This window comes from Ornithodoros turicata, chromosome 9 (assembly GCF_037126465.1).
Source record: "Ornithodoros turicata isolate Travis chromosome 9, ASM3712646v1, whole genome shotgun sequence".
Taxonomy (NCBI): Eukaryota; Metazoa; Arthropoda; class Arachnida; order Ixodida; family Argasidae; genus Ornithodoros; species Ornithodoros turicata.
The window spans coordinates 10,828,973-10,901,061 of NC_088209.1; the positions used below are offsets into that span (position 1 = coordinate 10,828,973).

At 46.4% G+C, this 72,089-nt stretch overlaps 1 protein-coding gene across 1 annotated transcript; it reads left to right on the forward strand.

Moving 5' to 3' along the window:
• Positions 1–13,302: 13,302 nt before the first annotated feature.
• On the forward strand, positions 13,303–41,739 carry LOC135369390 (uncharacterized). Its single transcript, XM_064602982.1, has 5 exons — positions 13,303–13,429; positions 21,592–21,653; positions 29,020–29,124; positions 37,812–37,838; positions 41,625–41,739. Exons 1-5 carry the CDS (start codon positions 13,303–13,305, stop codon positions 41,673–41,675), a joined length of 372 nt encoding a protein of 123 aa, XP_064459052.1. The 3' UTR covers positions 41,676–41,739.
• Positions 41,740–72,089: the final 30,350 nt, after the last annotated feature.

Sequence of the window (72,089 nt, forward strand, 5' to 3'; positions counted from 1 at the left end):
CAGCTGTGGCTCGCCTCAGCGAGCTGGCACCGGTATGTTAATTTTTCCGTCCTTTCAGGGCTCCGTCCGATGGTTTGACATCGATGCCGATGGGAGGGTGGTACGTCGTAGCGGACGATTGGACTTCTTCTGTCGATTAGACACTTTTCTTTTTGGCAGCCCAAACTTGATACTTGCTGTTGATTTAATTGCACGATCGAGCATCAACACTGTAGGCAGGCCTGCAGAGAATTGGAGTGCCTTGTAAGCGCCATTGGCTTAACTGACGCCTGGTCTCACGTTCATGGCGACAGATACGGATTCACTTGGGTTAACTCCCGTGGCCACCACAGTCGGCTGGATCGCTTCTATGTGTCGCCGGGGAATGCTGAATTCTGTCTCTGGGTGCAACACGAAACCGGCTGGGGACCTCACTGATCATCATGGAGTCGTTTTATCTTTGTCAGAGCTGAAGAATTTTCGCTCCGGTCGCTGCCTTTGGCGATTGAACGCGTCTTTGCAAGAAGACCAGAAATTAAAGAAGATATGCAACATTGGCTGTCGGAACAATGTTCCGTACCCGATTTTGGGCCCGATCACTGGGAGGCTTTGAAGCTGGGAGCAGCTGATCGCTTTCGATGTTGGGGTAGAGACGGCGCGCGCGTGAACACCGGGAGTGTAGAGACAACTCTTATCTGCCAGTGTTAAGGGCGACCTCCATGGAGCGAATTTTCGCAACGAAGTTCGCGCTGCAAACTGCCACATGCGTTCCGCAAGCCAGTTGTTCGCCGGCACCAGCTCCATGGAGCAAAAACCAGCGGACGGCGTCGGGAAGTTATGCTGTGATGTCAGTGTTGCCAGGGTATAAGGTGAAAGCTTAGTGAAATCAGTTGCTCGAAAAAGTGCATCTAATGTCACAAATTTTGCAACTAAATCCAACAACTGTCTGAAAAGATGCGCCCAGTAACGTACCGAAAAGCATATTCACTACTGCGAAAGGAAAACATGTTTCTTGGCAGAGAATGCCTCACGTTCTAACGATGTAGTTGCGAAACAGCTAGCAGACGATAGCACCCAGTTGCAAGAAGAGGACGATGACGATGATTTACGAGAGCAGACGACCACGTGTTGGCGATCTGGCGTAGATTCGTAGTGGAAGAGCACTTTGATTGGTTCATCTGCAGTTGACGCTTACGGAATCGCGGACGCTGGGCGAAAATATCTGGCATGGGCAGATCGGTGGCGGACGCTCACATTTTTGACGCGTCGCCCAGGGCGTCTGACGCTGAGCGAAGTTCGCAGCTTTTTCGCTGTACATTCGCTCCATGGAGGTTGCCCTTTATTACAGCGTTGGAAGCGTTCCACACAGTTAGGGCGTTTTTTAGCCATGGTTCCCCGCATCGATCAGGTGTGGCAGCGATTCTCTTCCCCTCTTTTCCTGGTGGAGCAAGGTGGTACGACCGTGACAATGGCGGTCGGGTTCTCGCACTAGAATTAGACGTGGAAGGAACTTTGTTGCGACTTATTAATCTGTACGCGCGTGCGCGTCGCGGAGAGCGTGCAGACTTTTTTCGAAGCCTTGATTTTTTTTCTTTTTTAGGAAACTCTAATGTTGTGGTTGCGGGAGATTTCAACTGCGTTATTGACCGGCATGTGAGTAGCCGAAGACCAGTTAACGTGGAGCTTTCTCGCTTAGTTAACGAGCTTGGACTTGTAGTTCCCTTTCTGCACCTCAACAATGGGCAGTACCAGTCCACTTGGTCGAACTCTCGTGGTGCACATAGCCGTATAGATCGTTTTCATGTTTCTTTTGGCATCGTCTCAACTATGCGCGAGTGTGTTGTCTGCCCTTCTGGGGACTTATCAGACCATGAAGGGGTTCTTTTTGTTCTTGGTGGCTTTCGGCGTTACCGCGCTGGATCAGGCTATTGGAGGCTGGCTGCTTCCTGTTGAGTGACTCGGAGGTACGTAATGATGTCAAACTGTGGCTCGAGAGTCAGTGCGCTGTCTCTGTTGTTTCGCCAGAATGGTGGGAACAGACGAAGCTCGGAGCCGCGAGAACTTTTTCGCCAGTGGCGGGCAAGACGTGGCTCGTGAGAGCTGGAGGAGATACAGCATCTCCGGCAAGTACTCTCTATCTTGCGTCACCCGGGTTCGAGGAACTCTGGAAGCGACGACGCTATTCAGGACGTACTCAGGAGGATCACCTATTTGAAGTTACGTGCCTGGGACCAGTTCGCTGCTTCGCAGTCAGTCGAACGCAGGTCACGAGAAGCATGTTGCTCTCGTCTTCGTCTTGGCCGTTACTTTCGCCGCCCTCGAAACACTGTCGAGGAGCTACTGGCGAGTGATGGGTCAGTATTGACGGAGCCTGACTCCGTGCGGTCACTTTTACGTGACCACTTTTCCACCCTGTACGAGTTGGTGGTACCTCCTGATGCAGGACGGCCAGACTTTTTTGCCAGAGCCCAAAAAGTTCGTTCTGAGCACAGCCAGATTTACTCAGGATGAGTATACGGCAGCTGTTAAGGCTTTGCGAGCTGGTAGGTCTCCCGGCTCTGATGGTCTCCCTGCTGAATTCTATAAGGGTTTCTGGGGGTACTTCGACGCACCCTGACCGAATTATTTAACAGCCGCTTTGCTGCTGGCCTCCTCTGCCCTTCCATGAGGCAGAGTATAGTGTCTATGCTTTGCAAAGATCCCACACGGAGTCGTGACCCTAATGCCTACCGACCGGTATCTCTTCTAAATACAGATTACAAGATTATTTCTACCACAATTCTAAATCGAGTTTCTCCAGTCCTGGGTTCTGTCATCTCTGCTTCACAGGCTTCGCCGTCCCTGGGCGGTCCCTTGTGCTTCACACTCAGCTTTGCGAGACGCGATTTATTGGGCTCATAGTCGCCACCAGTCGGCAACGCTGGATTATTTTGATCAGAACAAAGCTTTTCACAGAGTGAACCATGAGTACATGCACTGGGTGTTGGGAGCTGTCGGTTTCAATCGTGCGGTGGTGTCTTGGATAAGAGCTCTCTACGCTGAGGCCTTTGCCTGCCTTGGAGTCAATGGGGGAATGTTTGATACCTTTTCCATCAAATCGGGGGTGCGACAGGGTTGTTCCTTATCGCCTGCTTTGTATGCCATGGTCTTTAGCCCGCTCTTGGAAGCTCTCGCAATCTCGCTTCGTACTACGTACGGGTTCCGTAGCCCTTCCGTTGTTTGCATATGCAGATGACTTATCCTTAATCCTTAGCAGTGAGACGCGATAGGTCAAGTGTTATCCATCCTGGATGCCTACGGTAGAGCATCGAACGCGCGGATAAAACAGGGATAAGAGTGCAGCGCTCATTATCAATTCATTTGGAGTGCACTATATGGGAGCCAGGCCTTGTGACTGGTCCTCCGCCTCGACGCCAATACACAATGCAGTCGTCGTGTAAAAAAGGCTACTTCCATAGGTAGTTGTCTTGCTTGATGACAATACATACATACACACGCTGTCGCCGCTGGCTGTCGTCTAGTCGATTTTACCGTAACGGTGAGTGGCAAGTCATGTTCTAGCCAGCTTGCTAGGACTGTACCATCCCCCAAGTGACTCTCCCGTGTTTCCATTGCTCGCATGGTATGGGCAGTACGAAAAGCAAACTCTCCTCGAGAGTGTTGTTATCTAGCCTGTGGGATTGTAACGTGCAGTTAGTGTCAATGCAAAGGGGACTACCTCCATAGGTAGTTCGCCTGCCTGATCACAATACACACACTTTTCAGGTCCCTGTAAGACCTCAGGTTAAAATCCTAGGTGTAGTTTTTGACAGTGCAGGGGTCTCAGCTGTCAACTGGCCTCGAATATTGAGCCGCTGTAGTGCTGTGCTGCGGGAGCATAAAGGGACTCTGACCAGAAACTGTGGGAGCTCTTTCGTACTTGTAGTCGATAAAGCACCCAACAAGGACTCTCCATGCGAAAATTCACGCATTAAAACCCCACGGTTTCTCTAAACTCGAATTTTAAACATTCGACTTCATCCGAGTGCAGCACGCCTAGCGTCAAACCGAGAAAACATACGCATACATACATATCCACCCCGGACCACCATCAAGATGACGTCAACACGGGGGCCACTCGCAACACCCACAATTGGCTCAAATGCGTCACGTGGTCACGCAATATCTGTCAATTTCCTTCATGAAATGGCATTTCTACGTTAATATGTTTTTGTTACAGAGCCTCAAAAAGAAAAATATACCCTGCATTTATCACCTGCAACAGTTTCTACGATTTTCTTTTCAATCTGTACACGGCGTTCGATATATGCTTCCGTATCCGGTCAGCTGTAATGGATGCCGTATGCCGAGCTTGCGAACTGCGAACTTGTGTGACTCCCGGTTCATCCTCTTTGTTCGGGTCATTGGGTTGGTGTTGGTCACCATATTCTGAACGTTTCACCTATCGTTGCGGTGTACTGTTCTTGATCTGCTGCGAAGCGACGAACCGCAACGGCAGTCACTCGCCTCAGCGAACTTCTGTCTGCTGCATCTCAAAGGAGCATGGGGACCTGATGATACCTTCAACTAAAAAAACCAAATGTGCTCTCGTGTGGTCCTGACGGAAAAGTAGTATCAACAAGGTTAGCACATTTATTTTTCAGTTCCAAGTCTACGTACTGAAAACCATGCAGGTGCAGTCGATCATTCTCGTAGCTGTTGTGTAACGCGTATGCTTTCTTACATATCCCACAGAATCCTCCACTTTTCGACCAAGTTATCGTTATGCGATCCTTCTGATGGCTTCTTACTAGGCTATGCCGCTCGGAAGCATTGAGATGACGAAGCGTCGTGGTAGCATTCCACACTGTGCTTACTGGCTTTGTATAGAGTCTGGCAAATCCGACAGACTTGGACTGCCTTTTTCAAGAAAGTTTGAAATGTAAGTATGTGTATATTGGTTTCATATATCCACCACATATTGAGCGTGTGTATGATTGTACTTTATATGCTACAGCGTATCAGCGTACATTATTATTCAACACGTAGTGTGGCAAGCTCGACATCAGTCACACAAAGCCAACAATTGCCTTTTCTTCAATTGCTTATTTTTATCATATCATGTTTTTGTCTATATCTCAATTTACCAACCAACAAAGTATATTATTTTAGTATAATCGTCTGATATTTAACAAGTCACAGTTTTACCATGGTTTTGGCGCACTATAGCCCGAGTTGCTTATGCGTCATTAATTGAATCATTGTCATCTTCAACTGCCATTATTCAATTGAAGTGCCAGGTGGATATAATGATATGCAAGATATATTTTTTTGCTGTCATCCTGGAATTGCTCATTTCAGAAGAATAGTCTCCGTGAAGTTTGTTTTCAGAAACATTAAGAGGACTAAAACCAAACACTTTTCTTTCAGAGCATCCCTTATGCACCTGCATTTCAATTCCAATCTGTATTACAGGAATGACAGACCACTCAACAGAGATGAACATCTGAAAGTGAAAGAGCTGGAATGAAGATACGTTAATCTGTGTCAAAGGTTCTTAGTATGTGTGCGAGTCGAGGACATAGGTCTCAAGCTTATTCCTGTCTTCAGAAGGGGTGACAACTATGCTCCTTCTATCTATTAACCAGCTCCACTTTTTAGGGTTCCCTGTAAACAAATGGAGCACATCATGTACTACCACGTTGTCAACCAAGTTGACTCTGTCAATTTCTTTTTTTAAATTCCAGCATGGCTTTAGAAAAGAGTATTCAGGCAAAACTAACGTAGTGGAATTCGTTCACAGCATTTCAAACTGTCTTGATTTCTGGGTCCACGTAGATGTAGTATTCTTTTTATTTTGTAAGGGCTTTTGACACTGTGCTCTACGCTTGCGTGTTGGCCAAAGTAGCCTAATTAAAATTTGATCCTGCTACCTGGATATGCAGTTTCTCAACTAACCGTAACTGTGGCGACAACTCGTGAGGAGAACCTATCATATCGCCACCATGCAGCATTTGTTATATTACAATCGCTTCACATTTTAATCTAGTCAAAAGCAAGGCCTTTTGGTGATCGGTCTTGTATAATTACGTGCCCCTCCGTTATGTAACACCACACTGGGTTTCTTCAACCTATGAGAGATAAATAAATATATTGCCAACTAAATTGTCTACAAGGCTCGTTATTCCATTTCGCCACACTACCACAAGCAATTGTTAGAGTAGTGGCCCAGGGTATGAAGCTCACCACTAATCATCATTGTAACAAAGTTCATAATGTAAAATGCTTTACTCAGAACACTGGCTTAACACAACAATTAAGAATAAAGAGAGTAAACGTTTCATTGCCTATCCAGGTGGCATCATCCCTCCAACAGAGAATAATCAAAAACAACATCAAAGGAGTCAAATCGGTGGTCCGCATTCCTTTCATCCAATGTATTTCATACGCTATTTGGAGGCCACTGTGCCATCAGGCATTTTGACTGTGCGTATCAAGTTGAGTGCATAGAATCTGATGCAACCTACATTAGAGATAGACAAAAGACGTGGGACAAGACTAAAAGAGCCAGTTGCCAGGGCTACTAATGCTTAGCTTCACTAAACAGGACCGAATCAGCCTACCACTGCTGTCCTAAGGGACATATATTTTGATGGTGCAGTAACCTTTGCTCATGACTAGCGATGGGGCCCTAGAAAGTTCTTAGAATCCTGCTTTATCAGGCGTGATGCTTCAGCCTGTAATACATACCGTGGCCCCCTATCGGATGTGTAAGATTCCCTCTTAGATAGGTTGATGTGCTCATCTTTGGCCTCTGTTGTACTGATGATGCTACCCGGATAGGCGACAAAACGTTTACGCTCTGTTTTTATTCGTTGTGTTGAGCGGTGTTTGCAGTAAAGGACGCTACATTATGAGGTTGTCACCCGGCTTTTGGAATATATTTTCAAATAAAGTTGTTGTTTTACAAAGCTCAATACATTGCAGAAATCATTCTTGTTGCCTATTGTTTTGGGGTGCCATTCTTGCAGTCACATGAAGCACTGAAGGGCCAATTTAAGAAGTAAAGGCAGTCTGAGTTATGTTCTTGCCGACATGGCACAGCGTATGTACGAGGTAGCTCCATTTCAGAAGCCTGAGAACACTCAAAGCAATTAGTGTGCTAGCATCAGATATGGTGTACAGCATTACATATTTCCTTTTGCTAGGGCAACTAAGAAGGGTGGATAGAAAGGCAGTTGCAACCTGTTTCCACAAAAGACACTCAGATTCATTAGGAATTTCCTCCAAGAGAGCCAAGGCTTTTTCTAGATTACTAGAACATGGGTACCTGGTTATAAATAACAGAATTCATCTACCAGAGCCGTGAGTAGCCCCGTGAAAGTACCAGGGTTTCTTTGAATTTTAGATGTGCCAGCATTTGTTTTGCTCCCCTCCTTCTTTTTATGTAGTAGCTGATTACTTTAGCCTTGTACTGCTTTGGAGATTGAAGATGTGGAGATGATGTAAGAGGTGGAACTAGGCTTTATGCAAAATGAGGCAAAGTGTGACTATGTACAAATCTTCTGAGAATGTCTATGTATCATTCACACAAAGAGAGGATACGTGTTACATCTTTTTCCGGTTTTGATATTTATTTATTTATGAATATATCTCAAAGGCCGTTGCAGGCATTACATGAGGGGGGACATCAACATGGGTCACTTAACAAATACGGAAGTTACAAGGAACATACATATTTGGAAGACAAGACTCTATTTTTTGTTCGTTCATCAGTCTTGCTCAAGAAATTGTTCACTGTAGCAATGGTACACAATGTCACGAAAGGAGTGCTCATCTATCGTTCCGCAAGACTCATTAAAAAGGACTAGTGTTGTGTTTCAACACAACGTGTTGAACTCATGAACCATGCATCATCCTGAGAGCTATAGATCATCCTAAATACAGATGCTGAATTATTTTAAATGTGATAGACGAGCTGTGCGAAGAGGTACCCCCAGTTAGGATCTTGGGTACTTGAAGCCTGTGGCATTTTCTGTGGGAAAGGCTTGCCAGACCCTCTTCACTGCACAGGCTGGGATGACCATGATCTTGTTTTTTCCAAGCTTGTGCCATACTCACCTTGCAAACTGGTGATACGCAGTGTATCTGCATCGTCTACACAGATGTACATAAAATATAGTTTAGGCAAATAGGTAACTGGTTACAGTACAGTGTGTGTGCATTGTCATTTCTGCATGTACCTGAGAGTAACTGCAGTTTACCTGCCCACACCTTGTACATTACTACACATGCTGTGTTCTTTTAGAACCCAAAATTGTTTTACTTTTCACTGATTCGACAATCAAGAACACTCAATATCGCTAAAAACCTACGCTAAAACCTTATGCACAGGGCAATACATAAAAACGTGACTCAGGACACAGCACACTGACAATTACAAAATTGCCTATATTGGTTTTCTCCAGTTCAGAGTCGTGTACTGTATAGCCTTTTTATGTGCTGCGCCCTGTACTGGAGTTTTTAACGACTCTATTGCAGGACCAAACCAGTTTTGGGCGCCCAAATTTTAACATCGTTCGACAAGGACACACGTGACTTACTTGTGAATACAGTCGCTCATAGGTTCGCGCTGCCCACGGAGTTCAATATGCGACCTTCAGGACAGTCATATTGAAGAATAGAAGTTGGAAATCTTTGTGGGTTGTAATGCACTCATACTGCAGTCATTCGGCAGTGTTTTCGAGCTCCTTGCAGCACAAGCATTCGATCTCCTTCGGCATTATGACACACCAGCCACACCAGCACCATGAACAGCAAGTGCGCATTAGATATCAGAACACGAAATTTCTGAGAACGTTTACATGTTCGATCACAGTGTGCGTTAAAAAGCTCATCGCTTACCTGAAGACAGGCGACTCATGCTGTTTGCTTCATCTGTAACTGATGTTCGTAGAGCTATAACTTCGTCTCGCATTCGCGGCATCGGCGACGTTTCGAAAGCCTACCGAGCTGTTCAGCACGCAGAATTTTCTTCTCGATGTCTCGATCGCAGAAAGGTCAGAAAGAAGTTCCGGGCTCGAAGTCTCCGCATTTCTGCCTTCGACGTCCATATTGAAGATCGCTTTCCGGACGGATGCCGGCGCTCTCACAAACTCACTAACAACAGAACTTCCGGTCCGGGCGCCCAATGAAACGTGGCCCTCGTGATTTCGTCACGCACACGGAAATTGGCGGATGTCCACTGCAAAGAGGCTAGATTTCGGCCCCGATTGCGCGAGTTGAGGAGGAAAGGCGAAGCCGGTTTTCAGCTCCCTGTTTGGCAAACTTTGCCTCCGCGCACAGCCAAAATATTTCGCGTGTGGCTTGGAGGCATATTATACCTTCGTAATAGATGCAAACGAAATATTTGTCGAACTTCTGGTCAGAGTCCCTTTAAATTTGTTGATCTGCCGATTACTCTTCGGGCCCGACTGCTAGCAGCGTGGTATTACAGTCGCTTGTGGTTTTCAGCGGCTGTTTCATCCTCATGTTTATGTGAAGTGGGCATTCATGTGATGTGGGCAAGTTTTCACTCGTCCTTGTGCAGTTGCACATACGACTGTGTTGCTGGTCTTCCGCTCCGATGCCAATACATCTGGAATTCTTCGGCGGTATTCACATCAAACACATTAATGTATGTCGAGGAGTAGAGAAACGTTGTTTTAGCTTCATTTGGAGTGGAAAGATTTAGTGGGTGGCGCAAGAGAAATTAAAGATGGTAGAAGATTGTGGCCTGCAACTTTCGGACATTTCGACATTTGGCACAGGCATACGCGGTACATGGAACTTACAGGATTCTCGCTCAGAAAACTTTCGGGAAACTGTTAACGATATTTTGGCTGAGCACTAACATAAAACTCTTTAGACAAGAGACCATTGATCATAGCGTGCCAATGTCTGTAAAACCGGTCAAGACTATACAATAAAGCAGCGAAACAGGCTCTTGTACAGCTTAAAGAGGTGAACAACAATAAGGACTATGCCGATTGCAAGGTCGTGGAAATTCACAAATACTTGAGGAAGGACTTGAGGAAAGAATTACTTGAGAACTCCTCTTCCCAGATAATACGAGAGAAGACTGAATAGCTTCTGGTTGGATAGAAAAAGGAAATGGTTATTGTATAGAGTATTGTAGGGTTGTATATATTATGGTTAGTGTATGTGTAATAGGGCATGGTGTACTACCTGTGAAAGACAGATTTTATTTATGGGGTAAAACTCGTAGACGGAACTGCGCGCTTTCTAGTCGCACAGAAACGATAAAACGTACAATTTTTGAGTGTAAAGTGCCTGCATACCCTGTGTTTATGCCTCAAAAAATATTTCGGAATAAGTAGTCCAAATTTTGAGCAAGCTGTGGGTATCCATATCGGGCAGGTAGTTAATGAAGCAGCAAAGACTATACAGGGTGTCCCAGAAAACGTGTCATTGAATTTTAATAGAAAAAAACTACGCCACATGGAGTCATGCTGTCAACGGCATTTGTTCTTACAAGGTTTTTGCCACCTGTTGATGTGCATGTCACGTAAGCGAAGTTTAATTATGTAAATTTTTGCGAACTGAACTCGGAAATTTGCCAAGTAATGCCACTTTTTTACCCCATCTATGTGAAGAGCGTGCCGAATTCACTCAAATTAATGATAATTCACAGGAATATTGAGGAGCTATCACGTCGGAAAAAATAGCCGAAAATCATGCTCTACGGAGCTCGCAGAGAATAGCGCGCACGGGCTTTTTCAGCGAAATCATTGTCAGTCTGACGAAAGAAGGTTGGAATTCCAGCCCACGCCGGCATGGTAGAAAGACATAACACAAACATGGCTTATCGCGTGCGGCTTCGGCTAGGACCATACCTTCCCTCTCCCAATTTCAGGAACTGTCACTTGTTCTACTATCACTCTGTGGGCTGGGCTTCCAACCAGCTTTCGTCGGACCGAGAGCGATTGCGCTCGAAAAGTCCTCGCGCGTTTTACTCAAGTGCCCCGGGAAGCATAATGTTCGGCTATTTTTCCCGATAGGAAAGATCCTGAATATCACTCTCAATTATCATGAATTTGAGTAAATTCGGCACCCTCTTCATGTTGGTGGGGTAAAACAGTGACCTTTACCTGGCAAATTTTCGAGTTCGTTTCGCAAAAATTTACATAATTAAACTCAGATTACATGACGTGCACATGAAGAGGTGGCAAAAACCGAGTAATCACAAATGCCGTTGACCGCATGATTCTAGGTAGCGTAGCTTTTTAATAAAATTCCATGACACGTTTTCTGGGACACCCTGTATTTATTGGTGGCCGCGGAAATTGTCTATCAAGTTCGACTTAAGAGGTGTAGGGTTGTTCATCGAGGTGATCGTTGGAGCAAGGCGAAATTTAGAAATACCGTGAGCTATATTATGTGCGCATGTGGCTTGGGATGGAAAGCTTATGGTTGAGGCAGCAAAATTTCGTGAAAGAGTGACGATGCGATGAATGGCTTTAGGGTTGACGGGATCACCGAGTTCCAATTCAGTGAGTAAGTATGAATGAAACTGTTTCTCCAGCATTTTAAGGCTTTCCAGAGGAGGAAATTGGTAAGATATGCGGGGTGTTTTAATGAACCATTTCCGACAACGCGTATGCGCATGCCCAGCGCCCTTGAGTCCGCCATTTTTGAGCGGAAAACATCGCCATAGACCCACCTGCGGGCGACTGTCATGTTCATTGTGGAGAGATAATCGGTTTGAAGATTACGCGGACGTTTGAGGTCTGGTAATGAGTACAATGCGCTTTCACTCTTTCCGCATTATTCTTCCAATCTTCTCTTGGTACTTTCCCACGCAATGTACGTGCCAGTTCGTAAAGCGTCACCATTATTGGGGGAAAGGCACGACGTTCGACATTCCGCCGCCGGGGGCGACGCGAATATGGGAACGGTCCATCGCGAAGCACAGCGCTGTTGGCGCTCCTCGAGAGTCTACGACGGGATGCTACACTTCAGTGCGACAGCAATGTGGCAATGTTTTATAACTTGTCTCAGCTGAACATGATGGGAATTGGTGTTCTGAGGCTGGAACACATAGAAAGGACAAGTACGTACAAAGTCTCAAGTGTTTAAGAAATTAATGATGAAAGAAGGAAGTCACTGAAACGGTTAGCCAGCTGTAGGACTCGAACCCACATCTTCTGGATTACTGGTCCAGGGGGCTTAATCGCTTCATCGTCGTTACGGTCGCTACAAGCTAACGAGAGGCGGGAAATTCAAAAAGGTGGGCACGTGACACATTGCACGTGACGTGTACCACGGCCTTCACGTATCGCGCGAAGAGTGCCGTGTACGTGTTTTATCACGTGAACACCTTTTTAAATTTCCCGCCCTCCTTTTTGAATTTCCCGCCACTCGTTAGCTTGTAACGACCGTAACGACGATGAAGCGATTAAGCCCCCTCAGGTCCCTTACCAATTGAGCTAAGCTTACACGCCTCGCCAGAGTGTACGTGTTTGTCCCTTGAAATTATGCACCCTTGGAAGTCACTGGAGAGGCGACGAGGTGCTCGTGCATGGGGGTCGCGCTTACCCCGAGCTCCGGAGTTCCAATGGCCACGAGCCAGGTATCTAAACTTTCGTCTTCTAGCTGTATCTTCTTCAAGTTCATCTGCCCCAGTGGGGGGGGGGGGATATGTTTAATGCAAAGTAAAAAAAAAGAGAAAGGAAAGGTTAGCCACGATGTGGGCTTGCCCCAATGGACATCCCTACTGACTACAAGATTATTCTGACTCGCTTTTCGTCTGCTCTCGACTTGAGCCTCTGTGCTGTTTTGCATGGGGATGTCTCAGGTAGGCCTTACAACGTTAGCTGACTACAAGCTTGCTCTTCGACACCTTCTGAAGTTTAGCGACGTCGAAGACCTAGATCAATATCAATACAATCATGTGTAGCTGCTGCAGTTCAGATCCTCAGAAGCTAAATCGGCCTTCATGTCGCACAGCAGGCTCACTGTAAAAGGAAAGCAATGTGTTGTGCTGGAAGCTACAAACCAGAAACCAGCAAGATCACATTGTCTGACCCTGAGTTGGGCAATGTCGAAACACTGCCTCGTTCTGTAAAGCTACGCTTGAAGAGGGATATGACACCAATGGATGTTCCGCACTTGATCACTATCTGTGGCTGTCAAGTGCTTGTGTTGTGTAAAGAAGGGCCCGAAACTCTGCCTACGCGCTGTAAACATCTAGGCCATATACGCCGCGAATGCCGTGTACCCCATAGTGGCTCCTGTAGGCGCTTTGGCCATGAGAAAGCACTTTGCCCGAGGTCTTACGCGGCCATGGTAGCTATTCCAGACAACGATATCGACTTTATGGACCATATCGAAGACCAAGCCGACGCCGTGAAGGAGCAACGCCCTCCAGATCCATTGGCCAACACGGATATGCCTTGTGACAGTCGTAAAGGTAGCAAGGAAATCAGCAGAGCTGAAGCAGTAGCTGCATCCCAGGCTCCTGTAGTTGCTACAGGACTATAGGAACTGCACCTGTTGATGGGGAGCATAATGTCACCAGCCGAGACCTCATGGGTCCTTCATAATCGGCTGAAGTGATGGACAGCGAGGACGCACCGACAAAGAGGAGGCATTCGTCGCCAGCTGGAGCAGCCATGAAGCCAACAAGGACCTCAACTGGCCCTTCAATCGAAACAGCGGGAAGCTTCAGCTCCGATCTTGTCTCTATCTCGCTGTCTATGAAGTCTGATGGGGCCTCCGCTGACCTGAATGACTGTGGTGGAAGTGAAGCCACAGAGTGGACAGCAGTGACACCTAGGCGTGGTCGGCGCAATCGTCATTCTTCGACATAGAAGGTACAAAAAATGCCACTATTAATTTAAGTGTCCTCTGTAGCCGAAAAAAAAAAAGTTTTTACGTGCTACAGTTCGCGAAAGCCAGGAAGTCAGACATTGTTGCTATACAGGAAACCAAGATATCATCCCTTGAGCGACTACATGTCGCGCGTGGGGTGTTCGCGAAATACTGAGGCATATTTTATGTGTTCTCACGGGGGAGATCGGGTGAGTGTTTCTTGATGTTCAGGCGAAGTTTAGACGGCCTTGTATTTGGTGATGTTATTGAAGGTAGAGCTGGTAAATTCCTAAGTGTTGACTTCCGTGCCGGTACGAAAAAAACGGCAGAATCATTAATGTATACGCCCCTAGCACACCCGAGGGCAGAGCAGCTTTGTTCCTAGAGGTTTCACCGTTCTGCAACTGTGGCCTCGCGGAATGGAACGGCGGTCTCCTCTCAGCGGAATAATACTGATCCGTTTCCGATACGAGAGTGCTGCTTCTGCGGCGCTGTCGGCGTGCTCGTTCCCCACGACACCACAATGGGCTGGAACCCACTGGAGAACTAGCCTGTGACCTGCTGCGTAGATAGTGTGGTAAGCCATTAACACATCAGTGACTACGGGTCGCGGATGGGCCTCGTATGCCGGAATTTTCAATTGCTTGAAGTGCATATTTGGAGTCTGTGAAGACTACCCATTCCCGCGGTGTAAAATCAGCGATGTGTTGTAGAAAGAAAAGAATGGCATGGAGTTCCGCAGCTCTGGAGGAGGTTGGATGTGAAAGGCGTCTTCCGTGCACTACGCCTTCGGATGGTATGACGAATGCTGAGGCGGACTTGTTGTTTCGGGATGCGCCATCGGTATATGCTGCCGTAAACGTAAACTTCTCGTCTACCAGAGCATGAAAATGGGCTCGGAGGAGTTGAGGGGGGACCTGATCTCTTCTTTCCAGAAGGTTTGGAAGGCGTACAAAACTCGGCGGTACCGGCAGAGACCAGGGGGCTTCCGGCGGTATGATGTCCTTAGCTATGAAGCCAGTGAGAGTCTGGCGTGTCCTCGGCGCTACTCGACGCGGCCGTTTACAATAGGAAACGCGAGTACCCATCTCTGTGGCTATGAGGATTTTGTTGACGAGATACGTGGGGCCTCTGGCGATTCACCGCGACGTTCTATTGGTTGTGTCGTCGTCAAAAATGGAAAGTGTCTGGTGGTTGCCTGGCGTTGCAATTATATTTACGTGTTGGCACCTGACAACAAACCAAGTGCGTTGCGAAGTGCGACTGTGATATTTGGAAGCTGACCCCGTTTTGTTGCACGATTTGTTTGCACGAATTATCGATGTAAAAGACTGGATGGTCTAATGTATTGTTTTACCTTGTTTCAACTCGTGTTCACCATTACTATTATTATTCGAAGCAGCTTCGCGTTTTCAAACGGTTCTGATTTACGATTCTGGTCTACAGACGCGACGGGCTGGCCGTATTTCCTTGCGTCAAAGAACTTATTGTTTGCCTAAGAATATGTTTCACGCATGTGTTTTTATTTTATGAGGTATTCAGTGTTGAGCACGTCCTAAATATGAACAGTTAGCATAAACAACAACCATGCCTACACAAACTCAAATGCAGCGTATTCTGTAGGAGTGTTCTGCAAGTTTAACAGATTTGTTGTTTAACCACTTTTACAACACTCTGTAATGCATTCATAATCAACCGAGAGACTGGGGGACAGAAACTAACGACACCAGCTCGCCTGCTTCATTGCCACTTTATACTATGGTGTTACATATGCTTGAAGTCACCAGTTGAGGTAGTTGAAAGAGGCAAAAGCCCCAGTAGTCACGAAACATGTCCTATATTTTGCAATTAAAGAAAAGGGAAAAAAGTAAGTGTTACTATGTATTTCATATCAACTGTTTTTTGGTCTGCTGGCGGAAATCTGCCTGTTCCACCTGGACAGAGAGTCATCAACTGTGCAGGCTCAACCGAGGATGTGGGCCCACTTGTATACGTGTCAAGGACGAGGGCACCAGGTTCAAAGAGCTACAATGTCGGCATTTAGCTCAAGTAGTACGGTAACTAAAATACACATGAGCTAGCAACTTTTTTATTCCGTGCTAGCACCGCGAAGCAACTGTGGCTATGAGCGGCGTACAGATATGGACAGATGGAGAGAGGACAGCAGGAACGAGTTGGGGACAGGGGGAGCTAATAACTGAAACATCTACACATGTACATTTTATACTACACACGCATAATTTTTATGCCTATGTAAGCACTATTTGGAGTGGCGTACCCCGCGACTTAGCAGACGACACCGCCAGCTCGTGTCGTCTGCTACGGAATACCTTGTGTCTGTGTCGCAGGATATTCCCCACAGTTAGCAGTTCCAACACCACCGAGATAAAGAAAGCCTGCTTGCTCCACGACGTGAAGTAACAAGTAATAGTCTGCCATTCAGGATCGTGTTTTCAACGGCTGTGGCCAACCACGAACGAGCTTTCAGCGGTCGTAGCCATGCAAACGAACCACCGTCGTCTGCGAGCAGTGATGAAACTTCCCCGCGTACTAAACGGTAAAACTTCAAAATTAATCTCAAAACCATCTCATATCTTTCTCATGACTGATTTTCTGGAAAGCGTGTTACACTTTTTGTATACAGATATCAGATCTACAGGTTCCATGTTAGCTGCATATATTCGTGATTTCATGGATATTAACATGCTTGCCTTTATATTCGAACTATTAATATAGATTTGTTTAAGAATCATACCGACAACAGAATGTGTCCCAGCAGGTGGTTCTGCCGGCAGCGGTACAACAACGGAGGCAGACGACAATTCCCGACGTGCCTTACGCTCCCTAGGTGACGTTCATCAAATTTGCACAAAAAATCCACTAGACTTGCAGATTCCAAGATGTATCCATTTCAATCCCATCCAATCCACTTGTCACCCAAAATGGCGCTGTCCATGTTGGGTACAGGGAGAAAGAGTGAGGATAGGTTGATTGATAGCGCCCCATACTTCAAGACCTGATTGGTCGGAAAGCTGAAAAAGTGGGTGGAGATTCAGGTATAGGTATGACTCATTAATGGCCAGACTAACTTTTAATATGCGGCTGTGGCGTGAAGACACGACGTTGACCACCACCCACCAGCACCATGTTGAGCGCTCGCGCCAACGTGACAGCAGAAAGCTATATGACATTTTCACGCTTCCCTTCTTTATGTTTCGGATTCTTTCTTCTTCGATCTTCCGCTGGAGTATTCTGGGGAATGTGAATACACCGTAAAAGACGGGGAAGCATCCCATATCATCATGGCTTTTTCTTCATTTATTGTTGTTGTTGTAGTTGTCAAAGATGCTGCTAGAGAGCCAAAACGCAATATCGATTGTTCCTCACAAAACCAGAACAACGCAGTAGGAACAGTATAAAGTGTGTTGTAGAAAAGAAAAGAAAAATAAGAGCTACACATGCAGCCCGTACGTCGAGGGCATTTCCAAGTACTTGACGGGTTGCATTTAATGAGGCCTTTGCATTGCGTAAGATCGCGTGTCGGTCTCTTCCAGGAAAAACAACAACAACAACTTTATTTTCAGTCCTTATGTGTTTATTCCAGCAGTGTTATCAGTGGCTATAAAGTTTCAACGAAGCGAGATTATTTCAAGAGTTACATGCGTTGTGATGAAACCGCCAGAGCCGTTCGTGCGGAACGAATAAGTGGAAATGTGCTGGACTCCGGCCAAACAATTTGCGCGCAACGATCGTAGGTGCAACAATAAAAAAAAAAAAAAAAGAAAACACACAACTTTATTTGATGACGATGATTGGAGAGTAGCGAAGCCAAATTCGAGTTGAAAAGTGGAAACGCAAGTTGAATGCCTAAAGTTGAACTGTGGACGTATCTTAATGCATTTGTTTCCGTTTGAAGGGGAATTTGTGCATATTGTCCTGTTGTTACTATCTGTCCGTCATTCCTCCACCAATGTTGCTTTGGCCATCCCCCTTAGCCGTTTGCTTTTATTATCTGGAGACGTGGAACTGAACCCAGATCCTTCTGATTATGAGGAGCTATATGCGGCAATCGAATCTTTATCCTCTAACGTAAACAAGAACCAAAGAGAAAATTCTTTGAAATTGCGTGATATAGCGAAAGGTGTCAATGATTTAACCGAAAGAATGACAAATCTCGAATCCAATATCGAAGCCATAATTGCAGTGAAAAAGGACATAGACATAATAAAAAGAGACGTAGATAAGATTCAGACTGTCTTACCAAACATAGAAAGCGAACTTCAATCTTGCCAGGTAGAGATCCAGCGAACCGGTAGAATGTAGGAAGGAGTTGCCTCAGGACAGAAGCCGCCGATATTTCGAACAGAGACTGTTCTTCTTCTGGGCACCGTCCTCATCATTGGCATGGTATTTAAAGGGTTAGGTGTGACGTGTTTAAAGGGTCATGCGAATTGTGGGTCAACAGCCCGGAGGGAAGAAAGGTTCCGTACGGGGTTTTACGGCCGGAGTGAATGGCTGCTTTGTTAGAGTGTGGAGGGGATTATGTGAACGTAGTGATCTCGGCTACAGACCGGTTACAGAAAAATGGAAGGTTCACGAACACGTGGACGAAACGGGACAACAGGCAAGAATTGGCAAGCATAGAGAAAGATAAGGAGGTTAGTGATTACGTGATTACGTGATCCGTTGTCCTTAACAGGAGATATATCATTCCAGAATCTCCTTGGGTTGTGAATAAGGAGCGAAGGTAAATCCTGGCGGAAGTATTTGTTTTTTGCCTTTCTCTAGTGCACAGTTACAATAAAGTTACTGAAACTTACCAAACATGTTTCGAGCAAGATTTTATCAGGTATTTTTCAGCTTTCGCTAGATACTTGCGAAATTCCTTTGGACTGGAAACATGCCATTCTTGTCCCTGTTCACAAAGGCGGAGAACAATCTGATGTAAAGAACTACAGACCGATATCCCTGACTTGTGTAGTTTGTAAAATAATGCAACACATACTTTGCTCACATATAATGAAATATCTCGACTCCAATGGCATGTTAAGCAATTATCAACACGGGTTTAGAAAACAGAAAACATGTGAAACACAGCTTTTTGGGTTTGTTTCAGATTTCTTCACTGCATTAAATAACAAACATTACATAGACGCAATATTTGTAGACTTTGCGAAGGCGTTTGACCGTGTTCAGTATCAGAGGCTCATAAATAAACTAAAAGCATTAAGAATCAATGCTAGTATCATTGACTGGATATGTACCTTTCTGCGCTGTAGGAACCGATGTATATTGGGTCATCAACACTCACATGATGAGTGTTGATGTTGTGTCGGGTGTTCCGCAGGGCTCTGTTTTAGATCCTATATTGTTTCAAATTTATATCAATGATCTTCGAAATGACATTCGCTCATATTAGACTCTATGCAGATAATGTTGTACTCTATAGGGAAATTAGTGATCAAAATGACAGTTTAATATTGCAGTCTGATTTAGATCATATTGTGGACTGGTGCAAGAAGTGGCAAATGGAGATTAACACGTCCAAGAGCAAGCATATGACCATATCTAAAAGCAACCAGCACAAGATGAATCTGTACTTCCTGCCAAATTGTTGCGTCCAACGAGTAAGCTGCTACAAATATTTAGGAATTTACTTCTCCGATGATATGTCATGGAATTTCCATATTAATCACATATGCGCAAAAGCCTTACGAAACCATGGTCTTCTAAGACGTAAGCTATACTTGGCACCTCCCGAAATTAAGTTAATCGCGTACGAAACACTTATTCGTCCGAAATTAGAGTACTCATCCATGATTTGGAGTCCATCACAGAAGTACCTGATTGGAAAACTAGAAAGTATACAGAATAAGTCTATACGATTTATCTTTAATATCCATGATAATTCTACAAGCATTATGGCATTAAAACAGCAAAATAACGTCACACTTCTTGAGAATAGACGCTTAATCAAACGTTTGTCATTCATGCAAATATTATTCTACATAGAGTCCACATATTTAAGGCCGACGCTTAATCAAACGTTTGTCATTCATGCATAAATTATTCCACATAGAGTCCACATATTTAAGGCCGCCATGCTTTATCTCTGGCCGTGTTGATCATGTTTTTAAACTTCAGTCGACATTTGGATCTACCGAATATTTTCTCAACTCTCCTCTACAGTCTGGTATTCGAGAATGGAATAGCTTACCTTCTCATATTGCTACTGTTACCAATCATGATGAATTTGTTACCTTGTGTGAAGTAGAGTTTTTGTTTAGTGCTCGAATATAGGTTATGGGCGCATGTTTTACCCCCTTGATGTAATGCCTCTTCTGAGGCTCTTCGGGTAAATAAATGAAATGAAATGAAAAAAAAAAGGGCCGCAAAAGCTAGTGCTTCCCGTGCAGTGAAAAAAAGAAGAAAAAGGAAACACCTGTTAATTAAATCCTTGAAAGCAACAGCGGTTTCGTGACTCACATTGAATCGACCAGTCATGTGCACGTACATTTTTTGTATATTTCATTTATTTATCTTGGTACATCAACCTGATGCCTTCTCATAAAATATCTCAAGCCCTATACCGCATCTTCTTCCCGAGTTTCAGAATGATTTTTATAAATGTATGCGAGCATTTTGGATGCTCATTTTAATCGTTACTAAAAACGGTGAATTACGTCGCTACTTAAATGAATGTATTAATTAATAGTACCTTTTGTTTTATTCATTGCTCGCCGCAGACGCGATTAGATGTACTGATACCGGGCGTTGTATAACAGCGTGCCGTTGTTGGCTGTAGACATCGTTACGACTGTACATAGTTGAAGATGATGATTAGGTAGGCAACCTATTTGGGGAATATAGTCAACCCTTCTTTATATGACCAAGGCCGTTCCTGCGGATTTTGGTCATAAATCGAATTGTAATATTAACGAGCAACATCTATGGTGCTCCAGGTAAGCCCCTCATAAAGGAAGTCTCTTTCACTCTGTCTCCTTTATTGAAGACGCAGATATTGCAGGCACAGTATTTCAATTAAATTTATTTTATTTTATTTTACCAACACACTTGATGAATTTGAACTTGAATGATTGAATATCTGCAACCTTACAATTTCTTTACAATTGATCGTTGAAAGAAATCTGCTAAAAGTGTCTGCTTGAAAAACTATTCCGGTGACTCAATCGCCCGGGCGATGGCGAATAGATATCGCGCGTAGGTCATCCCTGGACCACTGGACTTGTGGGTCAGGAGGATGATTCGGTAGAATCGGTGCCGTGAGTTTGGCATTAACCGCGGGTATGTTTTCCCGTGCCACTGGACTTTTCGGTCCAGAGGATGAGAATACACGTGTTCTTCCCAGTTCGTCCACAAAATGTTGGTCATAGACGGATTATCGAGTTGTCATAATAACGAGAGGCCTTTACATAGGACCTCCACCGGGAATAAACGGTGCGCCAGAAAATTGGTCATAAAGTGAGGATGTCATACTAACGAGTGTCATATTAACGCGTGTCGACTTACGTTTTCTTCCTTGGAAGAATGCGAGTACGATGGGAGTAGCAGAATTCGTTGAGTGACGAAGTAACCTTTCGTTATTTTGATTTTACCAGTCAAGGAATTTTGTAATTTGCAGCTACATCATTAACTTTCGTGCAGTCACTCACAGCATGGTAACTGCTTATAGAGCAATAGTGCGAATACGAGCGTGTTTCGGTGTTGTATGTGTCTCAGGAGTGCTTCTTCCTCATTCAGGCATGGATGAATCGACTCTCACCACATTTCTGGAATGCAGCCTGTCCAAAGCTCCCGATGGTGTAAGTATAACCTTTTAATATCGATTTGCCGCCACGGTCTCTACGGGGGGAAAATTACGGATTCATACAAGGTGAAAAGACAGGTTGACAGAAGTCGGACGAACCGATCTTGAAAAGTGCAGAAATATTCGCGCTTCGTAGTATCGTGCCCGTGGTCGAGGAACTTGGGAAGGAAGGGGCAGAAAGTCGGCTCCTGGGCTTGAGGAAACCATACCGTACACACCAGACAACAGACGACTCTGAACCAGCGAAAAAATTTATTTGGCCTTATTGTTGAAAAAAAAAAATGTATTTTACAAACAGGAAGTTACGAGAGTGGAGACGAGTGATGGAAGGCTGGTGCTAGTAATGGCAGCTGCTTCCACAAGCTTGAGTTGATTCATCAGCCATCCGTCGTCGGTAGAAGTCTTCCTTGCAACAATATTGTGCAATGAATGTTTTCGCTTTCGTGTTAAGGGGGAATCACTTCTTCGCAAGACAATAGAGAAAGTTTGTTCGTACAGCGCTCAGAAACGGGGTAAAATATCGTCAAAACAGAGGTACGGGCGTGTTCTCCTTGTATTACCCTTGTCAATGACACACGTTGTAGAATTCCACGACTATACATTGATTTGTATTGAGCGCGAATTCGCAAATGTTTTAGTGTGCGACGCTCTATCGAGATGGCAGCACATGTTCGAGACGCACCAAACTTTAATTTATTAAAAATCAACGGGTCAACCTTGTCCCCTAAAACATACGTCATTGACTAGAGAAAAGGTCAAAGAACACGTAGTACCAATGTTATGATGATCGTTTAGAGCGTTCGCTTGTCTTGTGCGAACGAAAATCGCCCGTAGATTTCTGAAGAAGTGATTCCGCCTTAAGGTTTCCTCAAGGTTAAGAAAATTTGATATCGATGCACCCTGGTTCTGGGTTGCCAGATTGGGCTACTGTGTTTCGATTGGCGTCTTAAAGACGGAGTTGGCGAGTTGGCTCTTTGTTTTTGTTCTTTCTTATTATTTTTTCTACTTTGCCGAGCTCCTACTGAGCAATCCCGCAAAACGCAAGGAAACGATATTTACGAAGTTTCTAAACAAGTTTGCTGAGGAGTCCCCGACATGGGTTTCTTTCTTCGCTTTCCACATTACACCACGTCTATTTCAACCCGAGGGCGTCGAAGTCCTCCTCGCAGAACTCGGGGCGAAGTTACCACGGAAATTGTGAGACGGATAAACACATAATTGGCAGTGGGATAGCTGAGCGACACAGTGCACTAGTACGCTGCTCCTTGCAGGAAGTGTGTAAAACGAAACCAATTAATTACTGAAAAAGCGTGCAGTGACGATGCGGATGCTTATCTGGAATATTTTTCACTAAAGGATACGATCGGTAAAACAGTGGTTCCGAAAGGTCCGAAATAAAATGTAAAAGTAATGACTTTTGTGTAATTAATGAGAGCAAAGGGGGAGGGTGTGAGCCAGTCACTGCTCAGTTCTCAGAATCTCAGGGATGCTCACTGAAAAGAAGGTATTTGTGTTTCGATAGCACCACTTGCTTAGGAATTATTCAGCTGGGGACCTTCCTGAAACATCTATATCACACATATTCCCTACATAGAGTTCGGGTGAAGTGTTGCCTAAACCGAATCGGGCTCCATCAGGGCTAGGGCCCAAGCAACACAACCCGTTGGCAGCCGCGCGGACCGATGACACGCGAATAGACCTCTCCCTGTTCGTAAGCAAATGACGTCATACTATTCGACAGCGCCACCACTTTGGTAGAGTTGAACTTCGCTCGAAGCTAGAGGTGAACAAAGTCGCTCCCGAAAGCCACGGTCTTGAAGGGATCACGATGGTCCCTGAAAGGGACGCGACAGTCGGTCCTCCTTTCCTTTAGATAGGACGCAGCGAACAACTGCCCATTCGTGGAACCCAGCCCTCTCCTTCCGATTTGTTCTGGTTTCAGTCTGCCTACCAATGACATGATGACGTTTCTCGGTAGAGGTCTGTCGGACGCGTGTCGCCTTCCAGCAACGGTCCTACGTACGTTTTGTAACACAAAGAGGACAAAGGCCCGATCAGGATTCCCGGTACCTGCTCTCGACTGTTTCCAGGCAGCGTCCTATTACCCGGCCATCCACGCGTTCCGCTGTAGGTTTTTTTATTTTTATTTGATTTATTTATATAATTTTATGAACAATAAGCACAAGCAATCTGAAGAATGTTTCATTAAAACGTGATGCACTATATCACTGTTACACACCTGCGATGGGGACATTTCAGAAAAATATCACAAGCGCACAATAGAGATTCATAGTATTTACCACCAATAAGAGGCCTAAAGGGCAATGATATCACAACAGGATAAATGACTGCGGAAAAAGCGCTGTAACTTCATAGGGCAATATATATGCTATCACACCAGGACTTCAAAAGTATGTTTAAGAATGACCACTATATGGATGCAGACAAGTAACCAGCTGTACAAACCTCCTGAAACATGAATGTTGCCAATCGGATCCAGATCCTTTAGACGCAACGAACGTCCACGTGCTGCAGAAAGCCCACTTGCAAAAACGTGAACTGTCCAGTTCGTGTCTCAGTTCACAATACACCAAGCTGGCTAAGAAACCGCAGAAGTTGTTCACGGTGCACACAGGGGAATCTTTGCAGGGGCGCCGAGCCTGTCAGTGAGTCTGATGCTTTCAAGACGCCTCCCAAGAGCACTCGTTGAATTTTTAATGTCAACAGGGAGTGCTAAGATGCCTTGCTCAACATCTGAAATATTCTGCAGAATAAGACATGCCAAAAACGCTGCTTGACGCCATGCGTATTGCGGTATTTACTCTGGGCTCTTCACACTAAAATGTCGTCGTCGCACAGGAAGGATGATCGGAAGAAAGCGTCAGGCCCTGGGAGGCACTGACAGTGATCACAAGCGTGCTTGAATGCACTGGTTCGAGAACTCCTGTGTTCTAGACAGGGCATGGTGAGCAGCCAAGCCTGCAAAAGAAATGTTGTCTTCTTCTGCTTTTTGAGTGTTGTGTGTGTTGCGTTTAAAAACTGTCTGTCACAGCAATGAGGACCAAACATAAAACATAAGACATATGAAGCTAAGTGCCTTAAAAGGAATATGACGCGCGGTTTCCTGCGCGCTGCTCAGGTGTAGCACTACCGCTGATAGGCAAGGGAGCGTATAGCAGAATGTGAGCCGTATAGTGCTGCCCTAAGAACAATGTTGTGCAAGTTTAAGTGATAAACTTAAAGAATAAAGTGATAAACTACAAGATAAACTTAAGAACGGGATAACGGTACAAACTAACAGCTGAGTGGCAAGTCCCGCGTCGGTGAATTATCGGTGTCATTCCTCCAGGAATTTCCATGGTTCTGCTTTCGTGCTACTGGAACAACGAAGTCACCAACAAGCTCAGTTTTAGCGCAAAGTGGAACCTATTCATGGTCTCACAATCATTCTACAAACCACGTGTACGAATACCGTTCTAACCGAGGCCTAAATACTGTCTGCATTCACTGCTCTGGGTGAAGGTAAGGCAAGGACGATTTCGTACGGTTGCCCAATGGCCTGCGATGAAATTCAACTGGCAGTTAAGTGAAGGAACTCGAGTGCATGCTAAAGACAGAAGAAATACTAAAAAGGAACTCGATATATAACAAGCGAACAAGCAACATTATCAGTTCTGCACACTCGAACGCAAGTGATAAATCCGTGCAGGTGCAATGGAATTCCGCTTTTGACTATCTACAGACTCGAAATTTTTCTAATGGCAAAGTGGATAACCCTATATCGTGGGTACTCGGTGTTGTTCTCTTCAAGAACACGGAAATTCGGAATTCGAAATTCGTTGTCTTCGGAAACACGGAGAAGGGAAACTTCTTCGTGGCAGTACGCCGTTCCTCACGACAACGGAACAATACACAATGGCGCCCAGCGCGCGCGCTCCCTCTCACCCAATCCCCCGATGTTCGAATCATTTGGTTGTATCCCTTCGGCGGCACGGGGTTACTCTTCCTATATGCCAGAACTTCACCGCAGTGCACGGAACCGCAACGTAATGGCAAATCGCCAGCCGGGAAAAGAATGGCGCGGAACCGTCTTCGGCTGTGCGTTTACGAGTACTGGCTCGCTGGCGTCCGGAGAGCATCTTGATGATGGTTATGGTAGGAGGAAAAAAAATGGAGATGTGACTCCCCATTATTTGGTGCCAAAACTCGGGAAGGTTGCGCCCTTCGTAACCGGGGAACCACCCGCTCTCGTCAGTTTTCGGAGGAACAACCCAGCCCTCGTCGCTTGACAAACCCCTTTAATAGCCCATGGATTGTCTTCGGCAGGCCCGTAACCTCCTGCAATCGGCAATCATCCGTCTGGAGCATGGGAGAGAATCTTATTTTTTCTCACGCTCTTATTTCTCCTCTCTCCACCTGTCGGGAAGCAGTCGGGAAAATGTTGTCGATATCGGCGAGTTCTGAGCCCGGTCCCATTGCGAATCCATGCTTCCCCCAGTCGGTTCTGCTGCTTGAGGAACTGACCATCGGCACGGTCAGGAATGAGCAGCACTGAGAAATCATATCAAACAGTTGGTCAGTCAAACTGGCCGCGAGAGCCAACTTGACACTGGTTATACATTATACACGAACATCCCGTCATACATGTATGACGAACATGTATAACAAACATCCCTTATACCTGTAGGATCATACAGGGCAAGTCACACTGTTTATACACCGGCAAAACGTGTTTTAAAGCACGTGTGACCGTGCCGTCATACAAGCAAGTGCTCTGACTATGTTTGACAACATACATGCCCAACTGACTCATCATGCTGCATCATTTGACTCAACATCCCCAAATACATCGTCCTGTGTTTGACAACGTGTTGTCAAACACAGGACCATGTATTTGGGTACTGCCGAAAAACGGTGATGGACAAGTTGGATAAACGGGCGTATTCGCCACGACAGTTTGCGTTCGCACGAGTCAGTGCCAACGACATCGTGATGCGCGTGAGTTATTTTGCACGAGTAAGTTGTAAGTTAGAGTCAGCGACATTGTGTTGCACGTACGTCCAAAATGGCGAGCTCGAAAGACATCAAAAATCAGCCAGTGCAGCCCCGTCTTCGTCGTCTTCGTACATTTTCAATTGCGACGTCTGCGAATGGAAAGTACAGGGTGTGTGCAGAAAAACGTGACCCGCATTTAGGCACATAGCTTGTTGCCTACCTAACTAACGAACTTACGGTGGCGCACGATGGCGCATTTATGCGTGCGAAATCTGCAGAAAATTGTGGAAGCCATACTCAGCCTAAAAAATAAACGGAACAACGAAAACGTCGGCTTCCGTGCATCAGAATAGGGCAACAGGGTGGACAACAGGGTGTATGTGAAAGGGCAACATGGTGGACGTAGGAGAGTTGTGTTCAAGTACCGCTAGGGGAGCTATAGGTGCGTAAATCGAAACGATGTCCCACATCCTCCCACAGGATGCTCATCCGCAGTACCCCTAGCGGTGCCTGCACATAACTCTCCTGAGATCGAAATGCACCACCATGCACTGTCATGACCGCCCTATTCTAATGCATGGAAGCGCATGTTTTCGCGCTCTGTTTATTTTTTTTACACTGAGTATGGCTTCCAGGATTTTTTTGTAGCTTTCGCACGCATAAATACGCCGTCGTGCGCCACCGGAAGTTCCTCGGCTAAGTAGACAACGAGTTACATGTAAAAATGCGGGTCACGTTTTTCTGCACACACCCTGTATATAAACTCCTCGGTTGGTTACTGTGACACTGACGTGTGCCATACGTCAGGGTTGAAGTCACTCCCACTGTTCCTCCAGTTATGTTATATAACCAGTGTGACCGATCTTTTTGCAACACGTGTTCGAGACTATGTATAATCATACATGTTGTCAAACAAGAAATGTCTAACCAGTGTAACCGAGCATTATACATACGACATACACGTTTGAAGACATGTTGTCATAGATGTTTAGAGCACGTGTATAACCAGTGTGACTCCGGCCTAAAGGTAAACAGTTACAGTTATAGACACACAACGAAAGGGACAAGACGGCACGAGTCTCAAAGGTCTTTTTGAGTACTGTGTCGCCTTGTCCGTTCGCTGTGTGCATCCCCCTAATTATTCCTCAGCCTCAAGGATGTGCCGTATTCATCCGCAGATCACCAGGCACCAGCTCGCTCGATCACTCCTCATCTGTTCCGAAAGGAAAACCGTCGTAAAAATCATGAACCTCTGGCACCTTCTTGGCTACGCCCATTCCGTACCAATTATGTAATTGTAAATATGCAGTACATAATAAAGGTCACTTATAAGCTACAAATGCACCATACATCACACACATGCGCGTTTCAGCAGTCAGCATTCTGGCTACCCGCCAATGGTCCGCTGACATTCCCACCCCCCACCCCCTCGCCATACTGAGCAGAGTTGATTCAACGCTCGGTTTCCGCATGCCTCTACGTATCTCTCGTCAAGATGCCGCATTAGTTCATCGAATGCGCCTCGTTGTGGCTTCCACAGCACAGTAGCGTTACCGCTTGAGGCAACTTAACTCTCCCTACTGCAGCCACTGCGGTGCTGTTGAAGAACTAGAGCACATTCTTCTCCATTGCCCACACTACCAACCTTCCTGAACACTACTCTCCCGATCCCTGAACGAGCTACACTCTCGCCCCGCCCCCCTTTCTCTCACAGTATTGCTTGGCCCCTGGCCACATCCAGCCCACCAACGCTCTGCCCTCAAAGCTCTTTTCGCCTTTCTGGACAACATACGGCTTCGAGTCATATTGTGAAGGTGCTCATTATTTCATTCCCCGCATCACCGCTAGCAATGGGGTAGAGTATCGCCCCTCGCGATGAAACTCTCCGGTCATCACCTCGTAATAAAGTAGTTGTTGTTGTTCAGCATCCCCATGGTCTAGGATTGCATACCTATTTTTGCCAACCTATTTATGCATACCTATTTATGCCAACATGTTTTGCGCCTCCTACGTCATTGCTGCCGCTAACTCAAAAACGAGGCTATATGGCTATGGAACGCCTCCAGTAACAGAACTGCTGCAGCAGAAAGCCGCTCTGCTGCCATGCATGCCGCGTTGCTGATGCTGCTCGCACAAAGCTATGGGATCCCGTCCCTTGGCCTACTGTACATATCATGGCGGCTCTCTTATTGAGATGCCCCTCTATGCCATCTTTTGTAGTCGTTGTGCGAATTCTGTGTTGTTAGCATGGTAACTTTGACGTTGGCTAAGTTTGCAAGTTGCAACCATCGACTGCGTTCAGTGCACGTGATGGTACCCACAAATATTCAATATCAGTTGTTCTCCTATACTTTGACTACATATAGACCAAGGCCAAGTGGGAAACCACAACTTCCCTCTTTGTGGGCAGGACACCGGAACAGGCCATCATGAGTCTCTGCAGAGCTTCACCCACGGCAGGACACTCTATGGTACGTAGAGTCGAGTATTCCGGAAGGGAGTTTTCCAGGGTTTTCTGTTTCTGTACCGGAACATCCATTACTTTCAAGTATACGCTTTACGCGTCAAGTATACCATGCTGCTGGTTACGCTAAAACGAGATGAGGAAAGTGCAAGCGCTATTGGTAGAAGTGCAAGTGTGCAGGCGAGCTGGTATATTGTAAAACGACAATAAAACCTCAGACACGGAACAGCAAAAATAACAACACGACACGTACTCAAACTCAGCAACCAATTTTATCAATGGGTTGCTTTTAAATTACAAAATTTAAGTGGGTTGTTGAGTTTGAGAACGAGGCAATGCTTATCGCATCAGGCTTCCGCTGGGATCATGCTTCCCTTTCCCAATTTCAGTATAACTGGTCAGTATAACTGGTGGTTCTACTATCACTCTGTTCGCTGGGTTTCCAACCGGCAGGTGGCCAGGAGTGTATAAGCAGCCAATGCGACGAGTTTCGTTAAAGTGTTGGAAGTTAGCACATGCGTTGTGCCCCTCTCTTATGTCTGTCTTTTTAGCGCTCAGCTGCAATATGGGTTTCCAACCCCCTTTCTTCGGACTGACAGCGATTGCGCTCAAAAAGACTTCGCGCTATGCTCGGGATGCTCCGTAGAGCATGATATTGGGCTACTTTTTGCGATGGGGTAGCTCCAGAATATCCAGGTCCGCTCGGAACTAGCGGGTACCGGGTACCATTGTGCCTGCGCGGGTGTTACCAAGAGCACCTACGTGTCCCAGGAGTCACTGAAGCGTAACAGGATGGCCAGTGGCCGCGAGCTGGGTGACAGCTGAGGTATGAGTGCGCAGAAAGTGTATATGGTGAAAAAAAGAGCAGCAGAACCAGAGAAGCCTTGCTGTCTGTCAGAGAGACCCACTGATCAGGCGAAAGGCCGAGCAAGTGCTGTAGGGCAAACAGGGCCCGCGTATGTCAGTTACACCCAAACAAGATGCGAAAAACAAGGACAAGGTTTATTGCTTATAGGACACATAGCTTTTTTTTTTCGTGTTATCGCAGCGACGCGTTTGTGGCTATGAGCGACGTACAGGCATGAAGAGGTTCAGAGAGGACAGCAGGAAGGTATGCTCGACTGGTGCGTTATACTGTGCGTCCTGGGCCGACTTCAACGCAACTCTGGGCACTGTGCGCCATTCGTTTGGAAAGTCTGCATAAAACTCACCTAGTTTCGTCTCGTATTGATATTGTGAGCTGTCGCACCGTGCAGGAATACTGACTTTGCGTTGGTATGCGTCTCGCCTTGCCGCCTGGCGCCGACATTTTGTGGATGCGTCCCAAGATATTCCCCGCAGTTGAGAGAGAAAGAGAGTTCAGAGTTGAAAAGACGACGTTGACGCGGCAGCTAAAAGACATGGCTTTCTTCGCGTCTTCCGTTGGAGTATTCTAGGGAATTTCACCTTTTATTCATCCACAATAACTAAAACCACTGTCTAGGATCAAAAGAAAAGAGGTTTTGCGGAAACAGACAGATTGTGCAGTATTTTCTGTAGCCTCATAGGAGTGTTAATGAGGGCTTTTCTCGGCTATAGCTCGCGTGGTTCACACGAGTCAGGCATGTGCCGTGAACGACGAGGTTCGTTCGGTTTCGGATTGCAAATGATATTTTCCGGTGAAGGGTCGACTGAAAGTAAAAGTATGCGTAAGACCAGGGGTCGGAAGCGTTACTTTTTGCTGTTCGGCTCGGGTTCAAGTTCACGCATATTAGTTCTGTTCGGGTTCAGCTCCGCAGCAGCGCAAAATTTCGGATGGAACCGGCTACTCCTTTCTTAGAACACTGTGCATTCTATGTTCACTCATCGTGAACACATGTTACATCCTGCTCAGGGACTGGCCGTTATTTACGCAGCCCAAATTCAAACTTGGGGTTGCTGGACGGACAAAAATCGCGCAAACGGAAGCCTACAACTGCCAAAGGACGACCTGCATGAACGCAATAGCTGCGAGGAGAATATACCGCGCAGACTTGGGTTGTAGTTTTCTTTTGTTCAGTTTCGGTTTCGAAATTGCTTTGCAAAGTAGCTCAATCCGCTGTGCAAATCGTCGTTCCGATCTCTCACAACGGACATTACGTCTAAACCGTTTCGGGAACCGCCTACATTTATTTCTGTTCAGTTTCCGTTCGGTGCAATGCGAGAAGAAAAAAAAAACATTATTCGTTCAATTCGATTCCGGTTGAACGAAACTACAAGTTTTTAGCGGTTTTCGGTTCGGGTTCAGCTTCGGTTCCGATCGTTTGTTCCTTTTCATTCGTACCACAGAACATGCGTTAACGAGAAATGCGAAATTTATTATCCCAAAATCTCGGGATCTGGCCTCGCGAAATCCCGAGATTTTGGGACACGAAATTATGCCGGAAATTGGAACAATAGTGCCAAAGCAACAGAATCTGGCATTCTACGAATGTTCGCACTGGAGCACCCCTTGACACAACTGGTAGTGCTGGGAATGAATAATTGACCTTTTTCAGATACGCGTAGTATCCTAGCGGCTCTCCAACGAACCATGCTCGGTGCGCGTCAAAACATATCCACGTGGGGAGCACAAAGGACCAAAACCGGTCCGGAGTGGGGCCGACTAGAGTCACTAGAAAAGCTACGCTTCAGAGTATCGACACTGAGGTCCACGGGAGAGCAAGAACGCCATCTTGTTTCCGCACCACACCGGTACCATCCCCAGTTGAGGATCAAAGACGGCAAACATAATGCTCGCTGTGGCACAGAGAAGCGTGTGTGATTGTTGTGCGATAATCCATGTATTGTCCACCACAGCGTCCCGAAGATGTCAGGGTGAGCTCAAGGACGTCACCTGTTGCTTGTAAACGAAAGGAACATGTCTCCCGCGCACGATAGATGGCATCGTGCGCTAACGTGCTCAGCAGGTCCCCCAAACTCACCTCGGAAAAGCGTGCAACGAAGAAGGCCGCCACTAGATACCCCGCTGTTGCCGTTCCGGATCACTTCAGCGCGCTAAGTTTAGCGGCAAAATGTTTTTGTTGTTTCTGCAAATGAATCTAGTCTTTATGTCCAAATAAAACGCGTATAACAACTTTCTGTGTCGTGTTTCACTTTTTGGTCGTGTTTTTAAACGTGTTGAGCGATCGGGAGGATCTAGTGCACGGCTGCGTGCATCACATAGCGTACCTGTCGTACCAGGCGCCGCAGGCGCAGTCGTCCATTTCTCCTTCGGTGACTTGGCCTGGCTTGGATTGTGCTTCAACTGGATCTTTAGCGCGCTACAATCAAACGCAAGCCAACGTCTGGTAACAATGGGGTATCTAAGGACGGCCTCCAGCATTCCACGCATCGGAATAGGAACAAATACATGGGAAAATGGCGACCCTGGGGGACCTGGTGCTCAGTGCTCGTGGGAAGCGTAGTGCGGAAACAAGATGGCGCATGCTCGCTATTGGAACTCAGTGTCGATACTCTGAAGCGTAGCTTTTTTAGTTACACTAGTCCCCACTTCTGTCGTCCCCACAGTGCGCCATCTAGTGAAGACGGAGATAATTCTCTCCGACGCCTCAAGGTCATACGCATGCGCGTATGCCATTGTGAAAAAGGTCCATTGACGGCACGCGTAACCACAAGAGAAACCAGCGGCATGGCCGACCGGTCGCTGGTGCACGGTAGCCAAGATCGTGCTAAAAGGCTGGGAGGGGGGGGGGGGTTCGAGTCCTTCCACCAGTCTGATGTTTCCCCTGGGTTTTACGAAGGCTTTCCAGACGAATCTCGGCGCACACTTTTAAGAAACCAAGGAGTAAAATAGGCAGTAATTGCAGCTTTTAGTCCCCTAGATCGCAATTACTCCCCATCTTAGTCCCCCAACCCCGACATTTACTCCCCAGGACTGAACATTGTTACTGAACTTCGACAATAGTCTTCCGAATGCGACAGTCTACGCAGATATGGCGTTTTCGTCAGTCTGATGGCATAAGGTTGTATAACTCAGTCAACTTAGCGATTTCCCACCCACACACAGTAAGAAACCGTTAGCGCTTCTTTCTTTGCAAATTGTGCCCTATATATGACGCAAGGTATTATATCACTCGATATATCACGGTTGAAGGTATGATTCAACGTATTTTCACACATGCGCACGAATTATGTACCTGAGACCCTTAGAACAGAGCGTTAAATGCTGTCTCTGCTCTGTGACATTCATTTAGACCCGAGCATTTACACCCGAAAGGGACCATTTTTGTGTCACTGCATTTAGTCCCGAAAAGGAGTAAAATTACTCATTTTTTCTTAGAATGCAGTTCCTCTTGAAGTCGGCCCAGGGAGCATACTAACCCCTATCCCCAACTATTGTCCTGCACGGGACGACTTTCCAGGGGCCCGGGGAGGGACCCGTGCCCGTACAGTGATCTATCCCCAACTCCTCTCTCCTGTCCTCTCTCCATCTCTCCGAGTACATACGTCACACATAGCCACAGTTGCTTCGCTGCGCTAACATGGAATTGATTAACATGAAACGTATTACTGTAATATCGTTCGTCAATCGATCATTCTGAATGACGTCCTGCTCCGGGCGGTGCTATGTGGACAAGGTCTGCTTTAGCAGTATATCCTCCGGGACAGACACTCAACATATTGTTTTGTACGTATTATTACTGTACTGTTGGGGACACGGTTGTCTAAAATCTCCAGCCCGTGGCCGAGCAGTCCCCTGTCGGCGACGTCGCGCACGAAGGAAGTATAGGGACCGTGCGACACCTAAAGGGGGCGCGCTGCTCCGTCGCGACAGCGCCGCCAGTGGCGGTCTTGGACGTATCCGACGTGATACCACGCCGCCCGTTCTATGCATTCTCAAGTGGAACCGTAGCTTTCGTGGCGACCGCCGTAACTAGAAGGGCTAATTTTCGAAGTGCAAATAATGTGGGACCTTTCTGGGGCGCGAACGAAGAGAATGGAGACAAACTGCACAGAAGCAACCACTTTATTTATAATGCATCTAACAGTACGGAAGGAGAACAGCCACTCGCGTCTGTCCGGTCAAAACACCTATAAGTGATACGTTGAGAGGATGGTTATTTGACTCACAAAATCCTGGCTTGCTAGCGAGGGCTATATACGTGTATTCCTCTGACTCCAGCCATTTGTAATATCATGTTTTTGACTGAGTCTTGTATTCCTTTCGTCGTCTTTGCATACACATAGCTTCGTCACTGAAATTTACATCGTGCGTCCGTTTTATCCATACAAATAAATACGTGGGGTCACAACTTATTGCCTGAACTTGTACTGCAGTTTTTCCAGTATCTTAGGATACAATAACGCTAAAGAGATCCTCAAAGTGTATGAGTTTTTACCTCGGCTACCGCCGTAGGCTTGCGGGACGACAGCTGTGAAATGGTCGGTGAGTAAATACTAAACCTTTTGGACAACGTAGAACTTCTGTTCTCACTGTGATACTCGTCATACCGGGAGCAATATCGGCTCTGGGCACTGGCGATGAAACACCTCAATCATTATCTCGAAATAGGTTGCCGTTTGGTCGGTGCATTTGACGGTGATACAGTATTCAGCGGCGTTTCAACGTCACGAAAGTGGCAACTGTAAATCATTGATCATTTTGCAGGTCCTCATTCAGTTTCATTGAAACTAGAGCAAAAGAAATAGAATCTACTCGCTCAGGTTGTGAACACCTCATGCAATGGCCGAACGCGCGTCACAAACGCTATTCGCTGCGAGTCTAGTGACCTCGGTGGTATTGGAAGCGTAGAAATCACGAGAAATGACGCATCTGGACCCAAATGAAGAGTTCTTTTAGGTGCTGGCACAGTTAGCGATGCTGTGGCAAAAAAAGATGCCCACACTTCACATGTAAACAAAGCTGGCTACCCGGCGGCTATCACGCAAGGTACTTTCTCCGGAGGCCGCATTGTGGCGCCACCAGTTTGTCGCACAGTCCCTATACCATTACAGCCTCCGAGGTAAGGCCACGCCGCGCCACCTGTCGGGAGAGAGTACTATCACTTTCTCAGCGTCGTCTGCTAGGGAAGGCAATTCAGCGCGGCCTCCCCTCGGGGAGGGTATTGGTATAGTTCCTTCGTGCGCGACATCTCCGATAGGCGACAGCTCCGCTATGGGCTGGAGTAGTGATGGGCAAGTCAGTTCATTTTTGTGAACTAATTCATTTAGTTCAGTTCACTCCACTGAACTGCCTAAAAGAATAGTTCATTCGTTCACCTGTTCGCAATTAAACACAATCAAGTAATATAGTCCCAAACTTTAAAGTGTCTCCACCAAGAGAGATACAACAAAATGATCTTGCAATTCAGTTTTCCAAAGGTTCGACAACATCAACATAGTAAACGTAATCTTTTAGGTCGCTTTTTTATTTTGCTTTAATTTTCTACGTATATTTTTAACGAGAAAAGTAATGCACAGATCAATATGCAAGGTGCCGTCGTCGTTCAATGTTACAATCGTGTATTTCTGATCACTTACGTCTGCTTGCTGCGAATTTGAGAACACAGAAGTGTGATAGAGTAACCGCAGTTTCAACTCATTTCATTCAAATGCATGAGAGAGCTTGAAGAAAAGTACAACGTAGCGTTGTGGAGGAAAAATTGGGAAGCTTGCAGTGTATTGCCGCAAAAATAGCGTGCCCGCTCCAGGGTGTGCCAGTCACACAAGCAGTCAGCCAGAAGTCAGAACATAACGGCGCCACTAGCAGTCCACAATTGCGAGAAGGAGCTCAGAGCGATCTCAGCGCAATCAGTTCTAAATGATTTACTCTTGTTCAGCGTTCGCCGTTCATATAGTTCACTTGCCCAGAGTACTTCAATCCGTACGGCGTTCAAAGCCGCTCTGCTGGCTCTCCCTCCCCCGTGGACGAGTAACAGTTCTGACAGGCGCTGCGAGTACTTCCAAACGACCCGCGGCATCGTTTAGTTCTTTAGTTCATCCAGTTCTCTTCCTTCACACCTTCACACAGTCCACTCGAAGCTCTCCCTCCCCGCGCTTTTTCTTAAGCGCATGCGCTGTGGACTAGCACCTTCTCTGACGGCCAACGGCAGACCCTGCGAGTGCTTCAAAACGTCCCGCGGCATCGTTTAGTTCTTTAGTTCATCCAGTTCTCTTCCTTCACACCTTCACTAAGTCCACTTGAAGCTCTGACTCGCCGCACCGCCCGCGCTCTTCCTTAAGCGCATGCGCTGTGGACGAGCAGCAGTTCTGACAGGCTGACAGGCAACGGCAGGCTCTGCGAGTCCTTCAAAACGACTCGCGACGTCGTTTAGTTCTTTAGTTCATCCAGTTCTCTTCCTTCACACAGTCCACTTCAGCGCAGCGTCACAGCCACTCAAGGCCACAGCGTATGCGCCGTGGCAGCCGTGGTCTCCCGCCCTTCTTCATGCGCGCATGTGTTTGTTAGCTTTTCAAAACGTTCGTTAGATGGCGCAGATGTCACACTTGGAAGCGTATCAAAGCGTATGCGTTGTGGGTGTCGAGGCCCAATGAACTGAATTGAGGAACTAATGTTTTGGTTGTTGTTGAACTAGTTCGTTCAGTTCACCCGAATGACTAGTTCAGTTTGAAGGGTTCGTCCACGAACGACACATCACTAGGCTGGAGAGTTTAGACAACCGTGTCCCCAACAGTACAGTCGGCACGGGTTAATATGACACTCGTTAGTATGACATCCTCACTTTATGAGCACTTTTCTGGGGCACCGTGTGTTCCCAGTGGAGGTCCTGACGCCCCTCGTTATTATGACAACTCGATAATCTGACTATGACCAACATTCCGGGGGACGAACTGGGGAGAAGTTGTAAATCTTCAATAAACGAGACAGAGCCGAAGAGACTTCCTTTATTACCTCCAACTTAGCATCGTCCATATTGCTCGTTAATATGACAACTGGCTTTATGACCAATATCCGCGTGAACGACTTGGTCATATTAACGAGGGTTCGCTGTATGTGTTTTAGAATGTGTACATCAGTGTTGTGGAATGGGTCGATCCATTGAATTCCAGTACCATTCCGAGGAGTGGTCGCGATTCGAAAATCCATTCCTTTTAATTCCTCAGAATGAAAACCTGGGCTCATTCTCATTCCACCCAAGAAAAGGACATTCCCATTCCCACTCTGGGGATAAAGTGATGCACTATAAGTTATTAACTGGTGCACTGGGAAGTGCAAAAAAAGAAAAAGAAAAGAAACATGTAACAGGATACTAGATATCGCACCAACAGCCAACGCACAAAAAATCGTATATTGCTTTATTTTGATGAATTTTTGTTCCTCTGTTTCCAACATTAACATCTTAAAACAAGAACCAGCGCCGCGACGAGCTTTTACGAACAAGATTGTCTGTTTTCTTGCGTTGTAATCCGAAACTATAGACGACCTTCGGTTGAATGGTTGCCATACACTTACCTCGAGCGGCCTCCGCTCGAAATCCAGCGTGCTGGAGGGTGCGCTAGAAACGGTGCATCACTCCGGAATCATTCCAATTCCGGAATGTTAATTCCGCAACTCTGTTGTACATACCAGTGTTAGCAAAGGCACAAGTGTATCGTGCCACCTGTTAATCGCACTCAACGTGTGGCCATTTCAAACTGTGCGGCAGATGGAACGATACATCTGTACCAGTCATTGATGTGATATTCATTTCTCGTATACGTGTGATGTTGCAGATTGAAGGTTTCACTAATCAGCAGTCCGTAAGTTGTAATCAATGTCTTTCTGCCTCTATCCACCACGAACATTATCTTAGTCTTTTATATATACCGTATTTTGCGGTGTTTAACACGCGCTTTTTACAGTAAAAAAAGTGCTCTCAAGAGCTCCTATGCGTTGTCTAACGGTGCCCGTATACACGGAAATATTTTCCTGCAGAGTTCCTTTTGAGGTCAGTGACGTAGAAATTCTAGCCTCTTCCAGGGTGTTCTGTGAATTTCTCCCAAGTCTCTTAGGGTCAGTTCAGAAGACCGGCAAAAGGGCGCCAGCCTTCATAAATCCTGAATTCATTTCTAAATTCATAAATTCAGTCATAAATCCTGAATTCATTTCTAAGGCTGGCGAAACTGAGAAGGGACGCGAAACCGAAAGCGGAGAGGCAACAAGTATACTATCACGGAGTTTCGTGACCAGAGAGAGTGTCAGTGGACCGTGATACTATGCAGGGCCGGCGATAGGGGAGGGGGGGGGGGCGAGTAAGGCGACCGCCTTAGGCTCCGCGCTTGCATAGGCCCCGCGTAGGCCTAGCGGGGCCTGTGAAAGAGGCCCCGCACACCCCTAGCAGGCCCCCATAGCTCCCCCTCTTCGCGGCTCTAAAAAATGTTTGCACGTCATAAACACGTGGTATTACTCCGTCAGGCATCATAGTTGATACCCATTGGCCGAAGGACATTGCGCACTCCGCTATTGGTTGGCAAAGTTTCAAAAGAGCATTCTTTCGCGGCTGCCTGTCTGGCGAGAAGAGAAGGGAGAGAAGTGGCAGCGGCGTCTCGACGATGTCAGTTGACACCACCGTATGATGGCATTGTTCAAAGAGAAGTCCCAGATTTGTTAGTGTGTCACAGTGACTCAGCGCGTGTTGTGATGTTTCCCGACACAAGTATCCTACGCACGAACAGTCTCTCGAGTTCAGAACTGGAATGCAGTGGTGAGCTGACGCCTGAGGAACACTTGTGAGCGGCGTCGCATTTTCAAATGTAGTCACAACGGAGACAGGATTCGGTGTCTGTGCGACAAGCATTGCCCGCTTCGTTGAACTGCAACCAACGAAAGGAGATGCTCACCGTGAAATCGCATGCACTCGTGTGAGCGTCGCTCACTTCTGGGGTTAGAGAGTGTGTGTGTTTTTCGAGTTCGAACTTGGTCAACGAACGCAGCGATTTGGACTCTGTACGCACGGTGAATATTTGTGTCAGACTATTGAATTAGTACGATGTTTCAAATAAATGTGTATTTTGTCAAAAATTTGCCTAATTGTTCTGGAATACGGAATAACGAGCGTCGGGCATGAAAACCAGTAAAAGTAAAAGCCGATGGTAGCCAGTACCGGGCCGAAAGGTGAGCCAAACTGAGAGACTCCTGATTGGCCGAATGGTAGGCATCATAGTTCATTTTCATTGATTGCATGTCCAGTGTTGCCTGAATTATCTCAAACTATGGGCTCTGTGGGGAGCTGTGGGAGCCTGCCCCTAGCTCCGGCCCTGATACTATGACGCCGACTCTATTGCATCGGAGTTTAAGCTAGTGTAACTAGGGTATTTTCAAATAATGCATATGCATACGTATATGATACACCGCGTTGGTTTACTGTGTAAACTGATGGCAGCACAGAGGCTTGTAGCAACATTGCGGTTGCATGGAACGCGTTATACATGAAACTTTTTTTTTTCAAATTCGGCCCGTTTTTAGGGGTGCGCGTTATTCACCGGAAAATACGGTATATTTTGCACTGGTACGCATCGCAGAGAGAAAAAAATCATTTTCGCCGAAATCGGCAGCATTCTCACGTTAGGCTGCACTATAGACGTTGAGGATTGCCTAAATTTGTGGTATGACTGAATTTGTAGGCATACAGTTGCTAAAAAGTGTGAGAGATGAGATGTGATGAAGACGACGAGACTGCTGTAAAGTGTGAGGTTATATTCAGACTTCACGTGCACAAAGTAATGCATTTATGTGTGAAGCACTGGGTTTTCGAAGGAAGAGAAGATGTAACCACGGAACTAGTGAAAAACGCGAAGGATAATACATTTTTTAATTTCATTTTCATTTATTTACCTGCACAGCCTCACAAGATGACTCCCGTTCCTTTTGTGTTGGCGGCGAGGTAACGGCATCTTTCGCATGCAGCGAGGATAAATGTTTGCACTTTCGTGGCTCTTTAGCGAACATCGCAATATTAAAGCCTCGTCCTTCCTTAATAGAGCGTCCGCGAGAATCGGAACATACGCGACGTTGCTTTATTCTTGTTCAATCGAGAGGAACTTTCGAAACTATATAAAGTGGCTCCGCTCCTCTCCACTGAGAAGGGCGCTGTATCCGCACTCTGCGTAGTAAGAGGTCATTCGTTTCAAGATATCTATATTTTTTGCATGCGTGAATTTTTTTTCTTTACTTTTGTCCATTTCCTTTCTCGCAACCACGGAACAGAAAAAGAGAACTTCACAGCACTTAGTCAACTATGTCATCACGGAAGACATCGTTCTCTCTGCTAGTTAGCTGAAAACCGCGGTCGTACGCCCGTTTTGTGACAGTTACGCTTTATTCAAAAAAAGAAACGCACGCGCCGCGTTTTCCACAAATTAGGAGGGATTACGCTAATCATTATGTGCAATGGTTTGCCTTCATCGTGCCGCGCGTGGTGAAGTCCTGTTCCGCGAGCTGTGTAGGGTGACCTAGAGTCACTAAATTGCGAAGCAGAGTAGCGACACTAAGGCACGCCGGCGAGAGAGCCCGCCGACTTGAGTCAGGCGCGGCGGCGGCGCCTAGCAACGGGATGTCAATCTCCCCCTCCTGGAGGAGGAGGAGGAGGAGTGTCGTTGGGAGGAACCCGAGAGGTCTGCCTGCCTGATTAGGCGGCATGTTTCACGGGAAGGGAAAGGTGGCGGAGAGGAAGAGAGGAAAGGGTGAAGTAGAAGACCGAGCGGAATCCGCTTGGGGGGAGGATAGCTGCGTCCATGGGCCGACTTCAGGGGAACTGTGCCGGCATACGCCTATTACACATTTGAGGGAAACCCAGGAAAAACCCCAGACGGCACAGCCGGCCCGCGGATTCGAACCGCTGACCTCCCAGTCTCCAAGCGCACGCGTTACCGCTGCGCCACCGGAGCTGGTTCCCCCTCCTCCGGTGCCGAATAACGCGCATTCGAGCCAGCTCATCAAAACCCAGGAAACCGGTTTTGCATGGAGGTGACTCAACATGGATGGCGAGTTCTTGGAAGGAGAAACCACGTGACACGATCGGGCCAATCGCGCTCACCGAACGGCGGCTCCGGCGCGGAAAAGGAATGCGATACTCTGTACCCTTATTTAGTGACTCTAGGGTGTCCGCTTTCCAGCCCGTACTGGAAGGTGACACCGGTTTCAATCTTCGCACCGGCTGTGCTGTGTGGGTTTTTCGGCATACTTTCCAGACAAATGTCCGCACTGTTCCCCCTTGAAGTCGGCCTAGGACGCATGCTAACTTCCCACCCCTTTTCAAAACTCCTTCTCGCCGTCTTTTATTCGTCTTGCCAGGTCTGCACGCCGCTCATCGCCACAGTTGGTTCGCGGCACGAAATTTAAAAAGAAAAGCTTCACAACGTCCCCAGGTACATGCTCTTGAGTTGAGGAGGGATCTGCCCACCCTCTCCTTGAATAAACGACGGTCATGAACGCTGATCATGGTATCCTACTCTGGAACGTGCATTGCTTTGAGCATGTTTTGCGGAAGACTTGTTGTAAGCTCTCTTATGTATATGAATTGCATCACGTGTATTTGAATGTTCCAGAAGAAAGACAAACCCAAGTTCAAGAAGATCCTGAAAGAATGCACGTCATAACGTTTGGTACACCGGACCGTCTACCTCAGTAATGGTCACGGCAATAAAACTTAGTGCTTTTGAAGGAACGACGCTACACCCGTCTCGTTTCATAACGTAACTTAGGACATGACAATGAACAGAAGAGCACCTGTAGACTTATGTGAGAAAAGAAACAGGCAGAAATAGCAAAAAACGCAAGCGTATAACAAAAATAAAAAGACAGAGCCTCGTTGTAAGCGACTCGACCGGGCGTCTCTGAAAGCACTCTACAGCTTTGCAATGAACTCCTCTGCCCTCAAACGAGTACTTCAAAAGTTAACCAATTAATCGCGTCGAGATAAGTAATTAAGGGGCGCTCAAAAATTATCGCGCCTACGATACAACAAAACGAATTTGGTTTCTATCGAAGAAAACTCTTTCTTTTTCTTTTTGCGTCATTAACCTTTGTGATTGCTAGTGGAACACCACGTAGGTATCTGGGAACCCTTTGTAATACACTTTTTCTAGCAAATTCGATATCGCGCTGCAGCAGGACGTTCGAGTCTAGATTTTTACGGTTCCCCATCTCGTAGACGTTGCTTTACTGCACTGTTAAAATAGAACTTCACTGCATAGCAAGCTCCTAGCCAACCAGCATTCGGAATGATATCATTCTGTGCCATGATTCGTTCAAAACAGGTGGAGGAGCCTATCTGGGACACGCATAATGTGCCCCAGATAGGTGACACCTCCCATTTTCGGCAAATAAGGACACAGAATGATATCGTTCGGAATGACAGTTGGCTCGGAGCGTGCTATATGGCAAAGTTCCGTTTTAACATTGTGGTATACTCCAGATGACAGTGATAGGGATCCACTTGAATAAACGTCTAATGTGATTGACGTGATGTTGCGCGTCTTCGGGAACTTCGAGGACATCTTCGACATGGCAAGTAAGTCTTTTACTTATTGCTTACGTAAGCCGCAGCATCAATTCGTTATAGTTTCCGTGACATCGTAATTTCTAAGCGTAATTCGCTCCCACCGACACGTGGCAGTATATAGGGTTCACTTTTACGACATCAACATTTGGTGTTACGATTATTTTATATTTTGTGAATGTTACTTGTACCACATCCAAGCAATTCTCACGTTTGATGCGTTAGCAGCTTCCCATATAGTGGGCTAAAACGTTAGGGAAGACGGGCTAACGTTTTTTCGTGACGTATCTATAGACTATAATATAGGTCAACAATAAAAAAGAAGCGTATATACAGCAGCGAACGAAACCACACTTTTCAGGACCTTCACATGATGCCAGCGATTTCACCTTTTAAAAGCTGGTGCCTTCTAAGTGGATGACGACAATGAGAATAAACTCCACCGCTTGCTCCCTTTTGCACCCCTATTTTGCTCCCCGTGCGTGGAAATCCCGAACTATCGCAAGGACAGGAGAATAACGATACCGTCAGCTTCAAACAAGACTGAACAACAACTTTATTTTGGGATTGTGAATGGGGCGTTTCATAGCAGGGGCGCTACTATACCTCATTGCAGGGAATGAAAAAAAAACGAGCCCCTTCACAATAAGGAGCGAAGTCCTATGGCGTCAAAAAAAATGTCAAAAGAGCTTTGAGAGCAGGTAGTTGTTTCGAAGTGCCGTGCCTGGGTTCTAGGACCCAATGAGAAACGCCATGTGGAGACCAAGAACAGTTTAATTTGTCAAATAGCGTCATACGCTTATAAGCAAGAAAATACAGTAGCGACATCACGTGGCTCGCCACCCCCGTGCCCTTTCCTGGTTGCCCTCGGTGTCACATAGTCACAAGAAAACGACGACAGTGAATAGCAATATCTGGATATTTGTTTTTGTAAATGCTTTATAAGTACTCCTAAACACGCGAGATGCTCACTCATATCTTAAAAGTTACACCGCATATGACCTTTCGGTAAAGCAGGGCAAAGCAGAGTTTGGAGAGCCGCGCAGTTAAGCAGTGTTCTCGCAGCACGCGCATGCGACAAACCATTTCAGATAACGAGTTTTTCACTCTTGTTGCGGACAATGTTCGGGGTTACGTACCCAACTACCTTGTTGTACGAAGCATCTTCATCAAATTTAATACGAGCCTTCTTCATCGGGACCTGTGGAGAGGTGTTCTCATTTGCGAATCTAATTACAGTTGAATAGAAGATAGCTAGAAGATGTAGTCTTCGAGAAACTTCTAATATTAAAATCGCCATGATAATCAAAGAAACAAATGCTATGTTCCTTGCTGATTCGTTGTTACGATCATCATTATTTCTGTAATTCCAGATGACATCTTCCTCACAGTATTTACGGTATTTAGATACTGTATTTATATTTCGTACTTAAATACTCACATTGAAAAGTATTTATGCGGATAATTTAAAAACATATTTCAACGAAGTATGTCTTACTTATATTTAAATACTCAGAAAATTTATTTGTGCCCATCCCTGGATGAGATCACTTAAGAGGGGATACCAGCTCCAAAGGAAGGGAATTACTGTGGAATCATGGGGTCTATTTGTTGACGAAGAGCACCCATTCCTTGCTGCAACACCTGACAGGCTTCTAGGAAGGACACATTGGTAGAAGTCAAGTGCCCATATTCCGCACAGTCCCTGTCCCCATTGGAGGCTGTGAAAGCAAAAAAAAAATAAAAAATCAGTACTGTCGTGAGGCTGCGAATGAGCGAATTGAACTGAAGGAGAATAGCGACTATTATTATCAAGTCCAGGGGCAGCTGCACATCGCCCAGCGGCAGTGGTGTCTGTTCGTAGTGTTCTCTGGGAAAGAAATATCGGTCCAGTGCATTCCTAGAGACGACGTATTCTGGCGAGAAAAGATGTTGGAACCACTGGAGAAGTTATTCAACAACTGCCGGAGCTGGTTGACCCCCGACAGAGCAGAAGAATGTGTATTCGGGATCCGAGTTACATTGGTGAGGCACAGCTGGCAAGAGACGAGAAGAAACGCAAAGACGCCCAAGGAGCAACCGAGCAAATTGACCACGAAGAAACAAGACCAAAGACGAGAACAAAGCGAAGTGCTACAGACAAGTAGCGAAAAATGAAATGCCTCCGAGCACAGTCAACGTCGGGACATCTGCGTCCACGTGCTGATGCTGTATACGTGTGATCTAGACGTCTCGTGTTGGTGCCTTCGCAATACGTTCCGCCGCCTTCCCCAGGTAAAAATCTGGAGTGGAACCACTTCAAAGTGGTTTATTGGACAGGTCCCACTTTGAGTGTGGGACCACTTAGTAACTGGGACCAGTTGAAAGTGGAACCAGCTTCACGATGGTCCCACTTGAAGTGGAACCAGTGGAACTGATCCAGTTGTCCCCTCTGCTAAGTGGTCCGGGATCCGGCCACTTTAATGCATGACCGAAAATAATGCGTAGAAATGCACATATTGCTCAAGTAATTACCTTTTATTCTGCGGAAAGCATACACTGAGCAGAAAGAAATAATCAATACATATCTCTACATGTACATACCACGTAGTATAAGTCTGATCACTCACTGTGTCTAGACAAAGCATATGCCTGACTGTGCGATGCACTCACGGACCACTGGAAGCTTTCGTTCGTTGGCCACCTCACATCTTGTATTTTCTTAGAAAAGATGACACGACACTCCTGTTTTCCATGCAGGTCGCGACATACGCCGCATTCCTCTTCACCGTACGTTCAGAATCATCTTATCCTGTTTCGCTTCAGGTTCCTCCGAAGTTAAAATCTAAATGAATCTAAAATGAAACATTTAATTAATAGTAATCAAAACATCACGGTCATCACTCATACCTGCAAACATTCGCGACGTGCCGTCAGTGCGTTCTTGCCCCTACGCCGTTTACGTCTTCTTGGCGTCAAAACGCTTCCGGGAAATCGACAATGTGTTGCACAGGAACCATTGTCATCGCATCATTGTCTTACAAAGCGCACTGAAACACACGTGAATACTGCACAGGAGATACACCATCCTTGCGACGGCTACTGAAGCAAACCCAACTTGCTGCGACGCGTACAATGTACAAGTTCCAACTTCCAACCCTTCCAACCAACTGCCACCTGCCACTCTCGCCTCTCGCCCTCTCCTCTCTCTCCCGGCTCTCGTCGTTTTAAGTTTGAATTGCCGTGGCGTCTTCCGACTTTACATTGCATCAGCCTCTGCAATTACCTTTTCTTTTTTTGTTGTTGTCTTTCTTCAAGTATTTAGCTTAATTTTTGTTGTTGTTGAGAAGTATTTTTTTACATTTCTCTGGTACTTAATATGTTATGATATTCACCTCAGATGAGAATGTGCACGAATTGGAGTTACAGGGATACAGCATATATTTGATCGCAGACGCGCGCACCTGGATAAACAGCAATAAAAAGAGCATACCTGTGCTAAAATAGATCAGAGTAATAAATCAAACAAAACATGGCAAGTGTGGACAAGATGAAATCTCAAAGGGGGAAGCTGCCCACCTTGGAGTCTCAGCGACCATTCTGGGAACAAAATGGTACCTGTGAGGCTCCAGCTGGAACTTCTGGAACCATCTGAGACCAGAGTGGTACCACTGATGTCACCAAAGTGGAACCAGCCACCCCACTTGGGAATCCAGCTGGAACCATCCACATTCAACTGGAACCATTCCGGGACCATCAAACATCCAACTGGAACCAGTCCAGATTCAACTGGAACCATTCTGGGACCAGTCCAGATTTTCGCCTGGGTTGCCATAATACGCAGAAATTGTGGCAGCAAAGTTGACTCCACATGTCTGCAATTTCAGTTAGTAGTGAGGTACATACTGCCTGGTCAGCTGTTCAACACCACACATGGCTCCAAATGCGTAGCAGATGCACATTCTTTCCTGATCACACTTCCTATTGGTAGCAGGCCCATGAGTAAGGTGTTTCTGCTGCCACTCATATTGTGGACGAAATTGTATTGGCACCCTCTGAATCACCGTCACCACTAGGCTCCACCTGTACCACCTTCTCCGCTGGACGGCTGGAAGGAAAATTTTTGACCACCCATGTTTGTTCTGGACAGAAATGCTGGTTGTTGGTAGACAATGCCACATTTGAAGACAGCAGCAAAGTGCTGCTGTACTTCAGCGTGAAAATCGTCGAGAATACTGACTTGAGGAAACTACCACTGCCTGTTCCGAAACTTGCTGCATTTGTTGGTGCCTGTGAAGACGCTTTGAAATGCATGTGGAGAGGTTCCTTTTGGCCCAAGGGGTCAGATCTAAACCCTCTGGTGCATGATTTTGTCATTATGTTTTATCCATTCAGGATATGCCGACTTGATGCGGCTCTAGTAAAAAACTGCGCAAAATTGTTGGGTTAGTTATTAAATACAGATTCTTGGCACAAGTGTGCGCACTCTAACTTCGGCTTTCGACATATCACCTTAGTCAACATTTAGTTCACATCGAAACTATACTGAAACACTGAAACGTCGCTGTCATCGCATACCGCTAGGGGGCGGGAGAGGAGAAAAACATTTTCATTGTTGAGCTTCCACCACACCGGCAATCTTGGATCGCTGGCACTGATGATACGTAGTATTGGCCGATCGAAAATTGCGTGTTTGCGGCATTGTCGCAGTAACTCTACTTACTAGCTTCTGCAAGCTGGGCAAGCATACGCTTGTCCCATACTACAGTTCGCAATGCAAGTTTATCCATAGGGCCTATTCAAATTTGTTAACTAAGCGTGAACTAACGCTTGTCCCATCCTACAGTTGGCAATACAAGGGCCTATTCAAATTCTAGAAACCTCATACGGGGTCAAAGCGTTCTTCAGCTGTGGCTCGCCTCAGCGAGCCGGCCCCGGTAATTTAATTTTTCCGTTTTTTCGGGCTCCGTCCGATGGCTTGGCATCGATACGGATGGGAGGGTGGTATCTTTGGAGGTTCAGCTTGACGGCAAATCATTTCGAATTGTAAATGTTTGTGCGCCTGTACGTCGTAGCGAGCGATCGGACTTCTTTTGTCGATTAAGCACTTTTCTTTTTGGCAGCCAAAACTTAATGCTTGCTGCTGATTTTAATTGCACGATTGAGCGCCAACACGGGAGGCAGGCCTTGTAAGCGCCATTGCCTTAACTGACGCCTGGTCTCACGTTCATGGCGACAGATACGAATTCACTTGGGTTAACTCCCGTGGCCACCACAGTCGGCTTGATCGCTTCTATGTGTCTCCGGGAATGCTGAATTCTGTCTCTGGGTGCAACACGAAACCGGCCGAGGACCTCACTGATCATCATGGAGTCGTTTTATCTTTGTCTGGGCTGAAGAATTTTCGCTCCAGTCGCTGCCTTTGGCGATTGAACGCGTCTTTGCTAGAAGACCAAGAAATTAAAGAAGATTTGCAACATTGGCTGTCGGAACAATGTTCCGTACCCGATTTTGGGCCCGATCACTGGGAGGCTTTGAAGCTGGGAGCAGCTGATCACTTTCGATGTTGGGGTAGAGACGGCGCGCGCGTGAACACCGGGAGTGTAGAGACAACTCTTATCTGCCAGTGTTAAGGGCGACCTCCATGGAGCGAATTTTCGCAACGAAGTTCGCGCGGCAAACTGCCACATGCGTTCCGCAGCCAGTTGTTCGCCGGCACCAGCTCCATGGAGCAAAAAACCAGCGGACGGCGTCGGGAAGTTATGCTGTGATGTCAGTGTTGCCAGGGTATAAGGTGAAAGCTTAGTGAAATCAGTTGCTCGAAAAAGTGCATTTAATGTCACAAATTTTGCAACTAAATCCAACAACTGTCTGAAAAGATGCGCCCAGTAACGTACCGAAAAGCATATTCACTACTGCGAAAGGAAAACATGTTTCTTGGCAGAATTAAAGAAGATTTGCAACATTGGCTGTCGGAACAATGTTCCGTACCCGATATTGGGCCCGATGACTAGGAGCCGTTGATCGCTTTCGATGTTGGAGTAGACGGCGCGCGCGTGAACACCGAGAATGTAGAGACAAGTCTTATCTGCCAGTGTTATTAGAGCGTTGGAAGCGGACCACACAGTTAGGGCGTTTTTTAGCCATGGTTCCCCGCATCGATCAGGTGTGGCAGCGATTCTCTTCCCCTCTTTTCCTGGTGGAGCAAGGTGGTACGACCGTGACTATGACGGTCGGGTTCTTGCACTAGAATTAGACGTGGGAGGAACTTTGTTGCGACTTATTAATCTGTACGCGCGTGCGCGTCGCGGAGAGCGTGCAGACTTTTTTCGAAGCCTTGATTGTGTTTTTTTTTTTTTTCTTTTAGGAAACTCTAACGTTGTGGTTGCGGGAGATTTCAACTGCGTTATTGACCGGCATGTGAGTAGCCGTAGACCAGTTATGGTGGAGCTTGTTCGCTTAGTTAGCGGGGTTGGACTTGTAGATGTAGTGCCTTTCTGCACCTCAACGATGGGCAGTACCAGTCCACTTGGTCGGACTCTCGTGGTGCACGTAGCCGTATAGATCGTTTTTATGTTTCTTTTGGCATCGTCTCGCATATGCGCGAGTGTGTTGTCTGCCTTTCTGGGGACTTATCAGACCATGAAGGGGTTCTTTTTGTTCTTGGTGGCTTTCGGTGTTACCGCGCTGGATCAGGCTGTTGGAGGCTGGCTGCTTCCCTGTTGAGTAACTCGGAGGTACGTAATGATGTCAAACTGTGGCTCGAGAGTCAGTGCGCTGTCTCTGTTGTTTCGCCAGAATGGTGGGAACAGACGAACCTTGTAGCCGCGAGACTTTTTCGTCAGTGGCGGGCAAGACGTGCTCCTGAGAGCCGGGAGGAGATACAGCATCTCCGGGTTTTGTACGATAGCTTGTCCAATGGTGCATTTGAGCTTCATTGCCGATTTTTGATTTTCGCTTTTGACATTTTTCTAGGCGTTGCGAAAGCATGGGAAAAATTGAATGCAACTTTGAAGCGGTCTTGTTAAAAAGTAAGAAGAAAAATGAAAACTCCGTATTGGAACCTCGGATGCAGAATTCTTTCCAGAGTATTTTGATACCATACTCATTGAAATCCGCTCACCCGTTATCGAGATTAAGGGCAAAATGCAGATGTACCTAGAGCCGTGGGAGATGGTCCTGTCTTCCCTCTGCATGGTAGCGCCATGCCGCGGATTAGAAGGGAGAAGTACCACTCCGCGTGAGGAAGCCCCCGTATTCCAAACCCATATCCTTCCTTCTAGTGGTGTGAGTCAGAAGGGATCAGAAGCCCATTGTAGGAGGTCCACTTGGTGCCTTCAAAGCAGATTAACTGATGGGCAAGGTCAATAATACCCGCCCTCGGTAGGCTTGCCAAGTGAAAACGGGTAGCAGCCTTTTGGTCGGGGACGTCTCCATCCACCAAGGAAGCGAAAAGGAGCTCACATGTTATATATCAATTTCGCTTTTGGTAGCGGAAAAGACACAATAAAGCAGATGAAAAACTGAAAGCATAAAAGGTTATTTAGAGATTCCCGTAAAGATTCCAATAATTTTTGCGTTGTCAGGAATCAAAGATGGATGAGGGGCATTGTAGCGACATGAACGTTGTCAGGAATACTTGTTCAATAAAAACCGATAGATGTAAACATGTGGCACTAACAGAGATTCATGTCCATTTTTATCGAATTTCTCGTGAACTCTCGGCGGAAAGTTGTATGCGAACGTTTCACGAGTATTTATACGAATTAGAAGCGTATGTGTATGGCTCAAGATGAAAGTTTCGATGAAGGTTAAAGCATCAAGCTTAAGATCAAGATAGAACGGCAACAGAAGGTGGTTTTGTGACAAGTTTACAAATTTGTGACAAATGTCACGTCAGGAAACGTGTCACATGACTCTATAAGAAAATGACTCTACGGGGAAATTTTGGATTAAATGCTTTCCTCCGGCACATTGGTTTGCCACCTTCGAAAAAATATTTGTGTTCATATTCAACTGAAGTAAATTTGATTTCTTGAATTGAACTTTGCCCAGTCAACCTTTTTCTAAAGCGTCGGCCGCGACAGCCCACGTAGAGGCCAAGGAGGAGACACAAGAGGTCGCGTCGGTGGCTCTCCTTTACCCGGCGTACTGAACACCAAAACGTACTGGCACTGAACACCAAAAGACAGACACTGTGCACATGACGTCACACGAGAGGATTTCTTTTCTGTGGGGTCTTTCAGTGCACACTGCTTCTCGCCTATTCAAATTGAAGTGTCCGTGAACAATAAAAAAAACGATGAAACGACCGCTGCCGTTTCGATCAAACGGCGTTCGATCAAATGGCTTTCGACCAAATGTCCCGCGTTCGATCAAGCGACCTTCGACCAAACGGTGTCCGATCAAATGTCCCGGAACCTGAAAACACTGAGGATGATTTTCTATCGACGCACCTTTTGTTTTTGCATCTGCTAAGTTATCGAAATAATAAAAAATAACAAAAATAACAAAGACGGTTAAGAGCATCAACTGTTTACTATATACATTAAAAACAAGACTTTCGTGCAGTAGGCTGCGCTTCTTCAGGTTTGAGGACCTGTTACAAGTGGTGAAGCATATATAAAAAAACAAGACTTTCGTGCAGTACAAGAGAAAACGGTAAGGTTGAAGAGAACTACAAACGCGATACAAATATCAACAAAAATGAAAAACAAAACGCAATCCGTAGGAGGTGGCTGGACAAGGTCAGACAGACATAAAGACGAGTCGGAGTTGTACATGGAGGAAACCAATGAACAGCACATGAATAGGCACAGCAGGAAGTTGGCACAAAAGGCTTTAGAATGCGTACGGGGAATTAGGGCTCAAGGGCGAAGGATTGAGGACACACAGCACCTTGATGGCTAAGAGCTTCCAGACTCTGGGAAAGTAACGCGGAGTTGGTGTCTTACTGATTGTGTATCATCGTGTATGATGTGAAAAATGGCAGACAAGTGATAATACAATAAATAGACTCAGTCTAAAGGACTGTAATGGACCGCCGTACACGTTGATGCCGTGCGGCTGTAACGTTGCAAGTCGAAATAAATAAGGTACTCTCCAGAAGGGGTGGCAATCATAAGGCCGAAAGTCAAAAGGCAGAATTATCAGAAGGCCGAAACTCAAAAGGCCGAAAAATTAAAACGCCGAACAGTCATCAGGCCGAAAAGCAGAAGGCCGAACAATCAGAAGGCCGAAAAGCCAGAAAACCGAATTATCGAAAGGCCGAAAAATAAGGAACCCAAGATACGTGAACTGTTATTCCAACACCTGCGATTAAAAATTAGCTGTACAATTTATGTAGGATAGACTTCTCGTGAATTAATAGAGCAAATAAATTATTTCACCGCACTTCGCTTTAATAACCTGCTTTCGATCACTTAGGGGAAAAAAATGGAAACCTATGAACCACCGTGTTATGGTGTGTGTTTGTTGTACACAATGAAAAAATATAAGCTTTCCATTCACCCACCAGACACACGTTCTTTTTCTAGTAAACATGTCGCAGATTATTGTTGCTGGTTGTTTTCTCTCTCTCTCTCTGGCCAGTCTGTTTCTGAGCACCAAATGCTATACATTCCAATTGTTTGATTTCCAGTACAAGAGCGACAAAACTTTTTCATAATCTCTGAAAAGAACAATCCCTTGTGTCCAATGTGTGCACCTTCCTTTCCAGCCTTCTGATTTTCGGTCTTTTAGCTTTCGTCCTTCTGACAAGTCGGCGTTATGATTTTTCGGTCTTTTTGCTCTCGGCTTTTCGTTTCTTCGGCGTTATAATTTTTCGGCCTTTTGGGTTTCGGCCTTCTGATAGTTCGGCGTTCGATCAAGTGTTTTTCGATTCGACCAAGTGGCGTTCGATCAAACGTCTTCAATGAAACAGCGTTCGACCGAATGGCATTCGACCAAATTGGCGGACCACGCGCTAGCCGTGTTAGCCACTACGTGCCGATTTCTGATTGTTGCTAAAATGTAGTTCCTGAAGGTGCCCTTTCATATGCTACACGCTCGGAGACCATCGCATGCGAAATTCATAAGTTAATTTTGATTTAATTGGTGGGAGTATGCAAATAAACGTTACACGGCATATCTTGTAGCCGGTGCATCACTAATACCAACCCAAAAGAAATTATTTCACCACCATGAACCCTTTTCGGGTCATCCAGTCGGGAGATTTTAGTGAGGAGCACGCTGTCAAAAGCTGCAAGACGGTACACATGTCGAACAGAGTGCGAACCAAGCAAGAAACCACAGACACATTTGTCCCACAAACCTGTATTCCCTTCAAGGACCCCTCTTTTCTTAGGAGATTAGCCGCACAGTCTTGTTGGTCCGAACAAATGCAACAAGGTCACGCGTGTTGTTGGAACTACATGCCCCAGCGACGTATTGCGCACTTCCTGAACAACGGTACTGGTTACGGCACCCGGCGCCTATAGCGCCATCTGGTGGCTGTCTAGACCCCGGCGCCATCTCGTGCCGAGAGTCGGAGAAACGCCGCGGCTGGTATGCCCTCTTAAATATCGACGGCTGGGCCCCTAAATTGGCCACAGTTAACGCCTAGCAAAGCCTTCCTTTGTTTTTGAAACGCTGACTACGCCGTAACTGGATTCCACGTCAAGAGATCCACCGCTGGGCCTCTCGACTCGGAGGATCTCTTAACCAATGTTGGATCTCTTGACTCGTCTGAAGGTTCGCCAGGGTGCGTCGTTAAGAGGGCATACCAGCTCTCCGTCCTAATGTATTTCCTATCGAACAGTCTTTATGCTTTTTCTCGGTAACCACCGCGCAGATTTTGACGCGGGAGGTTTCACTATAAAAGAGGAAGACGAGATGAAGCTATTTGGCAACAGGATTTCTCATACATATCGTATGTATTTTACGGCGACGTCACGAATGCGAAAAAAATACACAATTTTTCTCCTCCCTCTTTGAACAGGTTTTATTAAACTTCTATATACATTTCGAGAAAGCTTTCCATTTACTTTCTCTGTAAATATTTCAGGAATCGATAGACATCAAATTTATATGTCTACCACTTTCAGTTTTTATAAAAAAGCATGGAACGTGAGTACGGATAAATACCGTCTCAAAGCCCCGTAAACCGCGTCATTCTGTGTCGCCCTCTAGCCGTAGCACAGGAAAAACCGCGCGGAATATTTTGACCGTATCCATCCGCCGACCATGCGGCGCGCACGCGCACTGTAGTGTTCCCTCTCTCCTCTTTACTTTCATGGACAGCGGACTTAGGGCATGGCCTTGGAGACCAGAACAAAAGCTTACTTAGCTGGTCGTAAAGAGATTATCGTCAGTCAGCATTGTCGGGGGGGAGGGTGAACGTTGGGTAGACGAGCCAGCATTGTCGCGGCCCGTGTAAGAGACCACCGAGACCAATAAACCGCTTCTTTTTTCGGTGCGCTTATAGAGAAGTGAGATGAGTTTATTAGCTTGACATGAAACGTCAATTTCCTCGATTTTGCCATTTCGGGTTTGTGCTTACTCAGTCAACTGTCTCATAAGGCTAACGAGAATCTCTCGTATTTACGTTAGTGCAAGGCCGACTTCACTAACATTCCAGTAACGTTCAACAGGACTGCCATCTAATGTCCGTAATGTTGAAACAGCCAGCAAGCGGATTACAAGCAAATGTTTCTTAGGATAACGGCGCCTAGAACTGCAGCTTTCACTCACACTCTCTCTCACATCATCTTTCCCATAATCATCTCCGACACACTCACCACGGTTTTGGCGCTTCTGGCCTTTGTTGCCTTTGTGCTATTAAACACATAATCAATCAATCAATCAATTTCTTTCTTTTATTGATCGATTATTTTATTTTTATCTTTATTATTTTATTTATTTATTTTCATGAACGCTCCACGTGAACCAATAAGAAAAACCGCTCAAGCGACCACTGCTAATTATTTCCGCCCACGCAATGAGCAACAGTCTTTTCCGGAACCCAAATTCACGTTCGCGTAGCGAGGAAAACAAACGACAGCGAGGGGGGAGGGGAATATATTTATTAGACGAAAAGGAAAAAAAAACGGGCTAAAGGTCAGCCAAACGGGTCGTCGGCTTGCTACTCCAAAAATACATAAATAAATAAATAAATAAGCTTAAGAAATATGAGATAAATGAAACGGACGCGACGGAACAGCACGTTAGTTAGTTGATTATTAGGTTAGTAAAAGTTCGGTGTTTGCATCTTCATGTTCAGGTTAGTCTAAGTGGGCTTTGGCAGTTTCCGTGGAGCCAGATAACATTTATTTACAGTAGTTTATTTTTCAACGCGGACTTCGATCACGTTATTTTGAGATACGGCCAATTTGTCGAGACCGGTTCTCTGGATTTTCCATCTCTCGACAATCCTTGCCAGTTGCACGTTGGATGACCCAAAACCTGTACCCGTCTGTCTTTGCACGGCGACCAAAGGGAGGCCTTCTGAGGAAGATAAGGAAAAGCTCCGGTCACTGGGGATTCTCCGCTGAACCAGTGTCTACGCTGAACGAAAGGTCTGGTGTAATGTGAACTACCCTGTGAAAACCAAGGAGTGTCTAAAAATATAATACTGAAGTTTCCGGGTAATAATCAGAGCGTTATGAGACGGAAATCGTGCTCCGAGACCTCGTCGCCCGTCAAGTTCCTTTCATTTTACCTTGTCCATTTATACATAAAGATTGAGTTCAAGGAGTTATTCCAAATCCTAAGCTGTTTGGAAAAGGCGTTCGATCGAAGACCGCTTCGTCGCAAGCCGTTCGATCGAAAGCCGGTTGATCGACGCCGTTTGTTCGAAAGACGTTTTTTCGAAGGCAGTTCGAAGCTCCCAGCGTGTCCTTTGCACCTCTTTTTCTGTAACTTTTGATTCGAACATATGGAGCATGAGGCAATCAGTGTCCTGTCCTTTTTGTTTGTTTCTTGCTATTTTTTCAGTTTAAGAGGGAAGACCGCTGGTCATTTGCAGAAAGGTTTTATTGGTCATTCACGAACAGCACGGCTTTCTGGCTTTTTACTCTGTCCCATCCGAAAGGAAATAAAATTGAATAAAACTGAACTGAATTGAATAGAACAATGCGGAAGCATCCCCCGTAGCTGTAGGATACATACCGAAGAAAATGTCTTCAAGTTGGGAGCAGCCAATACTCTGTGCTTCTTCTGTGCACCCTTTTCGTTGCTGGGATCCGAAATGGGATAGTGATATGTGCACGAAAGGCACTCGAAGTCTGAATGCTAAGAAGGAATAGCCATAGTATAAAATACAGATATTGTACTAACAGCCATATAAAACTTTAGTTCAATCCTGTTTATAGTATGCATCTGCTCCAAACGAAGCAATAAAAAACTCAATCAAACGACCGCTGCCGCGACCGCTGCCTCAGTCGAAAATTTACGCTTAAGAAATTCTTCTAAAAAAAGAAAACAAGACATATATTATCCTGTCGCACAAATAAGGAGGCCGAACTGTACTTTTTTGCCACACTCAAACAAGAACTTGTTATGTTGTCAGGTGACCACAGTTATTATTTTTCTACGATGTGTCCTTTCATTTTTTGTCGAATCGTTCCTCTTGGCGTTCAGGAAAAAAAATGCTGCTGCTGCGCGAATGCTGCGGCAACCTAATCATAGGTGGTGGTGGTGGTGGTGCTGCTGCTGCTGCTGACTGGCTGCTGCTGGCTTCTGACTGGCTGCTGCTGGCTGCTGCTGGCCGCTGCTTGCTGGCTGCTTCTGGGTGCTGCTTGCTGGCTGCTGCTTGCTGCTGCTGGCTGCTGCTTGCTGCTCTTGCTGCGCTGGCTGCTGCTGCTGCTGCTTGCTGCTGCTGCTGCTGCTTGCGCTGCTTGCTGCTGCTTGCTGGTGCTTGCTGGTGCTTGCTGCTGCTTGCTGCTGCTGGCTGCTGCTTGCTGCTGCTTGCTGCTGCTTGCTGCTGCTTGCTGCTGCTGCGCTGCTGCTGCTTGCTGCTGCTTGCTGCTGCTGCTGCTGCTGGCTGCTGGCTGCTTGCTGCTGCTTGCTGCTGGCTGCTGGCTGCTGCTTGCTGCTGGCTGCTGCTGCTGCTGCTGCTGCTTGCTGCTTGCTGCTGGTGGCTGCTGGCTGCTTGCTGCTTGCTTGCTTGCTTGCTGCTGGCTGCTGCTGTGCTGGCTGCTGCTGGCTGCTGCTGGCTGCTGCTGCTGCTGCTAGCTGCTGCTGCTGCTGCTGCTGCTTGCTGCTGCTGGCTGCTGCTGCTTGCTGCTGCTGGCTGCTGGCTGCTTGCTGCTGCTGCTGCTGCTGCTGCTTGCTGGCTGCTGCTTGCTGCTGCTGGCTGCTGCTGACTGCTGCTGGCTGCTGCTTGCTGCTGCGTGCTGGCTGCTGCCGGCTGCTGTGTGCTGGCTGCTGCTGCTTGCTGCTGCTGGCTGCGCTTGCTGCTGCTGGCTGCTGCTTGTTGCTTGCTGCTTTCTGCTCGCTGCTGCTTGCTGCTGCTGGCTGCTGCTGAAATTGAGGGCAGTTAGTCCACTGTTGTCACTGCGGAGGGAATCTCTGGGTTCCTGCTCCTCTCACCAGTAGGAAATTTAGGGCAATTAGTCCACTGTTGTCACTGCGGAGGGAATCTCTGGGTTCCTGCTCCTCTCAACAGTGGGAAATTTAGGGCAATTAGTCCACTGTTGTCACTGCGGAGGGAATCTCTGGGTTCCTGCTCCTCTCAACAGTGGGAAATTTAGGGCAATTAGTCCACTGTTGTCACTGCGGAGGGAATCTTTGGGTTCCTGCTCCTCTCAAAAGTGGGAAATTTAGGGCAATTGGTCCACTGTTGTCACTGCGGAGGGAATCTCTGGGTTCCTGCTCCTCTCAACACTGGGAAATTTAGGGCAATTAGTCCACTGTTGTCACTGCGGAGAGAATCTCTGGGTTCCTGCTCCTCTCAACAGTGGGAAATCTAGGGCAAATTAGTTATGGAGATGTTAGTGGCAGACTGGCATAGTAAGGACATAGAGGATTACAGTAAGGACATGGAGACATACAATGAGGACGTGGGGACTTACGATAAGGACATGACGACTTACAATGAGGACATGGAGACTTACTGCCTTAAGAAAGGTCTTACAGCTACATGCCTCACAGCGGCAGTATTTATGCCCATCTCTGCCAGAAATATACATATCAAAATGTCATTTTTGCATGAATAATAGAGTTATTATCAAGGTAACTTGCATATTGTAAAAACATTTTTGGGACCCCTCATATAGGGCCCCGGTTAGCGAATGCTGCGGCAACCTAATCATAGGTGGTTGTGGTGGTGGTGCTGCTGCTGGCTGGTGGCTGCTGCTTGCTGGCTGCTGCTTGCTGCTGCTGGCTGCTGCTGGCTGCTTGCTGCTGTTGGCTGCTGCTTGATGCTGCTGGCTGGCTGCTGCTTGCCGCTGCTTGCTGCTGCTTGCTGCTTGCTGCTGCTTGCTGCTGCTTGCTGCTTAGTGCTGCTTGCTGCTGCTTGCTGCTGGCTGCTGCTTGCTGCTGCTTGCTGCTGGCTGCTGCTTGCTGCTGCTTGCTGCTGCTTGCTGCTTGCTGCTGCAGGCTGCTGGCTGCTTTCTTGCTGCTGTTACCTGCTGGCTGCTGCTGGCTGCTGCTGCTTGCTGCTGCTTGCTGGCTGCTGCTTGCTGCTGCTGCTGGCTGCTGCTGGCTGCTGCTGCTTGCTGCTGCTTGCTGCTGGCTGCTGCTGAAATTTAGGGCAATTAGTCCACTGTTGTCACTGCGGAGGGAATCTCTGGGTTCCTGCTCCTCTCAACAGTGGGAAATCTTGGGCAAATTAGTTATGGAGATGTTAGTGGCAGACTGGCATAGTAAGGACATAGAGGATTACAGTAAGGACATGGAGACTTACAATGAGGACGTGGGGACTTACGATAACGACATGACGACTTACAATGAGGACATGGAGACTTACTGCCTTAAGAAAGGTCTTAGAGCTACATGCCTCACAGCGGCAGTATTTATGCCCATCTCTGCCAGAAATATACATATCAAAATGTCATTTTTGCATGAATAATTGAGTTATTATCAAGGTAACTTGCATATTGTAAAAACATTTTTGGGACCCCTCATATAGGGCCCCCGTTAGCGAATGCTGCGGCAACCTAATCATAGGTGGTTGTGGTGGTGGTGCTGCTGCTGGCTGGTGGCTGCTGCTTGCTGGCTGCTGCTTGCTGCTGCTGGCTGCTGCTGGCTGCTTGCTGCTGTTGGCTGCTGCTTGATGCTGCTGGCTGGCTGCTGCTTGCCGCTGCTTGCTGCTGCTTGCTGCTTGCTGCTGCTTGCTGCTGCTTGCTGCTGCTTGCTGGCTGCTTGCTGTGCTTGCTGCTGCTGGCTGCTGCTGCTGCTGCTGCTGCTTGCTGCTGCTGCTGCTGCTGCTTGCTGCTGCTGCTGCTGCTGGCTGCTGCTGCTTGCTGCTGTTCCTGCTGCTTGCTGGCTGCTGCTGGCTGCTGCTTGCTGGCTGCTGCTTGCTGCTGCTTGCTGCTGCTGGCTGCTGCTTGCTGCTGCTTGCTTCTGGCTGCTGCTGGCTGCTGGCTGCTGCTGAAATTGAGGGCAATTAGTCCACTGTTGTCACTGCGGAGGGAATCTCTGGGTTCCTGCTCCTCTCAACAGTGGAAATTTAGGGCAATTAGTCCACTGTTGTCACTGCGGAGGGAATCTCTGGGTTCCTGCTCCTCTCAACAGTGGGGAATCTGGGGCAAATTAGTCCACTGTTGTCACTGCGGAGGGAATCTCTGGGTTCCTGCTCCTCTCAACAGTGGGAAATTTAGGGCAATTAGTCCACTATTGTCACTGCGGAGGGAATCTCTGGGTTCCTGCTCCTCTCAAAAGTGGGAAATTTAGGGCAATTAGTCCACTGTTGTCACTGCGGAGGGAATCTCTGGGTTCCTGCTCCTCTCAACAGTGGGAAATTTAGGGCAATTAGTCCACTGTTGTCACTGCGGAGGGAATCTCTGGGTTCCTGCTCCTCTCAACAGTGGGAAATCTAGGGCAAATTAGTTATGGAGATGTTAGTGGCAGACTGGCATAGTAAGGACATAGAGGATTACAGTAAGGACATGGAGACTTACAATGAGGACGTGGGGACTTACGATAAGGACATGACGACTTACAATGAGGACATGGAGACTTACTGCCTTAAGAAAGGTCTTACAGCTACATGCCTCACAGCGGCATGCCTTACTGCCACACGTCTCACAGCTACATGCCTTACTGTATATGCCTTACCAGCTGCATGCCATACCGCTATGCTACTGCGCTCTTGCGACTGCGGAGGGAATCTCTGGGTTCCTGCTCCTCTCAACAACGGGAAATTTAGGGCAATTAGTCCACTGTTGTCACTGCGGAGGGAATCTCTGGGTTCCTGCTCCTCTCAACAGTGGAAAATCTAGGGCAAATTAGTCCACTGTTGTCACTGCGGAGGGAATCTCTGGGTTCCTGCTCCTCTCAACAGTGGGAAATTTAGGGCAATTAGTCCACTGTTGTCACTGGGGAGGGAATCTCTGGGTTCCTGCTCCTCTCAACAGTGGGAAATTTAGGGCAATTAGTCCACTGTTGTCACTGCGGAGGGAATCTCTGGGTTCCTGCTCCTCTCAACAGTGGGAAATTTAGGGCAATTAGTCCACTGTTGTCACTGCGGAGGGAATCTCTGGGTTCCTGCTCCTCTCAACAGTGGGAAATCTAGGGCAAATTAGTTATGGAGATGTTAGTGGCAGACTGGCATAGTAAGGACATAGAGGATTACAGTAAGGACATGGAGACTTACAATGAGGACGTGGGGACTTACGATAAGGACATGACGACTTACAATGAGGACATGGAGACTTACTGCCTTAAGAAAGGTCTTACAGCTACATGCCTCACAGCGGCATGCCTTACTGCCACACGTCTCACAGCTACATGCCTTACTGTATATGCCTTACCAGCTGCATGCCATACCGCTATGCTACTGCGCTCTTGCGACTGCGGAGGGAATCTCTGGGTTCCTGCTCCTCTCAACAATGGGAAATCTAGGGCAATTAGTCCACTGTTGTCACTGGGGAGGGAATCTCTGGGTTCCTGCTCCTCTCAACAGTGGGAAATCTAGGGCAAATTAGGCCACTGTTGTCACTGCGGAGGGAATCTCTGGGTTCCTGCTCCTCTCAACAGTGGGAAATTTAACGCCTGTGTTCCTGTCAAGGCTGGGAAATGCAGATGGAATGAGTTAGGACCTTCTGCTCCTCCATCTCCTGCAACAGTAGAACATTGAAGAATATGTTACATTAACAACGTACAGAAGTTAAAGGACAAAGGCAGAAGTTTTCAACAAATCAGGGCAGCTAATCCAAGCAACTTACATCTAATAAAAATATAGGAACATGGCAGTCGTAAAAAACCAACAGTCTAAGACTGGTGAACGTTAGAAACGCAAAGAACATAAATATCGACATCAAATTGGATATCAAGTCACACAGAGCGAATTTCTGGAACAGAAATGCACAAGGCTGCAAACGGGGTAAGCAGGCAACTTTGGATGGCATGGCATGGCATGGCATGGCATGGCATATATAAGCCAGTAGCTGTCGAAAAAGGCAAGTAGGATACCAGGCTGCATAGGCATCGAGGCGGCACCAAGCTCCAAGTGTACAATCCAAGGCTGCAAGCTGCAAGAATAAACAGAGGTATATTGGATCGCAATCGCTTATAAGCTCCTTTTTGTCTTTGGTGAAACGCTAGTTCTGCAATTCACCATAACGGAATGCGCTACCATTCGAAACAAGTTGCACCATTGGATAGAGGCGGGACGTATTTTAATTTTTATTAGCCTCGATCGTGATATGAACATAATACTACCATAAATTATATGAGTAGGAGAGTGGATACAGGTGAGGCGATCCCTCTAATAGCGAATATCATTGGGGGATAAATTTTGCCTAACGCTGGGTGGCGTTTACATCGTCAATGGATAGCTCCCGTGGCTCAGTGCGTAGCGTGCTGGCCATGTCAGATCCAGACTGGGAGGTACCTGGGTTCGAATCCCGCAGCGCTGTCTGGGATTTTGCTTAGATGCTTTCAGAGATACGTCGCTACAGTTCCTTTAGGGGTCAGCCCAGGACGCACATTCTCGTGGGGCGTGAGTCGCGACGTTGCCCACCTCTGTGAGGCCGACAGCGGTGACCACCCTTTCACCACCACCACCACCAATGGATAGGTTCAAGGTGTGACATGTGCTCGCGCGTAACCCGCGTGCTCTCTTATGTTTGTTTTGGCAACGTAGGATTATCACTGATCCATATCGCATCGTTGTGGACATACACTCCATCAGCCATCATTAGTGCAGCCACTTCTGTATTGATATATAGCAACCCTCAAACATAAGGTAAGCCCTTAGCTGAACAAGAACTGATAATACGCAAATGTCAGCTGTACAACGACAAATGTCGACAATTTGACCTATGAACTCCATGGGAGAATAAGTAAAAAAATTGATAACACATTTGGTAAGGCAGAAATCGCCCTGCCTCGTGTGTGAATCAGAGAGTGAGAAGGAAAGATGTAGGAGAGAAAGGGAATGGCGCTGTTGGTTGTGCATGGGCTGTCCGTCCCACCTGTACCGGCAGAACTTGTTTTCCCTGAGTTGTTGTGTTTAGTAACGCCAATAAGATATCTGGAATACATATTAGTACAATACTACTGTACCCTACAATACAATATATCCATGCTGTTAACAGGGCAGACCAGCTCTCCGTCCCAATGTATTTCCTATGGAACAGTTTTTATGCTTTTTCTCGGTACCACCACGCAGATTTTGACGCAGGTGGTTTCATCATAAAGAGGAAGACGAGTTGAAGAGAATTATGCTACTAGATTTCTCATACATGTCGTATGTATTTTACGGCGACGTCACGAATGCGAAAATAATACACAATTTTTCTCCTCCCTGTATGAACAGGTTTTTATTAAACTTCTATAGCAATTTCGAAAAAAAAACTTTCTATTTACTTTCTCTGGAAATATTTCAGGAATTGATAGACATCAAATTTATATGTCTACACTTTCCATTTTTATAAGAAAGTATGAAATGTGAGTACGGATAAATACCGTCTCAAAGCCCCGTGAACCGCGTCATTCTGTGTCGCCTTCTAGCCGTAGCACAGGAAAAAATGCGCGGAACGTTTTGACCGTATCCATCCGCCGACCATGGGGCGTGAACGCGCACCGTAGAGCTCCCTCTCACCTCTTTACTTTCATGAACAGCTGACTTAGGGCATGGTCTTGTAGACCAGAACAAAAGCTTACTTAGCTGCTCGTAAAGGGAGTATCGTCAGCCAGCATTGTCGTGGCCCGTGTAGGAGACCACCGAGACCTCTTCTTTTTTCGGTGCGCTTATAGAGAACTGAGATGAGTTTATTTGCTTCACATGAAACATCAATTTACTCAGTCAACTGTCTCATCAGGCTAACTAGGATCTCTCGTATTTACGGTTAGTGAAAGGCCGACTTCACAAACATTCCAATAACGTTCAACAGGACTGCCCTTTAAAGGGACTATGAAACGATTTTTTTCTTCGTTTCGTTCGAAAGAAGACATTTTTCTGGGTCGAGAACCGAAACTTTACTTTCGTCGCGCGAGCGGATTTCTCGGCAGCGAATTTAAACGGAGCGGCGAAGGGAGGACAGCTGGCGCCGCGCCGTGACGAGCTGCCGAGCGGAGACACAACGGGTAACTTGACGCGACCACGGCCGGCTCAGCAACACGTCATCGTGACGTGTTGCCGAGCCGAGGAATCCCGCCAGGAGCATGCGCCGTAGGATCCCGCGTATGCGTTCATCGGGAGTGGAAATCTCCATGACAGCAGCTTTCGCGCGATCGGCAGATTTCGGCAGTGGCGGCAGCCACAGCGCGAGCTCCCGGCATTACTTGCTATTGTGCAACACCGGTGACGTAACGGGGAACCGAAGAGCGGTCCGTACAGTTACACCATCGGCAGGGAAATATGTGCGGGAGAGGAGGAACGCGGAAGAGACATTTCCAGCGCGCGCTCCTCGCAGAGTGGAGCGATTTCGTCCGGAAAAATTTGTGGCATATTAGTTTCTCTGCGGGAAGAACAGCTTCCATCGAAAAAAAGTATGGGGGTTCGGGAAATTTCATAGTCCCTTTAATGTTCGTAATGTTGAAACAGCCGGCAAGCGGATTACGCACAGATAAATGTTTCTGAGGATAACGGCACTTAAAACTGCCAGCTTTATTTTTCTTTCTCTTTCTTTCTTTTATTGATTGATTTATTTTAAATTTTATCTTGATTATTTTTTTGAGCGCTCCACGTGAACCAATAAGAAAAATCGATCAAGCGGCCGCTGCACAATTATTTCCGCCCACGCAATGAGTAACAGTATTTTCCGGAACCCAAATTCACGTTCGCGAAGCAAGGAAAACCAACGACAGCGACGGGGGAGGGGGATATATTTATTAGACGAAAAGAAATAAAACGGGCTAAAGGTCAGCCAAACGGGACGCCGGCTTTGTATTCCGGAAATACATAAATAAAATTAGGAAATAAGAGATAAATGAAACGGACGCGACGGAACAGCACGTTAGTTAGTTGATTATTATGTTAGTAAAAGTTCGGCGTTTGCATTTTCATGTTCAGGTTAGTCCTTAGACTTTGCGTCTGGGCTTTGGCAGTTTCCGCGCAGAAATAGCCAGATAACATTTATTTACAGTAGTTTATTTTTCAACGGGGACTTCGATCACGTTATTTTGAGATACGGCCAATTTTTCGATACCGGTTCCCTGGATTTTCCATTTCTCGACAATCCTTGCCAGTTGCACGTTGGCTGGCCCAAAACCTGTACCCGTCTGTCTTTGCACGGCGAACAAAGGGAGGCCTTCTGAGGAGGATAAGGAGAAGCTCCGGATCACTGGGGATTCTCCGCCGAACTAGCGTCTACGCTGAAAGAAAAGTCTGGTGTAATGTGAAGTACCCTGTGAAAACCAAGGAGTGTTTAAAAATATAGTACTGAAGTTTCCGGGTAATAATCAGCGCAATTATGAGACGGAAATCGTCCTCCGAGACCTCGCCGCGCGTCCAGTTCCTTTCATTTTATCTTGTGCATTTATACATAAAGATGGAGTTCAAGGAGTTATTCCGAAATCCTAAGCTGTTTGGAGAAGGCGTTTGATCGAAGACGGCTGGGTCGCTCCCAAGCCGTTCGATCGAAAGCCGGATGATCGACGCTGTTTGTTCGAAAGACGTTTTTTCGAAGGGAGTTCGAAGCTCGCAGCGTGTCCTTAGCACCTCTCTTTCTGTAACTTTGACTTGAACATTTATGAGCATGAGGCAATCAGTGTCCTCTCGTTTTTGTTTGTTTGTTTCTTGTTTTTTTTTCAGCTAAAGAGGGGAGACCACTGGTTATTCGCAGACCTTTGCCATTCACGAACAGCACAGCCTTCTGGCTTTTTACTCTCTCCTATCCGAAAGGAAATAAAATTGAATAAAATTGAATTGGATTGAATAGAACAATGCGGAAGTATGCGCAGTATCCGTAGCAGTAGGACACATACCGTCCATAATACACATAACGACCCGCGTTCGATCAAACGGCTTTCATTCTTGCGGAGACGATTTCTCCGGGGGACTTTTTTTCCTGGGGACGGTTCTTCCTGGGGAAATTTTTTTTTCGGGGAGGAAAATCCGGCATCTCGGGCGAGCTTTGATTATATGAAACGACATCTCCGTGATCATTCCTTCAGTTGGCAACTAGCGCTGATATTCATCTCTGGAAACCCCAGTTTTGTAATTGCATCTGTGTTGCCCTTCAAGAATAGTGATTTTCCTAAAATACGCATAAATTTGGCTCACATGGTGTCCAGTTCTTCAGCTTTTCCACGACCGAATTTCACGTTTTCAAGTTTGGATTGAATTAACTGAGACCTCAGCATCCAACACAACGAAATCTGAAGTAAAAATTTACACTTCAGAAGTTCTTCTAAGAAAAGAAAAGAAGGTCCTGTCCCACATAATAAGGAGGCCGAACTGCACTTTTTTGCAACACTAAAAAAAGAACCTGTTAGGTGACTATTGTTATTATTTTTCTCCTCTGTGTCTTTCTATTTTTGGTCGAATCGTTCCTCTTGGCGTCCAGGAAAAAAAAAAGACGCGAAGGATATCGCGACCCCCGCTGCGAGGCCTTGCCGCTCGACCTTTCCATATGTTCTTTGGTTGGTTTCCATGTGTCGACCCGAAGCCTTTATCGCCCTTCAACTGTTATGTACGATTTTGCAAACTGGCACACCAGAAGGAAGGGAGTCCCCTGTCACTGGGGTTGTCGACTGACATCATTTTTCTGAGCGGGTGTAATGTGAAAGAAAAAGAAGGAAGAACATGGGGGAAATGGGCCTTTCAAATACGTTACTGAAGTTTCCGGGTAATAATAAGTAGTCTGTTCTACGAGGGAAATTTTGAAAAGTCTTGCACCAACGCCTTGTAAATGAATTCAGATATTTGATAATGCTTACTTACCCGAAATATACACATCAAAATGTCATTTTTGCATGAATAATAGAGTTATTATCAATGTAAATTGCATGTAAGCGAGTGCAGAAAAAAAAGGAATACCGTTTCGAGCACTAGATTTTCCAGACTGCCATTGTAAGCGCTGTGTGTAGGCAATGTTTATAGCCTAATTTACAGCCGCTGGTAGATCCAGTTGAGAGCCTCGGAGATACCGGCATCCGTACTATCCGATCACACTTGTACGTCGGCATACAGTAAGTATGCACTAGTAAAACAATACGAAGAGCAACTGAAAATTCCATAATCAGTCAGTATAGGCGCCAGTGACTTGTGAAAACAATTGTAGGATAAATATATGACAACAAAATAAAAATAAAGTACTCATATAGCGATAGGAGACAAGGAAAAATAACGTGAATGTCTCGAATCGAACTGCGGACCTTTCGTGGCAAAGTTCGACACTTTATCTCTCGACAAACAGCGCTGAGGGCGCGGGCCGCCTTAAACTCGCGAGGCCAACCATGCACAATGGGGATTATTTCGATAGTCGGAGGCAAACGGCGTGATAAGGACGCCGAGTGTGGCTCCATCTAGAATCTGGAAAATCGTGAATCGGAGTTGCTCCCCGGCTGGTATGGCCTCTTAACTCTAACATCGCTAAGCAGAAATTACTCGTATCGGAATACGAGGGACTCGCTTTACGGGCGGTATAAATAGAATACAAATGCAGGTGGCAAATCAACATCTCATTTTTATTGACGTAGTTACTTACTTTGTAACACATAGCCGACAGTTCTCTTATGTAATTTGCGTTAAAAACAGGTGGTTGCATCGCAAGGTCAACCTGTTTGAAACACAATATTTATAGTAGTGCCCTCACTTTCTTTTTCTTTTTTTTGACAGCGCCTTGTGTTATTATTATTTCTACTCTTCTCTTGTCTTCTTTCTCTTTCTAGTAGATTATTTGTACGGTTAGCGTGGGCTATTTACACTCATGTTGGTGGGCCGGCTGCTGTTTCAAACACGTTGATTACGACGCGTATCACAGCAGGCACTTAATCGAAGAGCCATGTCGCTGTTGCGGACAGACACTGCCGAACATCTGGCCGAACTACATTACATGGCCGAACAGTCTGATCATGGACTCTGTCAGGGCACGAAAGATAGCTTCATTAACCCAAGCATCTGCTTTTTTCTTTTTCTTTTTTTTGTATCAAGTTTTCGATTAATTTTTCCCGACGTCCACAAAAGGACAAAGACAAAGCTCATTTATGCATTTAGGCGTTATGTCAGAACTGAAGCTTGTTACCAAGATCAGGATCCTGACCAGTATGACGCTTTGACTGGTTGGATCTCTTGACCCGCCTGTCACGTGACCGATTGAATCTCTTGACTCGTTAGATCTCTTGACCGGGTTGGAACTCTTGACACTTTCGATCTTTCGACTCTCGCCTGTCACGCGACCGGTTGGATCTCCTGACCCGATGGATCTCTTTACTCGCTGGATCTCTTGACCGGAAGCGCGCCGAAACTGTCGAGGGGGAACTGACACGGGAGAATTGTCCGCTTGTGGAAGAAAGATCCAACGGGAAAAAAGATCCATCGGGGTCACGTGACAGATGGAAAAAAGATCCATAGGGAAAGAAGATCCACGCGCCTAAAAGGTCAATAGGGAAAGGGAATCCAAGCGAGGAAGCGCGTGAATGTGTATATCGGATTGAAAAGAATGCTTAATAAACTGGCCATCGTATCATACTGTCACGCTTGGGCACCGTGGTCTTCCTATGGCGAGGGGATCAAGCCTCAGAGCATGCATCTGACTCTGAGTGGCATGCTGCGAGGTTCGAAGCCACTGCAACAGCTCTGCCAAACTGGGGTGCGGCCTGTCGATTCGACTTAGTGGGCCGTTGTGTCAGTCTTCTACCATGTTCGTGGTTCGAGGCCCGGTATTCTTGAATTGACCCCATATGTCTTTGATGATAGCATTTTCGATCCAGAAGCTCTCGAAATACCAGGAGAAGTACCGGGTGATCGGAATCGCTTCGACTGAACTGATGGATTGTCATTCGGACAGGGAACCAGCAGACGGCTTTTGGCGGTATTAGCGACATATTTTTTATAACATCTTTCTTGCAGTTTACATATTAAGGATATTATTACTTATTATTATTTGCTTATTCTAAAGATATTGATTGTGAAGAATTTATGAAATACAGTAAGCAACAACAATAACAACGAGTGCTTAGGGTACTTCGTGTTCGGGTTAAGCCCGATTTTTCACGATAGTTCCGTCCCGAACAAGTTTTCAAGAATTCGGATAAAACCCGATATCTATACAGCCGAAATTCTTGTGGTCCTTGAACTTGTCGTTCTCCGTAAACTGTCGGAAAAGTAAATCATAATACCAGCTAAGAGCTATTTGTGACAACCTATTTGTGTCCTCTATTTATGATCACCTTCTGCATGAGTCAAAGACGAGCTTTTGTGGAGCTCGGGCAAGTGCTTGAATACCACTGTCATTCACTGCCCTACTTCCGGTCGGAAGTATAAACATTCTTGAGTATAAACGTCCCCGTGTCACAGCAGCGGCTTGCTTCATATGCCATTCGTTTCACACGAAACTTCCCTGGTGACATATCAAACGGAGATCATGGCGTCCAATTTGTCCCCGGTTTCTCGGTTGTAAATAGCACGCGATGTTTCCCTCCCGAATTTGAAAAATCATAAAACCGGAAAACGAATAACCCTACTCGGAATGCTTAAGTGACGGCGATGTAGTGGGATGCTTCGTGCTGAGGCGGCAACCTATCGCATTGCTTGAGGGGTGATGGTGAATGATAATGAATGTTCAGAGCTCACGCAGGAGCCCTGTTGCTGTTGAAAAATGTGATGAGGGCTTGAAGAGCTCGTAACTGATTCGCTGGGTTGGCTGGAGGCAGGGGCGAATGCAAACAATGCCGTGGATAGGTACTACATTACTTCTTAGGAGGAAAACATGTACGCAGTGAGCCATGTCGCAATGCAAACTGCAACTGTACAACACAAAGAAGTTCCACGTGGTCACGTGACAGAGGGAATAAAGATCCATACGGAAGAAACATCCATAAGGAAAGAAGATCCAAGCGAGAAAGAAGATCCATGCGGCAAAAAGATCCATAGGGAAAGAAGATCCACTAGTGGATCTTCTTTTCCTATGGATCTTTTTTCCCTTTGGATCTTTTTTCCTGAAATCAGAATTGTCCTAGGGGCAATTGACACAAGGGGGAGACGGCGTGGAGGAAATAAGACGGGGGAGTTGGGTAGAGGGCATCGTGCTACAACACATAACCAACGAGTGATCCTCACTGAAGCCCACAGGTGTGGAAGTGCGAGAGAAAATACAGGGTCTTTGACTTCCTCCCGGGATACGCTGCTAGCCTAATGACACGCACGAGCTGCATATAATAAACCCGGGATGTCGTTCTCCAGATCAGGTGAACACACCTTATAATAACTCGGCGAATCAGCAGAGAACGACAATGACATCCCGTGATCTCATTATCATATAGCGAGTTTAGTTACTCTAGCATATATCCATTGGCAGGCGCCGAGAGAAAACGCACACATCTAAAAAAAATACAGGGTCTTTTTCCAGGAATGCTTTCAAGGTCGATGACACGACCGGAAAGCGTTGAGGCTTTCGTCATGCCGGCAGTGACGTAGAGGGGGGGGGCTCGACCCCCCCCCCTCTGGCTACGCCACTACCGGCCACTACCGCTACACCTACCTGCCACGAACCGACCGACGCAAATCGTGCAAATCCGAGGAGAATATAATATATGTGTGTGTGGGGGGGGGGGACAGTGTGACGATCGCGAAAGTTCTTGCTGTTCATGGCGTCTATCTAAGCAGCACTGTTGAATAGTTTGCAAACTATTAGCTTTTCAAAATACTTTCAAAATACATGGTTTGTTACCGAAAATATGATTGTTTCCGGTTCCGTTTCCGGTAACTGAAAAACTCGGCTATTCGTTCCCGTTTCTGTTTCCGTTTCATTTTCGGTAGCGGTTTCTGTTTCTTTTTAAGAATTTCGTTTCCGTTTCCGAGGTAATTTCCGGTACTGGTTTCTGTTCTTCATCCGGAACTCGCACTGTCTGGTTTTGGCTTTTTCATGTAAGATATTCTAGTTACATAATGGATGTAAAAAAACAGCCACACCAAACACAAACACTAAAGACTTTAATGCAAAGTTCGTAACGAATATTATACACCGCAAGTAGATGCCTCTCTAGGTTGCGGAAATACATGCCTTTAAGTTTCAAAAGTACCCGCTCGTGCGCAAAAATAACACGTCATCCAAAACTTTCGCGTCCATGAATGAATGAATGATGACCGGAAGAATAGTGCGGATATATATAATTTTCATATTAAGGCGAAAAGACGGAGGGAAACGTCATGCGAATTTGGTTTCCGTTAACGTTACCACTTTTGAATTTCGTTTCCGTTTCGGTTTCTGGTAGTGGAAACTGAAACAATTTTGTTTCCGTTTCCATTTTTGTTTCCTGTTGAATTTCGGTGATTACCTTTTCTCGTTTCCGTTTCCGTTAGCCAACCCTGGTCATGACAGCCTATACATGTAACCGTATTGTGAACGTCCAAATCAATTATTTTCGTTCCATTTTTTTAACTCTTTTTTTCGTCCGCATTTCGCAGTGTGCACAGGTATGTCACCCAGGATCAGCGGGAGGGGCGGGGCGAGTTTTCGTATCGAGCTCCCTCTACCTTGGAGGTGTGGCGACGCCACTGCATACCGGTCACCTTAGGATTAAAAAAAATAGCAACATAAGCGAATGAAGCACTCTTTGTAATAAAACTTTAACATGCACAAGCTTTCATGCAGGTTCTGCACGATAGCTTGTGGATATTAAAGTTTTATTACAATGAGTGCTTCATTCCCTGGACCGCTGCTACCCCACGGCTCTGTACCAGGCTGGACTGTGCATTTTTTCCTTCATCGCCGGAGTGACCCAACAAAGGAATGACTGTCAACCAGAGGCACCCAGGAGCTGAACATCCAGGTCAGGTCATCTCATGTTAGACGCGTACCGAATTTCGGGAATTTCCCCACAGTAATTTAACTATGTATCTCATCCATATGTTCAAGCCGAGCGTAAAAACAAATAGGAAAGGAACGACTAGTGAGTAACGAGTTGCCGATATTTGTAACTGAATACGTTTTTGGTTAAAATTTTTAGCAAAGGAACTAGGTCGTTACTTCGTTACGGGAAAAAAAGTAACTTGTTACCGTGCAAGGCAGCGGGCAGCCCAGCCGACACGTTATTGAATCGTCCAACGTCGTTCCAAGTTCCAACATTGCACGTTCTCATACTTACTTTTTCCCCCTTGCCGTATGCAGAAAATAATTGAGCAATTTCTCCACAATATTACATTTTGTTTGCACGCAGCATTTTAAACATTTAAACCCGCGCGATTTTGGTTTATTACTCTTACGGGCACCGTGCACTAGCTGGAGGGCGCTGCGCTCGCTTGACTGACAGAGACACCCGTGGCGATTTCGTGCGTAACGGTCTGGTACTAACGCCGTATCGGCGTCTTCGCGTATGTAGTGTAGCAGCACTAGTGCCATCGGAGGATGGCAGCTCAGTTTGAAGGTGAGCGCGCAGAGCGCGATTAAAACCAGTTGTTCTCCACCAGCCACTGGGTACGGTTGTCAGTCCTTCCCTGCGCCACATTTGGTGACCCGAACCTGGACATACGCAAACCAGGGGTGCGAAGCTGTAGTAGAAATCTATTGTAGCAGAAAACTCACGTGACCTCCGGAGCTCGACCAATGACTGAGGACTAGCCACCCTGTTTTTTTTTCTTTTTTGATTATGTCGCGAATGACGTAAATGACGTGTCATCCGTTTCTCTCTTACTACTTTCCTCCTCTCTGCTCTGCTTCCCGTCCTCTTTTGTTGTTCCTTTTTTTCTTCCATGTGCTTCCATGCCATTCCATGCACTGTTTTT

Bases quoted from the DNA above. Each gene is read 5' to 3' on its own strand.
- LOC135369390 (XM_064602982.1), top strand. From the start codon at position 13,303: ATGGTAGCTATTCCAGACAACGATATCGACTTTATGGACCATATCGAA. The intron at 21,654-29,019 runs GTAAGTATAACC...GACTACATATAG, and splicing joins TGTCCAAAGCTCCCGATGGT to ACCAAGGCCAAGTGGGAAAC. The intron at 29,125-37,811 runs GTACGTAGAGTC...GTGATGTTGCAG, and splicing joins CCACGGCAGGACACTCTATG to ATTGAAGGTTTCACTAATCA.